This window comes from Vipera berus (assembly GCF_964194415.1).
Source record: "Vipera berus genome assembly, chromosome: 1".
Lineage (NCBI taxonomy): Eukaryota > Metazoa > Chordata > Lepidosauria > Squamata > Viperidae > Vipera > Vipera berus.
The window spans coordinates 26,750,584-26,822,017 of NC_138202.1; the positions used below are offsets into that span (position 1 = coordinate 26,750,584).

General features: G+C 38.6%; 1 protein-coding gene across 1 annotated transcript; it reads right to left on the minus strand.

The window, feature by feature from the left end:
• Nucleotides 1-4,319: 4,319 nt before the first annotated feature.
• On the minus strand, nt 4,320-53,561 carry PELI2 (pellino E3 ubiquitin protein ligase family member 2). The gene is made up of 6 exons (XM_081315293.1): nt 53,156-53,561; nt 35,795-35,924; nt 18,303-18,404; nt 13,329-13,526; nt 11,640-11,828; nt 4,320-10,076 (listed from the first exon to the last, which is right to left on the minus strand). The coding sequence occupies exons 1-6, from the start codon at nt 53,230-53,232 to the stop codon at nt 9,510-9,512; spliced, it is 1,263 nt and encodes a 420-aa protein (XP_081171419.1). The 5' UTR covers nt 53,233-53,561; the 3' UTR covers nt 4,320-9,509.
• Nucleotides 53,562-71,434: the final 17,873 nt, after the last annotated feature.

Sequence of the window (71,434 nt, forward strand, 5' to 3'; positions counted from 1 at the left end):
AACTTGGTATATAAGAAGAGTGTAGGCTAGAGCATGAATCATGAATGAAAGCAAGCAGCTATGTTCTCCTGAAATTAATAAAAAGAATATGTACAAAGAATATAAACAAAGGTGGAGCATTTAGTACACACATGGAAGTGAATTTTTTTTTAATTATGAATGACACAAGTGTGAATTGATATTAAGCAGGCTATTATAGGTGTATATAAAAATAGGCATTCAGAAGTTGGTGGTAGTTACATGTTTTGAACTGGTGAATAATGAAAAAAACATAATTATTATTTTAGGTGACAAAAGTAGGTGGGAACTGAAACAAGAGTATAGAAAAAGTGACTGAGCTACCCAAGATAAATGATAGAAGTAATTAAAGCATATGTAAGAATAATTAGAATCATCAGCGAACAGTTCAACAATAATTAACTGTGGATGGATGTATTTTTTATGCAGACAGTGCTGTATTGTTAGGCATGTTTCTGAATTATGTAATGTAAAGTGGACTATAGATCAGAATATTAATGTATCAAAGAGCTAAGTAACTTGAGGAAAATGGAATGAAAGATTGCAAGTTTTCCTTAAATGGAAAAAATAACAGTAAATAGATGAATTTGTATACCCAGACAATATGTTTACTAGGATGAGAAAAATCAAACATTTTAAGATGTGTCAATTTTGATAGATGTATAGAGGTAATAGCGTCTATTGTGAGGAATAAAAATCTTACCAAAAGAAGCAAAAATATCTCCATTTCCAGCCATTTTATGTAGAAGGGATGTATATATTACAAGAAATATTAAAGGTTAATACAGTGAGAATTTGTTATTTAAGAAGTGTCTGTGGTAAAAGATATAGGAACAAAAAAGAATAGCTAATGAATTGTTTAAATGAAATGAATAAAAAAGTGGCCTATGCAAAATAAATACTTTGAGGTTGTTTGACCATATAGAGAAAATTAGTAAAAACTAACAAATATACGAAGGGAGAGTGAATAGATCAAGAGAAATGGGAAGACTGAGAAAATGATGGTTGAACGTAATGAAATTCTTCAGAAAGAGCTGACAGGCAGGGAATAATGTATTAAGGATGGCTTGAATGGTGTAAAGGCATAGAGAGGAGCATAGTGATTACTCTTGGTGCAAACAACATTTATTTTCCTCTTTATTTCTTGCTTTAGGGAGGGAGTTATTATTCTTTATTATTTTTCTACATTTTGTGTAACATTACTTACCCCCAAAAGAATAGTATGATTAAATTTGGAGGGAGACTGAAGACAAAATGATATTTGTGAACAAAATGGCCCCCATGGAAACTGGACTCCTCAATTCTGTTCTGGGGATTTATTTGGCACAAGGCTTTTTCTTTCACTCACAACTGTAATTTTGTAAAATACCACAAAATCTGACTTCTCTTAAAACTCAAGTCTTAAATCACCTGGCTTGTATTCTTAAGAACAATCACATTAAATATTTTTTATGTCCTGAACATTATAATGAATTTTCACTTCAAGTATTTGAAAGTACATACAAAGTTATATGCAATAAACATTTTGAATGGCCTGTTTAATCTTATTATAGCAGTTGGAGAAAATTCTGAGGTGAAAAGGAGCAGTTATAGTAAGATGTAAAATTTTTCTGCTTTTTCTTAACATACATCTATTATTAACAGCCTTTATAGTAGATGTCACTGTTGTACTGTTTTTATCTTGAAATCTCACACATAAGAACTTCCACCATTAATGTATTCCTTTCCAGAATCCTTAATGACCATGGGTCCAATTTGCTCTAAAGGACTAGCACAGCTGCTAAGATTCAGATCTCCATTAAGCAAGTGTTATAATAACTGTTCTAATAAACAGCCTTAAAATGTAATGCTGACTTTAATTCACAAACCAAACAGTGGATTCCTATAGCAGCTTTGAAATATGAAGAATAAAAAAGGAGTCAAGAGATAATACTGGAATACTATTTTATTTCCTCCCCTCCTGTAAAATGGCTTGTACTTCCAAAACATACAATAGTTAAATTATGTTAATATTCATTCACACTGTTGTACAAAAGGCCAATTTCACAAATATAATTCAGAACATTAACAGCTGATAACTCTGAAGTCAATATTGCCATTTCCATCTTTCAAGTGGATTTGTCCAAAATAAGATGTCTAGGAATGGTTTTGATTAATGAGTTCCATCTATGCTCCTTACAATTTAGTCTTATTAGGCAATGTATTACCTAACATAGGAAATATATTACATTAATAAAAATAAGTTGGATAATTATTTAAATAACTTATTTTACCAAGACGAGTTTCTTGCATATTTGTTTTACCAAGCCTGATCAACAGCTAGACAAGTTTCAATATGCTGTTCCTATAAAGCTAAGACTCCCCTACATGTATTACTGAGAGGTGTTTTTTTTTAGTAAGATGCCAAATGAGTGTTTGTTCATTATTACTAATATTCCTCTCCCAACTTCTAAATTGACAATCTTGATTATATTTTAGGGCAGTAGTAGAAAATGTGGCTGAGCTACAACTTGTATTATCCCTCTCCACTATAGATGTGGACTGATTAAAGCATTATATGTTGTTGTTAGCTGTGAAGTCGTGTCCAATCCATCGCGACCCCATGGACAATGTTCCTCCAGGCCTTCCTGTCCTCTACCATCTTCTGGAGTCCCTTTAAGCTCACGCCTACTGCTTCAGTGACTCCATCCAGCCACCTCATTCTCTGTTGTCCCTTTCTTCTATTGCCCTCAATCTTTCCCAGCATTAGGCTCTTCAAAGCATTATATAGTAATAGATAATAGTGAGCTGATGATACCATTTAAGAGAGACCCAGATTCCTATCAAGATTCCAGGGAACACTGTTTTCATGGGACAGAATGCCCCAAAGCCTGGCTAGCACACAAACCAATCAATATAGACTGGTGGCTTTCAGTAGTTATTTCTAAGTGAAGACGGTTATCAGGAAACTTGTAATTAGATAAATTCAACATATTGAAATAAGGTATAAAAGGGCCTCCAAATCTAAAGTATCACTATACAGGTACCTAATATGTGTAACTGAAATTTTTGATTTTAATTTTATGGAATAAACCAACAATATACATTTTGCCTATTCCAAATCATTTAAAGATATAGGACTTAGAATCATTTAAGACTCTAAGGTTACTATAATGGTTGCCTGCATAGAATGAATTTTCTCTAGGCATGCGCAAACTGTTCCATGCATGGAACTGTGTTGGGTAGCCAGTATTCAAAGTAAACCATGCATGCTTGGTAATCTTTGGACTATACAGTATATAGAACAAAACAATGTGGTTCTACACAGTAGTTTGTGGAAGAGCAGGAGGGAGATTGGAGGCAGGCAGGCTGCTGGAGTATGACACCCAGAGCTATTAGAAGAGGGCCTTACCCTACTCATGTCATAACATCATTCCTGGATCTTTATGGGTTCCTTCTAGTGTTGTTTCATCCAAAATCCAGAACAATGAAAACTTTCAAACGACGTATTTTCTATTTCACACTTATCTGAGGTTTGATCTGATTTTGGTATCATTTGTTACTTGCCCATTTTCAGGTTCTTAAAACTATTTTTTAGTAAGTCACCATTTTGTAAGAATACAGGCCCAGATTCAATCCATTACACTCCTACTCAAAGTATTTTTAACACTGGGAGTTTGAAAAAGACATCCAGAAATGTCAAAACTACTGTAAATAAGACTGTGTATTTGAAATAAATATTACTGACTACTGATATTCACATGGAAGGGAACCAGTGAAAAATATTTTTTTCTTCTGAACAACTTCTTGGTAATTATCCCAGCTGCTGATGCAATCTTTCATCAGTCATATTTTCACTTTGAGTCCGGGCAGGAATTAATCCTCATCACTTACCAGACATAACCCAATTGTTATTAAAATAACATAATGCCAATAACAATACTTAAATCACATGTTCCACATGTCCTACTTATCAAGCACTGCCTCCTTTTATGTCCTCTAGTTCTTGTGTCATCTGTGCTTACTAGATGTACCCACTAAAACTATAAGATGCCCTCAGTGAAGTGAAGATTTTTTTTGTTTTTGTGTAAGACATCTCAGCAACCTAGGTTATTTTATTAAATAACAGCTTTCTAATTAATTAAAAATATCACCTTAAGAACAATTTAGGACTATTAAGATCTTTGTTAATGAAAGAAATTTACTATCCTATTTCAATGTTTCAGAGATATTTGATCATAGAATTAACCTATCATTTTTTAAAATAATTTTTGAAATGAATGCTAAGTTAATTTAATTTAATAATTTGATTTCTATACCGCCCTTCTCCCGAAGGACTCAGGGCGGTTAGATGGACAACTATCAATTTCTCCAATCAGATTCAGATCTGTAAAAGCACATGTACTGGAAGGAATCATCTGAATTTGCTTGAAGCAATCTCCATGGAACAGGCTGCCATCTTAAATCCATCACAGGGAACTAAATGGCTTAACATTCATAATCTCTTTATAGAAATTATTAACTGTTCCTGTGCCATTGCCTGGAAACTATAAGTTATAAGCATAAACAAGAAAATGGATGCACAACTCAAATATCTGAAGTCATTGAGACAGTAGTGAATTAGTGTAGTAAAAATGGATAATCACTTTGCTTTTAGTGCAAATCGCACAGGCAAATCCATCAGCTGACAATTATTGCTGTTATGGAACAATGAATCCTTTCAATGGCATAAAAAAAATCTGAGGTTTTGCAATTTCTAAACTGGCACTATTTAATGACCCATGGTCTGATAACTATATATGCATATAATAAAATGTTCTTATTTACTTAACAAAAGGGAGGACAAACAGATATCTTGACACACCTAGAAGCATCAGATTTAATAACTTGTTTTAGGATAAAAGTTCCAATTTATTTCAAAATATATAAATTTGTAAGTTTTAATTTAGAGAAAACACATTGGAAAGCTTCTTCACATAGATGAATTTAAGATATCTTAAGCAAATGTATTTCAAATGTATTTTTGTATTTGCAATTTGCTTGACAGGGATTCTTAAAAACCTCATAAAATTTCATAAAAATCTATCATACTTTTTCCTGAAATGCAAATTGCAGGGACAACTAAGACTTCAGAAAGTCTGCTGTTTATAAAGAACAAAGTACACCAGCAATGAAATAAACAATTATTGAGTTCTAAAGCAGAGAAGCTAACACAAAAACACAGAAATATTTCCTCACTGAATTAAGAGGAGAAATTATCCAGAGAGACTGACAAGATTCTCAGTTAATATTTTATATAGACATTAGTGGATCTCCCAACACAGGTTAGCGTGATTTGCATTGACTTTTGAATAAATATTTTTCAAGGTGTACTTGGCTATTGGAAGAAGCAGGGAAGAAAAAGTTTGCACATGCTTCAAGAATTTCAAATTCATTTTATAGGGCAATTTTTCTCAACCTGGCATTCTTCAGAAGTATCACAACTACAATTTCCAAAAATCTTTGTAACCTGAAGGACTGAGAATTCTAGGTTTAACCCCCCAACACACCTAAAAGCATCAGATTTAATAACTCATTTTAGGATTAAAAACTCCAATTTATTTCAAAATATATAAATTTGTAAGTTTTAATTTAGAGAAAACACATCTCAAGCAATTCCTGTATATACTTTGAATCTATGTGCAACTGAGTGGGGTGGGATGTTGACATCATGCAAGTATTAAAACAAAAGCATATCAACTTCCCCAAACATATTTTGAAACGAAGATCAGACTCCTTCTTAAAAAAGTACCAAAATATTTCTAAACTACTCCATGACCAAGGAATGAGTCAAAATCTCTCAATCTAACGTTAAGAAATTACAGAAAAAGGTTGTTGATAGCAAGCACCACTGCAAACATTCCAAAAGGTGCACAGAAAATTTTGAGGAGTTATATTGATTGAGTTTGCATGACACATGAAATTCTAAAGTACTTAACCACATTTTAGTTTGGTTTTGTGCAATTTAGTCTGTGTTACCACTTTCAGGTGAGCCCTATATACCCATAGAGTTAGGTGAAGCATGTCACACAAATATGTCTATTTAAGTAAAATATAGACTGAAAATGACTGATTGAAAGAGTACACTAACAAATTCATAGCTCTTTGGGGAAAAGTTCAACATGAAATGAGAGTCATTTAAAACAAGCAAAAAAGCCACTTAGTGGCTTGCTTTGCAATAGAGTTGGCTTGTTCTTACAAATGCACACAATTTTCAATGCTCCCTTTCACCACTTCAACCTGGAATCCAAAATAAATATTTTCTATCCTTCACTGGCAAGCCTGAGGCACTGAAGAACTATCATTGGATGGTTTAGATTGGAAAGAATGAAACAAGAATTACATTTCAGAGGAAGAACATGAACATGTAGATTACAGGCTTATTATAAGCAAAAAAAATATTTTCCTGTATGAAGAATGACAGAGTTGTATAATATATGAGCCAATAAACAAAATTTAAAATAAGACACAAAGAACACTTTGAAGTAAGTTTGTACAAGAGTTTTAAATTCTATTCAGACAACATTGACAAAGAGACTGCTTCAGAAATCTTAACTTGTAGAAAATATTATTGCTGACAGAATTCAGGAGAATATCCAAAATAATTTTAAAAATTCCAAAAACTTAAGAGGAAGAGACTGAGAATGCTCTTTTAATGAATTATACTGGCAAATTGTATAAGGAATTTTTCAGATAGCCAATAGAAGCCCTCTGAAACAGAAAGAGGAGCCAAATCAAATTCTGTAATGTATAGGGAAAAATGGGATTCAGAATTCCTTCCACGATGAGGAAATATGGGACTGTTTCCATACATGCTGCTCAGCTTACAAAAGGATTCAGAACTTCAGAATGAGTGGATTCATATGACCCATAAAAAGAAGAAAAAATTCTGGAGCAACTTTCATTGCTGGAACAATTAGTATAGTATAGGATTTCTATATAACCTTGTATGTGAAACGGTTAAACATGGCCACCATGTTTCTTTTTTCAGCTTTTAAAGTAACAAGGAGAATCATTTTTTTAAACTTTGATTTTATAGGATTTCACCAATTAACAGGAAGCCATTAAAAGGACTAAAAGTATCTATATTAAAAATAACAGCTAATCAAGATTTAAATTACATGTTTTATCATGAAATCAGAGCAAGGTGCTATCTCATTTAGAAGGCACTAAGACGAAATATTTTGAAAATAACTGGCTCTCCCAAACTATCACATGGGCTAGATAAGCTACAGAGTATGGTATTTGATGCAAAATACTGCAATAAGTAAAATCCTTTCAGACAAATGTTTCAAATTAAAAACAACTTTTTATACAGCAAAAGTGTATTAAACATCAGCAAATAAAAACAAACATGCCAATGGGGGTGGACATGTGAAGTATTTAAATGGATAACTTACTATAAAGTATTAAGTTTTAACTATAAACAAGCCAATTCAAGTGTATATGCATGTATGTTAATATATTAAAATCATGTAACTTATATATTTAAACAAAGGACATAGTAAACCAATAGACTGTTCTGCATTTTAACAGGTGATCCAAAATGCAAGATTTACTTCAAGATATGCAATTAATTTTGTTCTGATAAGGACTAATTTTTCATGGCAATATGAAAAATTGAATAAATTTGATAGCATGGGTATAAAACAAAAAACAAAAGAAAAATGTAATTTCTATCACAAAACAACAATAAAGTACATGTAAAATAATTCTCAAAATTAGCAGTAATTTGACCTATTTCCTATCCACCATTCCTCCCATGCTAAATCAAGAATTGCAAGTTACTTAAGATATGAATTGAACCTAAACATTTAAAAGGGCTTTTTTTTCAGATGCAATTTCTAAATTAAATTAATACTAGAAGAAAAGAAAAGAAAAATAGCAAATCAAAAATTAACAGGTCAACAGTATTATTAGAAAAGATTTGCACATTAAGGGAAAAATAAAAGAGGCAGGTGCTATAAAAGCACCTATTTTAAATTATTTCAAAAGGATTACCAAGAATTTAAACATGTGAATTATGCAGAATTTTCTGCAGTTGGTTAAGACTGAAGAGGGCGGCGTCAAACTGATGATAAGATCAAGGGACATGTGTTTGTTATGTTCTACAAAAAATAATGCAAAATGTCCCAGAAAGTGAAACTACTGAAAAACCAGATTAATAACAAGTTGCTACATTTTCATTTGCTCACAGGTCCCAGACATGCAAGGGCAAATTAATACAAGTAAAAGCCAAAAGGCAGAATTAGAAAGAGATAAAACTGTTAAGATAGTATAAATAGGTAGATATGCATGAAAATTACAAACGACACCAGATGCAGAACTGAAAAAGACTCGTCAGACGTTGTGACTTAGAACCACTGAGTTTAAATGAGATACATTTAGCATCACTACACTGGTGAGAGAACCACTTTGCTTCAGGCCACGGTGCTGCAAGAACACCCTAAAAGAATTAGACCTAAGCAGGACCAACCGAGCAAGGAAGAACATGCAGGAAAGATTATTATCGCATGGTAGAGCCAAAGATACTATGGAAAAAGAAAAACGGTTCATGTGCTATAATTGGCCTAATGCTAATCCTTACAGGACCATTCTATGCTGTGTTAATTTAGTAAAATACAGGGGCAGAATGATGGTACAGTCCCTGCTAGATAATACAAGTTTGCTCAGAAGAGGCATAAGCACAGAAAGAAATGCTCATTTGCATACACTGTCTTAAACTTAGATTGGATCAAATAACCTGTTCCTCAAACTTCCCCTATTAGTTTTACGAGCATTGTTTAACACAGGAACTTTTATATTAAGAAAAGAAAAATAACACAGGTGGTCACCCACAGCTAGAGATCCCCAACTTTCAAGTAACTATGTCTCTTGGACAGCTATATTAAACAACACTGCAGAATTTCATAATATTTTGTGCTATGTTGATAAGCCAACCTTTTATGTTCACTCTATGTTCAATGTATTAAGTGAATATTCACCTAGTTTTACTCAAACATTTGATGCATCCTCTTTGAGAATGAATTATTCAAGTTAACTATATTGCAAATTAAAAAGAGAGGACAAATTACATTCTGTATGCTTCTTTTAGATTGAAAAAATATGTGTTTTAAAGGCTTGTCATTCAAAATGTAGAAGAAAACATTTCTGTTAAAAAATCCAATATTAAAAAAATCATTAAGACACTGGTATTTTTCTTCTAATCTTAAAAATCTTACAAATATACTACAGCTTAACCAAGAAAAAATGTCATCATGAGCATGCTGCTGTTTAGCATGCAATGCCACTGATAACTGTTTGGTTCCAGATATCAAAATAACTTCAATTCCCCAGCTGCTAATCCCAAAGCCCTCATTAATAACAATCTTATTTTTAAAAAGGTAAAATCTAGAGTTAGTGGCAATTTTTTATCTTCACAGTAAATTGTTAACAAAGTGAGCTGTATAATGGTCATCTGTAAAATGGCATCATCAGTCAATTGGACCCTGAAAAATAAGTTTAATGCAGTTCTGGTCTCCAGTTAGCTGGGTAGCACAAAAAGGGCAGGCAGCATGGAATGCGTGAGTACCATGTGGCAATGGGATCTGAGACCAGTATTTGGCAGATTTTTCTGAGCATACATGCCCGCAAGGGGTGAAAGCATATGTTGGTGGACCAGCATCAACATAAAAGCCTGCTTCACACCCAAGCCAAAGAGGAACATAGGGACCAACAGTTCTGCACATAGGGCATTCACGCTCATTGGCTTCTGTATCACTGCGGTGTCCCCAGTTATGATAACCATGGACATGGCCACAGCTGAGGTAAGCCCACGGTTGTTTTTCTTCTACCACTTCTTTACGGTTAATGCTTGGAAAAGCCAGTGTATTCAGTCCCACAGGGCACTGGGGCCTTGCAGCATTGATTTCTTGTCGTAGAGCCTCAATGTGTTTTTGAGTTGGTGTGTGAAATAAGCCATCTGCTGTTCTCCACAAGAGAGAGGCCCCACATAGATCAATGAGAGAACCATCTTGTAGGATGTTGGTTTCATTTTCCACCTAAAACACCAGGCAGAAAAGAAGAATAATTTGCAATCAATTACTTTCGCAATGTTCCTCACAGTTCTGGAAACAATGAAAGTTTCATTTTCCCCTTAATTTTTTTTTATTATGATGACCCATCCAGCCTTTTCTTTTTTTTCCTGTGTAGAACACTGAGACAATGGCATCAGAATAATAAATACCTGAATAAGAGCTAGAGCAATGGACAATTATTATTATTATTTATTATTTTAGCAGTCTTTTCTAACTTCTGCATACTTAAGAGGTGTGAGTTCATCTACCAGAATTTCCTAGCCAACACAATTCCCAATATCCATATTCATCTGATTTATAAGCTGCCCCCATTACCCAAGTCTAATAATTAGTCACAAACATATCCAAATAATAAAACAAATAGAAAAATGCTTGCCTAAGGGCCTGTTGAAAGAGCCACATTCCAAGGCTTGCATAAACAACAACAGTGCTATGGCTGCGTGGACTTTGGAGGAGTGAATAGGTGATATTATCTCATATGGGGCAGATAGAGCTACAGGAAAGCACTGAGATCTGACAGCATTTGAATGATGGCACCTGAAGCATCCCACTAATTTTATAGGATGGGCAAACATAAATGGAAGAGGTGTTTCCATAGATCATCAGGCCTCAAGCCACAAAGAACTTTTTACACCCACTTCTTGTTTAGCAATTTCAGTTAGCAACCATTTGCAATATGATAGTAATCAGAATCATTTTCTAGCCAATGCAGCATTTACTATCAAATTTCATGCCCTGACAACACATAGAGAAATGAGTAGCTATACAACTTTATCTGACTGACATGTCAGCAATCAATGATCTTCACGGAGTTTCTCTCTCTCAGGTGTTCACCATTTCTTTAACTTGGTGTTGGAATGTAACTCCATCACTAAATGAGGATTGGGTGTAAACAATGACCAGCACTTTGAATTCCATCTACTTACTAATTACCAACCAATATAGCTAGTGGAGCAGAAGTGAACCTAGAATGTTTCAAAGTATACCCATATCCACTCACAACTCCACAATCAGGGCCAAATGTGGCTACCAATTAGTCTTCAAGGGCAGCCCACATACAACACACTGCAACAGCCCAACTTTGTGTAGTAGCTCCCAATTCAAGAAAGATTCTAAGTATATCTTTATGTATCTTTGTGAGCTACGATGATTTCCAGACTGTCTCTGGGTGCAACTCAAGGTGCTAGTTATCACCCACAAGACCCAAGGTAGTGTAATTTGCAGGATTCCTCGACTCTTATGGTCCCCATCCATTTCACCAGATCCAGCAGGTTAGGTATCCTCAAGGTCCCTTTTGTTAAGCTGGACTTCTTTCCCCACAAATTCCTGTGTGGCTTCTCATTCGGGAGGTAAAATGGTTCTGTTGTAAGATGGATTCATGTTTATTTATCTTTGCAGAGTTTTTATGTTGTCTTGTTCTTTAAGCTTCTTTTCAATAATATTTACTGTTTGTTTAACTAAGAACCACTTTAATGTTCTTTAATGGTTAGAAATAATTTTAAATCATGTTTTTCATCATTAACTTACTAGCTTGCCTCTTTGTTGAGCAGATCTTGTTTCCCGTAGAGTATACACATCACCGCAGACTGAAATTTCTCGCCAAACACCAGGTTTAGATTCTTCAGTGAACCCTCCTTTAGGATGCATGACTAGAACGCCATTAGTTGTTAATCCATCCATGTGCCCATCTGGATTCTTCCATTTTGCTGCTTTTTCCTAAACAAAATGCCACAGCAAAAAAAATTTAAAAAATATTCAGGCTTTCCACACTTGCATTACCAAGTGCCTAATACAGCCAAGTATTAGCAACCACATATCAGAGGATAAATAGAAGAACAAGAATACAGCTTGGAATCAAAAACAGATTATCAGTAACTTGGACTAAATGCTGTACAACTAAGTACTATTTTTGATAACAGGTTTTCTTTATCTATTTCAAATAGAAAATAAGTTTGCCTTAATTACGGCCCTTCCAATAGATCATATACAGCAGCTTTCTTTGGCTTTATCTGTAAAATACTTTAACATTTATTATGAGAGATGCAGAAATAAATAACAGTCAATAAATAATATGGAAGTGGAACTAATTATCTGGGATTAATAGGGAAAGGAAAAGGAGAAGATGAAGTCTATTTTGAGATATATAGCAATTAAAAAAGAAACCCAATAGTGTTTTCAGAGAAAGAATGGACAAATTCTGGCCAAACATTCAAAGCAAGCACTGTCTGTATTAGTCAAACTCAGTTCTCATTTCTTGCTTCATTTTTTTTACAAAAATAAAAATGCTTCTCCTTTGTACAACTATGATTGCTAAATGATCTTATTATATCGACTGCTTTCTTTGATTATTAACTCTACATAGAAACTAAACACATATAAGGTACTCTAAGTTGGCAGTGATGGGAGCAGCATATAAACATAGCAAAAAAAACAAAACACAGAGGAAGCAAACAAGCAGGCCAGCCAAGCCAGCAAACTATCTACTTCTATCTGAGGTTGTGGAGAATTGCTACTAGTTTAAAGTCCATAATATTGGATAAGACAATTAAGCATTCTAGAGCGCTCTGCATGGGTTGCGTTTAAAGACCACCCGGAAGGTTCAACTGATGCAAAATGCAGCGACCCTGGTGCTCATGGGTGCTTGCTATTGGACACACATTATACCTATTTTGGAAACCTGCAATGGATTCCTATCAGCTTCCAAGTGCAACTTAAATTACTGGTTTTAATCTATAAAGCTTTCTATGGCTTGGTGTTCTGTTATCTTCCTGTCCGCATCTCTCTGAAATTAGCACAACCGTTTTGATCATGCTGGGAGAAGCAATTGGTTGGTTCTCATTTTTGGTATTTCAAAGAGACTGAGGCCCAGTTGCAGTTTTTACCACCAGCTCAACTCTCTGGACGTGCTTTTAGGAAACTTCTTAAAACACAGTTTTTCTGGTGGTGTTTTGGGGGCTGATGCCAGATGCCTTTTGGAGGGTAGGTTCCTCTATTTCCACTGTTGGTTTTATTTTCATTTTTATTGCTGATAATGTGGTATATAAATACATATATAAAAGTATGACTATTCTCAGAACTCTTTATTCCTATTTTTATAAAATAGATTGATTTGCAAGAAACAGTCATCACTCTGAGAGAAGCTATTATATGAAGCAGCCTTTCATTATATGACACACAGGTCATGTCCTGACTTTTATGAAAATTTGATATACTCACCCCAAGAAATATGTTTTTGGAAGAGTCAAATCCTGCAGCAAAAATTCTGGCTGTGTACGGTGCATTCCGGTCACAGACAATACGGCATGCAAACCTGGAAATAGTACTTTGGGTGATCTGAGTTTCATCACTGTTTTGGCTGCCTGAAATTGTATCTGTTACAACAAAATCTATGGGGCTCTCTGTTGATCTGCCAACCTGAAAGAGTTAATAGTATATAAACAAGAAATCCCATAAGTGAAGTCCTGTGAACAAAACAAGCGAACAGTTTAACTGTTCTTCACAAGCCCTCCCCACTAGAAATGGGCATAGTTTAGGTCAGTGTTTCTCAACCTTGGCAACTTTAAGATATGTGGACTTCATCTCCCAGGATTCTCTATCCAGCATGGGGAATGCTGCTTCAGGATGCAGAACATCTTATAGTCCAAGGGTAGGCAACCTTGGCTCTTTTAAGACTCGTGGACTTCAATTCTCAGAATTCCTGAGCCAGCATGGCTGGCTCAGGAATTCTGGGAGTTGAAAGTCCACAAGTCTTAAAAGAGCCAAGGTTGCCTACCCCTGTTATAGTCAATCACAGTTTGAAGGATCTGAGGTAACAGAATTTTCTGCCTGAGGCTTGAAAATTACAGGTAGTCCTTCACTTACAACAATTCATCTAGTGACTGTTCAAAGTTACAATGGCACTGAAAAAGTGACATATGGCTGTTTTTCACACTTATAACCATTGCATGCCCACAGTCATGTGATCAAAATTCAGATGCTTGGCGACTGGCTCATATTTCTGACAACTGCAATGTCTTGGGGTCATGTGATCCCCTTTTGCAACCGTCTGACAAGCAAAGTCAATTGAGAAGCCGTATTCACTTAACAGCCATGTTACTAACTTAACAGCTGCAGTGATTCACTTAACAGCTGTATCAAGAAAGGTTGTAAAATGGGACAAAATTCACAACTGTTTCACTTTGCAACAGAAATTTTGAGCTCAATTGTGGTCGTAAGTCGAGGACTACCTGTATTACATTCAAGTTAACACTACACTAGATGTACTGTTACATGCACTCAGGAATTTCTTAATTTTCACAATAAATATCGCTTACCAGAAGATATCTCTACAGATAGTCCTCAACTTATGACCATTCATTTAATGCCAGTTTGAATTGATAATGGCCTTGGAAATTATGCAAAACTTTGCATGCAGACAGACACCAGTCACATGACCAGAGTCTGGGTGCTCGTCAACCTCTTTGCACTTATGACAAGTTGCCAAGCACCCCATAATTGTGTGATCATCATCTGCCATCTCTACTGGCTTCCCCAGAAAGTCAATGGGGAAGCTGCCTGGGAATGTTCAAGCTGCTGCCACTTGTTCAGAAGATTCCTTGTAGTCTCTGGAGGGTGGCTAAAAGAACTCCCTGTCAAAAGATTTCAGCTCCATGCCTGCTTGGATTTCAGCAGAGCGCTCTTTCAGTCAAACCCCCCCCCCCGATAGAAAGAACTCCCTGATGAAAAATTTGAGCTCTGCCCAGCTTGGGTATTGGCAGGCTCCAACATCCAAGCAGGCATAGAGCTCAAATTCTTCAAGCAGGGAGCTTTCTCAGCCAGCCCCCAAAAATGAGAGGCAGCCAAACTCCAGGCATGATTTTCAGCCCCTGAATGGAGAGGCAGCATGAAAAGGTAGGGAGTGCAGAGTGTCTCAGGAAGGTGAGAAGGTCTCTGGGAAGACCAGTGCAGGCCCCCATGTGAGGACCTCTCCACTCAGGGGCCAAAAATCATGCCTGGAATTTAGCAGGAAAGATTTTCTACTCCTGAGCAGAGAAGCACTCACGTGCAGCCTGCACCTTACAAGGTCTGCTCCAACCCTCTGAGGCACCCTGCATGCCTTTCCCAAGACTCCTGTCTGCTTAACAGTCTGAGATTGCTTAACAACAACCACTAGGAGAAAAACAACCACATGACATCTCTCTTAACCACTCAAGAGTTCCAACTGTGGTCAGAAGTTGAGGACCCTTGTATTGCCTATGTGCGATTGCTCAAAAATGTTTGCCCCATCATGTTTTATTTAAGAACATGCTATTATGGTATATTACAGTGGTGGCCAAAATTGTGGAAACCTTTTGGGAAAAGTGTATTTTTGCGGTTTGATGGCTAATAATACATTTGGGGGGGAGTAGTACCATAAAATTATATATCAATGGAAAGATAATTTAATCACGAATGTAATGCAACAAAGTTTGTTCAATTATCTGTATTCTATGAAAAGTTATAGCCAAATAACCAGAAAAAGGAAACACAACTTGCTTAGGTTGATATCAGGTAGCTTTCCTTCATCTGATTGTAGCCTATGAACATGAGTGTTTAGAGAGCCAATCAGGTGTCATCTTGTTTTGGCAATGAGCCAATCAGATCACAGTAGGATTCAGTTACTGATGTCATGTACTGAAGCTGAGAGGAGGACATTTGTCAGTGTGTTATGTGATCGCTATCAAGTTGGTTGGGGTTTTTTTTGTGTTCTTTCATTTAGTGAGCTTGTAAAACTTAATAACATTAAAGTAATGGTGCAAAGAGTTGACTGGTTGCCCAGAAAGCAATGTAAAATAGTATTATTAAGTGAACAAGGCTACAGTTATAAAGAAATTAGAAGAAAAATTGGTGGAAACTTAACCAAAGGTGGCATTTCTACTGTACAATTTTCCCAAAAGGTTTCCACAATTTTGGCCACTTACTGTAGATTTTGATATCCTGGACTTGAATCAATAAACTTGCTACAAAAGTATGAAATATCTAAAGCCCACATACACTTTCCAAAATATGTGCCTCAACTGTTTTTTAATGTAATGTTCATAGAATACTGCCACAGGTGCAATTATTATCTAGAAATTTTATGTTTGATTTTTTTTTCTTTAGTAGAGGACTCCAATCAACATATACAATGCTCCGTAGTCCCCCCGTCCCCCCCCAAACAACCATTCTGGAATACAATTTGGTCTGAGAAATTGCTTTATGAAGTATTACTATCTAGATCCATTTTTAAAAAATTCATATAGGCAATTCTCTGGGTAAAATAGCTTATTAGGTTACAGGAAAACATATTGTTTGCTAACAGGCAGGAAGGAGGGGACAATCCCCTCCTATCTGTAGCCAACATAGAAATTCAGGATATTTTTTAACGGCCTTCTGTCAAGCAAATTGGTGAAAAAGGGGAACAATCTGTCCCTCTCCATTAGCCTATTACATTTCCATGCTAATTATTGAGGAAGAGGCTTCCTGTCCTAGCATGGAAATAAAGTGCACTGGCAAAGAGGGGATTGGAGCAATCCAATCTGTTCATTTGCCTCAAAGCAATTCCTGGTTGTCCAGGCTACCAAAGAAGGCTTAAATTCCAGGCTGTATCAGATAGTTGCCATAGTGAATATATCTCGCTCAGGGCTGAGTTGCTGGGTTCTTGGCATTCTCTGTGCTTGCTTTTCTTCCTGCAGACATTTCATTACCAAGCTAGGTAACATTTTCAGTGCACAGGGAAGTGGAGATTACTGATTGTGTAGATGAGGTAGCTTGTCCTACCAGCCTTGATTGAGGCATTGCTTCTTCCTGGATTGCTTCTGAGTTAGATATTGTTTCTTCTTTGATTGTTCTTGTTTGCCTGGTGTGGTTCAGGTTTACATGGGTAAACTACTATCAACTACCTGAAACCTATAATTTCAGCAAGCATAATCACTCTCAGAAAGTCCAAGCTGGTTCAGCACTGCTTATCTTGTGGTATAAACAGTTACATTTTTTACATTCTAGAGTCAATGTATAGGAAGCATTTAATTGCTGAACAATAGTGAAGACACGGAGATATGACACGATTAATTCCTACATGAGAGACCTTCTCATATGAAACCACTCTCAGCTTTTCAAAAAACAAATAGAATATCAGTTTAACAAATATCACTACATGTTCTGGCTTGGAAAATCACTGAAGTAGGAAAAATCATCAAAGGAAAAATTGAATTAATCTACTTCCAAACAAATCTTGAAAATTAACTAAGGCCTTTCCAAATGGAGTGGGGAGTTGAGGCACTTCTGTGAATCTGTTATACTGAACATGATGTACATAGTACATGGACATACTTTCAAAATAATTTTGAGATCAAAACATAAACAATGCAGCTACCACTAGTTCTTACTGAGAGAACTTGCAAAAATGCCTGAATAAGATCCATCCAAGTTCAGGAATATTATTCTAAGGCACTACTCATGTGTCAACCAACTAATTTTCAAAAGCATGCTCCATTAAGTAAATAACAGGAAATCTATGTATTAATTGTTCATAAGATCTGCTATAAAAGGATGTTTTAAATATTCCACATGAAAAACTTTTCAGTGACAGAAAATACATGGAACTGCAGTTACATATCACTATCATGAAAATATTTTGTTGCATGCATTTAAGCTAGGAAACCACACAACTGACCACAGATTCCTAGTGTACATTCATGTAACTAGTAAGATAACTCTTTTGCAATCTATACATAAACTATACTTTTCTGTACAAAGCCATAAACTGGACAGAGAAGCAATTAACATTCTTCAGCAGTTGTAATACTTTTAATTATACAGATTATTTCATACCAACTTTGGAAAATCTGAGAACAATGCAATACTAGGATCAATGGCTATTAGCCTTAAAGGCAGTGTAACTGCCTCTAAAGGCCATCTACTAAGAGGCAAGTAGGCTTCCTCGTGTAGTTGATTGGCCCTATGAGAACTAATTGCTGGATTAGATGGGCCTGGGGTCAGATCCAGCAGGGTAGTATGTATGTTCTTAATATAAAAGACAGAGACAGGGCAGAGCGTAAAAGCTTGCTGAGAATTACTTTTCATATGACAAATTTCCAAACCCAAAGGACACATATGATACATTAAAATATCTAGGAAGTCTATTTTATGATACCACAAGCAACTACTTTTATGTAATGTTAGTACACTTACCTGAAACATATCAGTATCTTTATCATGTGTATATTCTACTACAACGGTCTGATTTCGTGACAAAGTGTAGGAGATACTGTGTTGGCCCTTACAACTGATAGCCTGTAGAATAAAACATTCTCTGCTTTATTTAAATAACATTTCTGCCAGAGAAAGAACAGTATAAACACACTTGTAAATGCACTTACAAACATGACTATATGCTTCAAATTGAGTTTTAATTTTCTGTACAGTACACCATATACTGCAATTATTAAGTTTAATCATAACAAATTAAATAAAAATATTTCTTGGGAAACCAAGAATAATCTCCATGTAAGATATAATCATTTATGAGTTTCTGAATGGGACAGGAGGTAGAAAATACTGAGATCTACACTTCATTTTTTTTTAAAAAAAGCATTATCTACTTCACAAACTCAGGAAAACAAAGTGCCTTCCTCTATTTCAGTTCTTCTGTTTTTTGTTTTGTATCTTTTACGTTGGAAATACTGCTTGATGAAAATTTTCTAGAGGAAATTGATATTTTTATATGAAAACCTATTTTACAGATGTATTCAACAATTTATTTCAGTTTTTAAACCCTAGTACTACAACACAGTATTTGCTGTCACAAGAAACATTATAGATCCATTTCTTCTTTTTACTCTGTGGCCAGCATGACTATACACCAAGGCGCATGGAACGCTATTACTGCCCACCAAAGTGGTACCTATTTATCTATTTGCATTAGTATGCTTTCAAACTGCTACATGGGCAGGAGCTGGGGCAAGTAGCAGGAGCTCACTCCATCACATGGTACTTTGGTCTTGAACCCAGGCTGATCCATCACACTCCCATGTTTAGGTATATTGATTACATGTATTATTATTTAAATACCACTTCTCAAATTAAACATTAATTTTACTGTGATTAACAATAATAAATCGGTGGATAGTATTTTTAAATGTTCCTATTTTGTTAAGACTCCATTTATTAGATATATCTTTTTGAATACCATATGTATACCTGTCCATACACACACACAGTCGTTTTGTTTCAGACAACAGAAATCTGGGAAGATTCAAACCACACAGAAAATGCATTCTGAGTAATTATGTCATGTTTTAATACCTCTATAACCTGTAAATTAAATTAAACCTTTTCATGGGTGAAATACCACAAAACTAATTCACAGTTTATAGTTAGAACATCTCTCATTCTTTATGAGTTGTAAATTAACAATAATAAGAGCTTTTTATCAGAAAGACTTTTAACACACAGGGTATTGCAAGGGGCATTAAAAAAATCAAGATGGCACCTTGAATCATGGGACAACTCTGCCCCATGTATCATAATTGCCATATGAACTTTTTGACATATACCCCCCCCAAAATCATCCAGCTCTATGGATGCCTCTATATACTACTAAATATCCATGCTACTAAAATTCTCATTATGGGCGAGATGGACAGCATATATGTTGAATAAATAAAAATAAAATGATCTTTAACTGAGTGAAACGGTGCCTCATAGAGCAACAATTTTTGAACCAAGGAAAGTCAAATGGGTTAACATACAGAATGTGACCAAAATCTGCTGCAGTCATGTGATCATTTTCAACTTTTCATGATAGTTTCCCAGCAGGTTTTGTAATCCCTCACTTCTTCCCCCACCCAGCAAGAAGTAAGGAAACAAGGGAACTCAGTGGAAAAGGTGACAAGGTCAGAAGTTGGTTCTGCTCCCGCTGCTTTTTTGCCTACCTATGACATTCATTTTCTGTTTAGATCAGGAAATATCGCTGAAATGATGAGCCAACGTGGGTTGTCTAGTATATTATACAACCAAAGTCCAAAGCTTACATTTAACTGGCATTCCAAACAGAATAACCTGTCAGAAAAAAACCTTGCCATAGGAGCAACTAAGAAATACAAACTAAGGAACAAATGTTTCCCATTATTCTAAGAGTGCAACTTCCAACTGACTGACAGTCATACTAGACTCTGTGCAGCATATCAAAGGCAACATTCCAAAAGTGGATGGAGCCAGTCCATGTTGGGTTTTATTATGTAACAAGAAACATTTTGAATTGTTTTTGTAGGGTTTTATTAATAATTTGTGTTTGGAACTCTGTATTTTGATATGGCCTATGGGCTAATCAATAAACTAAACTATAGAACTATGTAACAAGAAAGAAGATGTGTAAAAGATACTAATAAACTGCCTAGTCATATTTATCTATGTAGATTCTCAGTCATCCAGGTCATGGCCATCTCAAAGATGCTTTTTCAAAAGGCAACTGGACTATGTTTTTTCCCTTGAGGAAGAAAAAGAAATTTTGTTTCTCATCCAAGAAGCTTCATCAGTTCTGGCTGATGAAACGTCATCTTCTTCTTCAAGGGAAAAAAAATAGTCCAATTGCCTTTTTAAAAAGTATCTTTGAGACTGCCTAGTCATATAGGTAAACTATTTTAATTATTCTGTAAGTATTAAAACTTACCAAAGCTTCAAGTGTTTAAGATACAATTTCCACTAAAATAAAGAAAAAATGTCCCTTATGCTCCTCTTGCTCAGAATTCTATCCTTAAAACACAAATAAAAGAGGTGATTTCAATAGGTGAGCTAAATATGTTTATATAAATCAATTATAAAGCTGGATATATATCTGAAAGGGATGCGGTGGCTCAGTGGGTTAGGATGCTGAGCCTGTCGATCAGAAGGTCGGCAGTTTGGCGGGTCGAATCCCAAGTGCCGCGTAACGGAGTGAGCGCCTGTTACTCGTCCCAGCTTCTGCAAACCTAGCAGTTCGAAAGCACGTAAAAATGCAAGTAGAAAAATAGGGACCACTACGGTGAGAAGGTAACAGCGTTCCGTGCACCTTTGGCGTCCAGTCATGCCGGCCACATGACCATGGAGACGTCCTTGGACAAGTGCTGACTCTTCGGCTTTGAAACGGAGATGAACACCGGCCCCTAAAGTCAGAAACGACTAGCACGCATGTGCAGGGGAACCTTTACCTTTACCTATATATCTGAATGTTCACATACAGTTTTCTACATCTGCTAATTTCCTCATTTTAAATGGCATAATTATTTTTTATTTTAATTATTTCTTTTATATTGTGCTTTTATGTCCTGTAAGCCGCCTTGAGTCACCATGTGTGAATAGGCGGCAATATACATTTTCTACATAAATAAATAATCTCCTAAATATCTCTTAAATTCAGTCTACCACATGCTTAGCCACTGATAGGTAATGTTTAACAAATATTTGTTCTGTAGATATGCTTAAGAATCCAGGTACAACTGAAAAACATTCAGCCATTTCCAGTCAAATAATTAGAATTAAGGATATGTTTGAAAGGTTATTTGGAAATAGTTGATTACAGACGACAAGCTAACCCCAGCTTCATAGTTTGGCATTCTGAAATATCCTTTAGCAACCCTCTTTTTTAAGTTCTATTTTCTACTAGGCAAATTATACATATGTTCCTCCCACATAGATACAGGGTGTCCTTAGTTTGTAATTACAGAAAATTAATGTCCTGTGTTTTTAAAACAACTATTCATTTAGTACTACTTGTACTTAATCTTATTTCACTGAAACCATTTGTACAATTCAAAAAGCACATTCATAGGAATTTGGTGCCTTTATCAAGTTTCTTTCAACATTTCTTTCTAAACACAAAACATTAAAGGGCCTACGAGCCAGATAATTCATTATTCTTGATGATTAAATTACCATTCTTTAAAATGGAAGTTCAATAGCTATTAAGAAGAAAACAAAAAAGAATTATTCATAGCTTTATAAGGAGTTCCAGTTATCTTCTATAAATATATAGAAAGCTTTTAGTGTTCGAATAGTATCAAGACAGGTGCAGAAACCAGAACCTAACAAATAAGCAAAGCTAACAAACTTTTTTTTTGTTATTATATGAACCCTAGCCAATTCCTGCTAGCTTACCTACATCCCAAACTGAATATAGAAGATGCAAAAAGCCTTGCACCTCATATAAGTTAAGCATACAAGTTATGCCTCTATCCTACATTACTTGGCAAAGTATATTGCTGCTTGCCAACTCCTGCTCTGATCTCAGAATGGAGAAAGTATAAACATTGCATAGCTAGTAGGGATATTATCACCTCATTTACAGAAATAATATTATTTACTTTGTTTTCTATCTCTGTCTCTGCTTTTGATTATTTATCTCTATGTATCAATTGTAAAGAAGAGCCAGTATAGTGTTAAGGCATCAGGCTACAAACCAGGAGGCTGAATTACAGTCCTGTATTAGGTACATAGTGAGCTGAATGACCTTAGGCCAGTTACTTTCTCGCAGCCCTGAAAAGAAGGCAATGGTAAACCACTTCTGAAATCTTGCCAAGAAAATTGCAGGAACTAGTCCGGACAGTTCCCAGGAGTCAGGACAGACTGAAAGACACAAACATCCAAAAAACCCCACCACAATAAAGAAGTATTGCTGTATTTCCTAGCAATGCTTAATGCTTAGCAAAAGTTTAGGGTGCTAAAAAGATAGGAGTGTCACACCGCCTTTTTACCGAATTATGAAAATCACAATGGGAGATAATGCTACACACAGTATTAGAGAAAATACTACACTGATTTATGTTGGAGTTACATATTGGTCCCTAATTCTCACTACAGCAAGTATTGAAACTACAAGGCAACTTTAGGAAATACATTATTTTCCTTGTGGGATAATATATTATGCTTTAGACTTGTCTCATTCAATTATTATAAGAACTATTGAGATAATATTCCAAAAGTGTTATGTTAATACTCTGCATCATAAATAGCATTCTTTAAATTATAAGTTATTAAAATGCAAATATCTCCCTAAAAAAAGACAGCGAAAGGTTTATTTAAATTTACAAATGACCACTGAAAAAGAAAAACCACAAGTACAGTTTGGCAACTTGTTCTCTCCTTCGCTATGGTTTCTTTGTAACATCTGAATGGAGGAAAACAGCTAGGTGTAATTACAAAGCAATGCAGAGGACAATGAAACACAAACTAGAGTATACGTTATCTTAAAAAAAACAGCACCTGGTTTGATCTTACTGTCTAGAGATGTTTCAGACCAAATGGCAGCATAATAAATACTTTGCCGGTCTGCTGTCAACATTACAGGTGCTATAGTGGAATGGACTCCTGCAGCATCTAGAATAAGGAGCTTTCTAATTCTTTCTGTGGCTGATGTGAAGCCTTCCTTAGGCAACCTGTTATATAGAAATAAACACTTTGCCTTAAAGGAATGCATGTAAGCTACATAGTGAATGCCCAGGAAGTGCCTAGATGATTCTAAAGGTAATACTGGAGCAGGAAAAAAGGTGTACAAAATAAAATATTGATTGAAATGAACAAAACTGAAAATCTTTAGGAAGGCAAATATACTAACATACTTGTGCAAAATAGCATACAGTAAATAACATAAAGTTTGTGCAAAATAACGTACAGCATATCTACCGGTAATTAGAATGCTGCCTAACTTGCCTGAAGCACCAAGATATTGCCAAGAGAAAACAGACGTCCCTAGTGAAATATGGCACACTTCAGAAGTAGCTAAACACACAAAGGATCTATCCATTAAAACAGGGAAAAAAACAACTTATACATACTGGTAAATAAGACAGGCAGAATTCCTTGATACCTCATAAAACTGTTGTATTAGGAAGGGAATCAATTTATAAACAAAAACTGAAATCTTATGTGAAGTTGGCTATATTCTCATACTAATCAAAGTGACACCATGTATCCCAAATGCTGTTGAAGATTATGAATGCAGAGAAACAAATCTGTAAATAGTCATAAAAATGAAGTGACTGATATAGAGACTTTCCACTAGAAAAAAAAAGACTTTGCAGGGAGTCCAATATGTCCCCACGAAATAGAGTTTACATTAACAGCAAATGAGACATTTTGAGATCCAGAGCTGAGAAATGAATGAAGAATCAGTGTATTATACACACTGAAAAGCAGTTACTCTTATAAGGGTACAGAAGTAACCAAATTACGCAATACAGAAAAATCTGTCATTCTTGGATACACAGATAAACTACACTGACTTTTTTTCCCTGAACAATAAAATGATTGTTCTGTTCTCATCTGTTCCAGACAAATTTAAGACATGTTCTTACAGTTATAGATAGAACTGTATTCTCATAATTACAGGATCAGAACTTATAGGTCATATTATACTGCAGGACAAGAAAGGATGACAGCTAGACTAAAATATTATTGAAATTGATTTTATTAATGAAATAAGTTGATAGAATACAATAATTGGGGGGGGGGAAATGAAACACTGTCAGTGCAAATCAACCATACACCAATTTCCTATTATGGCAGTATAAAGAACACTTCATGGGCTTCTGGTTGCTTTTTTGTAAAAGTAAGGTAAAGGTAAAGGTTCCCCCGCACATGCATGCTAGTCGTTTCCGACTCTAGGGGCCGGTGCTCATCTCCGTTTCAAAGCCAAAGAGCCAGCTCTTGTCCGAGGACGTCTCCGTGGTCATGTGGCCGGCATGACTAGACGCCAAAGGCGCACGGAACGCTGTTACCTTCCCACCTTAGTGGTCCCTATTTTTCTACTTGCATTTTTACGTGCTTTCGAACTGCTAGGTTGGCAGAAGCTGGGACGAGTAACAGGCGCTCACTCTGTTACGCGGCACTCGGGATTCGTACACACGGTCAAAATTCATAAAGATCAGGACGTTACAAAATGAATAAATACTGCAAACAAACAATTCTACAAGCCCATCTGCCTTCAAATAAACAAGTTAAATCAAAAGAGAAAGGGAGTACAAATTGCAATTGGGGAGAACAACATTTCCAGGGAAAGCTACATACAAGCAAGAGTACATTCCAGAATTAATAAAATATAAAATGTATTTTCATATAGATTTATTACTCACAGAGTTAGCACCAATAGAAACACATTGTTTGGGATAATGAAAAAAGTTTCAGTAGCGCTGGTATTATCTATTTAGTAGATTACAGATTGGAAATTGGAAGCTTTTAAAAAATAAAGCAACAGTAATTGGTAAGAGTTAGCCTTTACCACCTCTATAAAACAGCAAAGCACTCTACTTAGGACTGTCTTTAAAGGAAACTTCTAGAGATTTCTACTGATAAACAACAACAGCACCAATAATAAATTACACACTATTATCATAGCACAGCACTAAATGAAAACTAAACAAAAACCACAATACAATAATTATACATTGATTCAATAAAATTAGCTTAGAACTCAGTAAAAAAAATATGTGTACTGTACACTAAAGCAACTAATACATTTAAAGCAATGGCCTGGAGTAAGGCAGAGTATGCATCCATCTAGAATTATTTAAAGTGGATTCTAATATGGAATTGTCAGATAAATCAAAGTAGGATAAAACAACTAAACCCTAAAATATCCCTACGATAATAATATGGCAGTACCTGGAGACACCAGAATAGAAGAGAAAGCACTGGGGAAAAATCACAAAATACTAAGATCTGCAGAGAGAAATAGAATGACTGTGGCAATAGCAAGCAAACATGTAGTAGTGATAGTGGTGCAACCTAAAACATCTGGAGCACCACTTGAACACGATTGCCACTGAAAAAATTACCAAGTTATTCTCCACAGGCTCACTCGGTATGAAGGTGTCAACTCAGCTGCCCAGCTAAAGGAAACAGGCATTTATATTGGGCAGTAGAAATATAGAAAGATGCTGAAGGCAAAGTTATCAGCTCATGCAGCACTATGCAGAAGAAGACAATGATAATGATAAACCACTTACCGTATGTATTTTTACCAATAAAACCACATGGATAGAAAATATAAACTGATTGATTATACAGTGCCAGATGATAGGCACCTTAGCTTGAATGGCACTCTACATGCTACTGGGGAAGAAGATTTGAGGATCTTTCAGTACTAATGATGTTTATAATGTGGCTAGATTAAAGACTTTGGAAGGTCTAGTTGGAGATGTTGCCATACAGGAAAAGAAAATCCAAAGCTGCAAAGATATAATTACAGTGGGAGCATGAAATATAAGCACCATGAACACAGGAAAGCCCAACACAGTTACATATGAAATGAAATGACTACAAATTGAATGTTCAGGCATCAGTGAGTTGAAAATGACTGGGATAGGATACTTTCAGCCAGAAGATCACATTATTATGGTTAGAAAGATATAGCAAGTACTGTACAATGAATAATATGGCTTAGTCTTTGTAATACAGGTAATCCTCAACTCAACCTCTGATCCTAATGGAACTTGTCCATTACAGTCACAAGCAATGACAGCTGTTAAGCCAGACAACCTTGCTTAACGACCCCCAGCCCCTGCTCTCCCTGATGCAGTTGTTAAATGAATGTGTGGGTTGTTAAGTGGAACATGGAGTGCCTCAGGTGTGGGAGGAGGCACTGGGAGGCATAGCATAGGCCTACTGCCTGACCCAAGCCTCCCCAACCCAAGCCATCTTGTGGTCCGCTTATTGCCCTTGGGGTCCACACAGCCCTTGGCTCTGCTTTGGCCACCCATGTCCCCACAGGCCTTCCCCCCAATTGGGTCCCTGCAAGATTTCTCCCCCACACCAGGTTCCTGTAGGGCTTGGGCCTTCTCCGCAGCTACCCCCCCGACTCCTGTCACCCATCACGCACTTACCCTTTGAAGATCTCCAGGGCTCTAGAGCTTACCTTGGCACTGTGCAGACCTTGTTAGGAAAACAGAACAAAGTGGTTTATCTCAGGACCACATGGCAGCCTCCTAGAAGTTTTGCCATTTTGCCGCGGCTACAAGAAATTGTGGGCATTCTAAAAATGGCGACTGCTTCCAGGAGGCAGCCAAATGGCCCAGGCATGTATGTCCAGAGTGATGGGTGATGGAGGGGTAGAAAGCAGGACCAAGGCGTGCAGCGACCAAGGAGGGCAGAGAGAGGCAGAGAAGGTGCTGCAGCATCCTCGTGATCAATTGTAAGGGCAAATGACTATGGGGGCACTGCAAAATGGGGTCATAATTAACTTTTGAAAGGTCTGTCAAACAGCTGCTAAATGACCAGATGTTAAATGAGGACTACCTATAAAGATATGAGTCTGCCAAAACAAAGACAGAAGAAGAAAGAAAACTGGATGTCAGAACAAACCTTGGAAACTGCCAAAAAAAGAAGAAGCCAGAATAAGAAAGAAAAAAATCTTAAGAAATGAACTTAACAAAGAGTTTCAGAGAGCTGTTAGAAAACACACAAAACAGTATTACATCTGCAAAGACACTGAAGATGGAAACAGACATGGGAAAACAAGGACCCTTTCAAAAGATTTCTGAATTCAGAAGGAGGTTCCAACCTGGAACTGATATGCTAAAGCATGCCAATGGACAGATAACTATTCAAGGGAGAGCAAAGGCCGATGGACAGAACCTATTGAAACACTGTAAAGTAGAGATGCCAACATCCAAGATATTTTAGAGGATATTCCCTGTTTACAAGAATCCCTAGTACTAGAAGATGAAGTTATATCAGCACTCCATTCATTGCCAACTCAGCTACAGCAACTGATGGAATACCCACTGAAATATAGCAAGCGGTAAGAAGAAGAATCAGTAAAGGTTCTAATCAAGCTATGCCAGCAAATCTGGAGAATGAGACAGTGGCCAACAAATCAGAAGAAGTCAATCTACAATACCAAAAAAGGAGAGCTAACAATGCGCAAACTGTTGTACTATGTCCTTAATTTCACATGCTAGCAAAATAATGCTTAAGATAATTCAACACAGATTAGACCGCTGCACGGGAAAAGAGATGCCAGATGTTCAAACTGGCTTTAGAAAAGGCTGAGGAATATGAGACATTATTGGAGATGAATGCTGGAATTGAGAAAGCTCAGAAAAATGGGAATCCCAGAACATATCATTTGTCATCATGAGAAACTTATATACAGGCCAGGAAGCCACAGTACAGACAGAACATATAAAAGGGATGGGGGATTGTTGAGTAAGGTGGTTCATGAACAGCCCTGCTAACTTCGGATCATAATGAGCAGGCTCCATTGTGGTTGTAACTTGAGAACTACTTGTACTCCAACTGTCAATGTCATTGAAAGACAGGCATTCTCTTTTCCACATAAACTTTATTGCATCTTCAATTTCTTTCCATACTAAAGCAAAATTGGTTGTTGGGAACAACTATTTTGTTATTTTAAAAGCAGAAATGCACAATGCCCTAAACTTACCACCACATAAAAAGAAGAAACCAATAGCAGCTTGCTCTTTCAATCCCAAACATTGTAGCCAGTGATTAATGAAATCTGTTTTGTATTTTATTGTCTAAATTTCTGTTCATTGCTGCAACTTCTTCCATTGTTCGCAGTCTGTTTCTGATGTTTGTATAAAAAACACAAGTTGTGATTTTATTACTAATGGTTAGAGATTATTTTTTCATCCTGATATGAGATGTTTCCTGCTGGTCTACTGTATTAAATCTGTGTTATTATCCCTCTGCTTTCATAGCCTATTAATACATCTGTCTTTTCCTGAGACTGAGCAAAGATTTAACTTGTTTATGGAGTTAGCAATAGCACTTAGGCTTATATACTACTCCATAGTTCTTTACAGCATTCTTTGAGTGGTTTCCAGAGTCAGCACATTGCCCCCAACAGTCTGAGTCCTCATTTTACCGACTCCGGAAGGATGGAAGGCTGAGTCAACCTTGAGCCCCGTCAGCAAATACAACATGAGCACCCCTACAGACCCTGAGTCACCTTTTCTCCCTTGAATATAAATCACTACCCAGCTCTATTATGTTGCATTTTGGCAATGTCTCCTGAAAAGTGTGGGTGTGCACGTGTCAGAGAAAGACAGACCTTAAAACAATTAGAATGATTGTTTTCTCAGCTCACATTAGAATTAGTTTTAGAATTAGAATTATAATTAGAATTAGTTTTCTCAGCTCACATTTAACTCCTAAGAGTACAAACATAATCAGTCATAAAAGGCTTTGACCTTCCGAAAGGGCCTGAAGACCTGGCTTTGCCAACTGGTCTGGGCCCAATTAGGATAGGATTCTGAAGGTGGTTAATGGATTAAGATAAATCCCACCCCCTTCCTGTGTGTATCTTGCTCCCTTCCCTCCCGTCTTCATCAATTTTAACTAATTGCTAGTGTTACTATTTATTATTTTAATGTTTTAAATGTTTTATCTTGTTGTTTTTAATTGATTGCAAGCTGCCTAGAGTCACCTCAAGGCGAACTGGATGGCATATAAGCTTAATGAATACATAAATGAAAAGATACAATGAAAAAGGAGGACTTGGGAAAAGCACATGATGTGTTGGGAGTGCTTTTTAGTCACTTGCCATAAATATGCATTTCTGGTTCCAGAATAATTACATATTCTGAAAAGCAGCATTATTCCACTGTCTGTCTTCCAACTTATAAAACAGGGAGTGATGCCTATTTATATCACACTAACATTCTGCAGGATTTAGCTGTCAGTTTACAGTCTCTTAGTGGCAACCAATTTAAATACTTATTTTAAGTAAAGTACCTCCATGTAGGAATAGTGGTACTCATGCTGGAAGAAGCTGCCTTTTAATTTTCAAAATAAAGAAGAGTCAGAAATTCAGAATGATACACATTTTGTCAATTTCAATTCCTACCGTCCCTTCTTCCCTGAAAGCAGCTTTACCCAATGTAGCCAATATCCACATACTGCATGTGGACTTTTAGAATATAATGGGCAGGTTGGGTAGAGGGCAGAGGCAGGAGAAAAAGCTACTGCCAAAGCAATGGTTAGTAAAGCCTGAGCTTAAGTCTAAGAAGACGTATGCACGAAGATAAAGAGAGGGAGGGGAAAGTGAAAGATTCTGTTACTGAAACTTTACAACAGAAGGAGCACTGATCTATATAATGTTGGTATCCTAGTCTGAACTAGTCTGAAGGGTTTTACAAAGTCACTAGGTATTTTGCATGTTCAAATCTAACTAATTAAAGGGCACCCTGGTTGAGGAAGGCTGCTTTTAAAATTACAAATTTGGAAAATAAATTGCTGTGACAATAATAATAGTCAGATTTTATTTTAAGCATAGTTTGTGGAAGAAACCAAAGTTGCAGACAAAGCAACTATAGCCTATTCCACATTTTTATCTCTTTTTTTTCTGAATACCTAGAAGAAATTAGTGAGGAGGTAAAGCACATAAAAATGAACTAGGATAGTGATTTCAAACATACTAAAATAAATCAAGATTTATAAGTCAGCAGTAAACCATGTTTACTAGCTATGGTTTACTGCCCTTTCATCACACATCCCATTCAGTCAAAAACACATTATAGTTTACCATTATGTGAAAATCAGAGCAATGAATTAACCAGTGGAAGAGCTTGCCTTCATCCAGGTCCTTCATCACTGGAGTTTTTAAAGAAAATACTGGACAGCCACCTGTATGAAGTGGTATAGGGCAGGGGTAGGCAACCTCGGCTCTTTTATGACTCATGGACTTCAACTCCCAGAATTCCTGAGTCAGCTATGCTGACTCAGGAATTCTGGGAGTTGAAGTCCATGAATCATAAAAGACCCGAGGTTGCCTACCCCTGGTATAGGGTCTCCTGCTTGAGCAGGGGATTGGATTAGAAGACCTCCAAGGTCCCTTCCAGCATTATTCTGATTCTGAATCTATGAGGCCTGTTTAAAATTTAAACATCTTGACATAAATACATTCTAGTTTTTAGAACTTCATTAAGTGACGCCCACCACCACCACTCGGCAAAAAAAAACAAAAACCTGAAGAAATTGAAATCGGATTTAAAAAAAATCAAACAAAAGAGTTTCCCGACCTGGTCCTACAAGTGATCAGAAAAATCAAGACGTGTAAGAGGACATACATGAAACCCACTAGAAACAGTTAATTATCTACTTGCCCAGGCACTTTTTCAAATATACAGACAAGCAAGCACAAAGGATGCTATTAGAGATCTTTGCATTAAGTGTCAGGAACACGAGCAGCCAGGAAAAGGCTGTAGTCAGGTACAACCAACTACAAGTAGTCCTCGACTTACAACTACAATTGCGCCCAAATTTTCTGTTAAGTAAGACAGTTGTTAAGGGAATCACTGCGGTTGTTAAATAAATAACAGTTGTTAAGGTGATCACATGACCATGGCAGACTGCAACTGTCATATGAACCAGCTGCCAAGCATCTAAATTTTGATCGTGTGACCATGGGGATCCTGAAACTGTCGTGTGAAAAACTGCCATAACTCTTTTTTTTCAGCAATGTTGTAACTATGAACAGTCACTAAATGAATTGTTGTAAGTTGAAGACTACTTGTACAGTGAAGTTGGTTATACCACATTAACTTGCATGGGATACTAAACATACCCCAAAACGATTGTATTCCATAAAACAAATCAATGGGAATTTACATTTACAGAATAACAATTCAATACTAAGAAACTATCTTTAAAATATGTTATGTATTTAAGATTAAGTGTTTATTCTAACACTGATTTTATTCAGAGAAGGGAACAGTGTTGTTCTACGTTTGGAAATCATGTTACTATACCGGCAGAACAAGCAAAAGTACATTTAGTTCTTTTGGTTTAGACTACAGCTCCTTAAGCAACCATGAAAGAAATATAAAAAATGATATTTGGTTTTGCTAAAGTTTTCAGAATTATTTATGTATTTCAATAAGAGCACTAGCTCACTCAGAAACCATACCTTACACAGTAATTTTAAAAACATAAAAACTTTTTCATATTTTTCCATTATATTTATTGAACTGTGATTAAAAAAACTGTGTCAGGTAACTGTTAAAGAAAAAAATAGATACAGAAAATACAAAAAAAGTACAACTACAATGTAAATAAATAAACTGATACTGCTTATGTACCAATTAATCATATATGTAAAGTATATCATATACTGGTTTGTTGTTGTTGACATAAATCATAAAATCCACCCAAATTTGATAACACTGTTGTCCTGCTTCCGATATCTCATTATTTAAACTTTATCTGTGTGTTTTTTTCTAATATGGCAATTGAAGAGACCTTGTTAATTCAAATCTCAAATGTTATGTCATCTGGAGGTTTCCAATGTTGTGCAATTATTGTTTTGACTGCTAAAATTAGACAGATATGTTTCATATTTTTAAGGCTTCATCCTGTAAATAAATGCAATAACCAATTTGGGATCATCAATTTTTTGTTCCGTGATGTTACTTATTTCCAAAACTTTTACACCAAAAGGATGTAGTTTTATCACATGACAACTACAAACACCCATGTGACCAAAACACTGGTCTAGAGCCGCCGCTTCTGATTGGCCCGGAGCAGAGAGGCGCGTCCACCTTGCAGACTTCTCCGTTCCATTCATGAAAAGTACGAGTGGCTAGAATGGAGCGTGTGGATTCCAAACATACAACTGAGCGTAAGCGCATGCACTGGGCAGCCAGGCCCCCTTTATTTTGCTTCTCGGGCGGAGGAAAAGGCATCAGAGGTGCTTTCACTAAGCTTGGCTCCTTCCGTGGCTTCGATTATGGTACCGCACACACGTGTCCTGCTTGGGCATGAACATCGCTGAACATATGTGAAATTTAATTCCTGAATAAAAACAACATCTTCCCTCTTTGGGACTTTCTCTGGGAAGAATCAGATTGCAAGGAGTTTTTCTTCACAGCTTGCACTTCCTTCTTCAGGAAATCCTTCGGCAAGCCAAGCCTGTAAGTAAGCGATTGTCGGCCCTCGAGGTTGCTCCCGGGGTGCCAGCTGGGCGGGAATCTTCGGGCCGAGTCCCGCGCCCTACCCCAGCCTGACCCGTTGCAGGCTGCGCCTACGTCTGCAGTCCCATGTGCTCTTTCCAGCTCCGGAGCTAGCATTTATCTCACCCAGAGCTCCCATGTTTCCCTTCCTCCATATATAAAGTCTACCAAGGATCCATGTCAACCAGGAGTCTCAGAAGACCCAAGTGCAGAAAAGGTAGTGAGATAGCTGGAGGGTTTTTTTGCCCAGCAGAGCTGGCGGGGAGAAAGAGGTCAGCAGGCCAAGCAGACACTGTAGGGGAATCTCTCAGAAGTGGCCCCGGAGATCTGCCACCCGCAGGACAGCTGAAAGGCAGGGGCCGTGAGGGGAATCTTCTGAGACCCCCAGTGACCCCCCCTGGGCTAGAAGAGACGGCGGCGGAGCAGGGCAAGGGGAGATCCGCTGGGCAGGGAAGAGGCGGGCCCGGGGCACCCCAAGACTGGCTGCCCCCACCCGCGCAGCAGGTAGACCTTTCCAGTCCTCCTGTCTCTTCCTCCGCTGCCACCAAATACAGTCCGAAGAAGCAAAGAGGTTTGTGGGCAGTCCCACAAACAGCTCATGGGCAGTCCCACAAACCAAAGAAGTTCAACCAATCAATTCAAATTTCACAAGTTTTTCTTATTGTGAGAAGTTTGAATTGATTGGTTGAACATTTTAGTCCCACTTTTTTTGGGGGGACTGCACATGGCGGGGGAGGACTGGGAGCCGCAGGAGACAGCTGAAAGAACCGCATGCGGCTCTGGAGCCAAGGGTTGCCGACCCGTGATCTAAGTGATGTTACCAGCGCTTCTATAACTAGACTGAATAATACAGGTGATAACAGATAACCTTGCTTTGTACTTTTTAAAATCACAATAGAATCTGAATCATAACTGTTAAATCTAATCCACACTTTAGTTGGTCCATTTGTATGTTCAATCATCTTACAACAGCCAGTCCCAAATCTGGATTTATTTAATATTTGTTTTAAAAATGCTATTTCCAGAGAATCAAAGCCTTTAAACTTTAAATATATCTAAAGAACAAATTGCTAGTGAAGATTAATTGGTTTTATTAATTTCTATAGTATTCAATAATTTTCTAATTGGATAGTTATATTTTAAATTGGGGAAAAAATTAATTAAATATAAATTTACATTCATATATAAAATATATGAATGATGTCACATAATCAGTGGTTAGCTAATTTAGTATATGGTTTATAATCCACATTGAGAAGTGAATTGGGTCTATAACATGACAATTTCTGTGAATTTGTATCCGTTTTAAAGATAAAAATAATCTTAGACTGTTTTCAAGACTGTGCAAAGGGGTCCTCTTGCTGCAAACTATTGTATAAAAATAAAAATTCAAATCTTAAGATCTTTTTAAATTCTCTATAATATTCCCCTGACTGTCCATCAGGGCCAGGAGGTTTTCCACTTTGAATAGAACTAAAGACTTCAGAGATTTCTGAAACAGAGAAAAGAGATTCCATAAATTATATAACTTCTGGAATTAATTCTGGGAATGTTATCTTTGCTTGGCAAAAATAATTTGAAGGAGATTTCGTCTGTCTGCAAATAATCTCTCTCCTTTTACTTTCCATCTGTTTGTATATACTAACTATTACAGTTCTGTTATGTATTTTGCTATATTGTTAACTTCTGAATAAAGTTTAGTTGATTTTTGCAATCATTTTTTTTAATTGTGCTCATCTGATGTACCCTTAATATTGTCTTCATAACATCTCGTCTCATTCTTATTAATGTTCCATTTATATTATTTTCTTGAAAAAAGTTTCTCAAAGTTTGAGTTAGTTGTTGCTTTGCTAGTGCATTGCATATCATTATATGATTAAAACATGAATTCTAAGTAAATGAATAATCTCTTTTAATTTGAGCACAATTATCACTGGAGTGTGATCTGAAAAAGTATGAAATTGAAAAGGTTTAGATCACGGGTATCAAACTCGACCACATCATGTGACATATTGTGATATATCACAATGTTTTTTGTCTTTGCAGAGCCAGGGTGGACATGGCCTGCATGTGACCCATCCGGCCCGTGGGCCGCCAGTTTGACACCCCTGGTTTAGATGTTCGTATACAGTATATCCTACAGTGGGATTCATGTCTACCTGAATAAAATGTATGCGCTTTTGTTGTAGGATTCATAATTGTCCATACATTTATGAATCCATGACTATGAATTAAATTTTGAAATGCATTCCAGTCTGAGACTTTAAAGTTTCAACATGGGTTTTGTTCTCATTTTGTAAAAAGTATTCCAGTTATTTTAAGACTCAAAATGCCCCAACCCCCTTCGAATGGTTATGGGTGTGTGTGGGTGGGTGGGGGGGTGTCTATACTTCTTTGAGTATGGACCACCTCTGGAAAATTGGAATAGGACTGTATATTTCCAGTAAAATTAAACAGCTAGTGTGAATTAGACACAGAATATCAGAGTTTAAAGAACATTCAAATTCAGAAATTGTAGATTTGAAACATTTTGTCAACATCTATTAGCCCAGATGAAAGAATTCTGAATGCAAACATCATTGTACTCAAAGACCCAATAAAGTATGCTCAATGAAAAAAAAACCTTCCAGCACAGAAAGGAATAACCACTGAACAATATATAGTCACCAACACATTCAGTCATTGCTGGTTTGCAAAACTTAGCATTAAGGCCCAAGCTCTGAGAAATAGTGACAATACCTTAGATGCTTGAGGTGTTGAAATCACATGAACAGTGCTAGGTTTGACGCCATTTGCTTTAGGTCTTTTATAAAGGGCAAATCTGCTTTTCCTACGACCCCGGTCACCATTAGGGAGGCAGCCATTGTACCTATGAAAAAGATATGTGTTTGTTATTTCCATTGGCTGAGCATGTAGTGAAAGAAAAATTTAAAGTGTTTGTAGACACATATACAAGGGCACAACTATCAGCTACCCCTGATAAAAGACCACCAAATTGTTCAACCAGTCAAATCTATAACACATTACCTGTTGGTTGGCCTGTAATATACACCTATGGCAATTATATGTTTGTGACAGATATGCAATGCCTGTGGTAAAGCAGCCTACAGATATTCTGAACTCAGCACTAAGAAATGCTTCCTTCTCAGTGATGATCAATAAAAGCTTATTATTACTGAAGACTTCAAATATGGATGTCTAGACACTAGGTTTTGGTGCCTTATGTTTTGCTTGATATTTGGAGATCTGGCTCAGGACTTATATTTAATTTGCATTCTGTATACTGAAAGATAATCCGGCTGGCATAGACTTGAAGGTCTACTAGGAGCAAAAGAGATTTGAATGCTTTATATATACCTGAGCCTTCATAAATAATTAAAATTAGGAGAGTAGACTATATTCTTCAACTGATTAGATTTTAGGGAAATCCTCTGAGAAATGGTACACTGCATATCCTTGCCAATACAAAAACAAACATGTGACTCTTTGAAATAGCCAACATAAAGCTCTACCAAGAAAATAATCCACAATGAAGTTCTATCATCTCTGTGTATGGTAACAAAGCATATGCCAGCATAACAGCCTCTAAAGTACAAAACAGTATCTCTTCTTTGTTTCTAGCATCTAATCCTTTGATAGGAATCTAAACAAGTCTCAAGTCAGGATATTTATCCTGATTTTAGAAGGCATAAACCAGAGTTACTGTATTAAGTTATCAAAGCAGAATGAATTTAAAATATTTTTTATTTAAATTGGATTTTCTAATTTAATTGGATTTTCTAATTTGTTACAAGTAGTCCTCACTTAGTGATAGTAATTGGGACTGGAATTTTCATTGCTAAGTGACGTAAAGCACAATGGCACATGACCGGGATCCTAGCAACAATAATTCCAGCACTTCCAGTTGCTGTTATTATAAAAATCATTGCAGGCATTAAGCAAGAACATCATATAATGACCATTTGTGACCTCATGCTGTCTTCCCCATTGGCTTTGCTTGTAGGAAGCTGACAAAGAACGTTGGTTATGAATGGTGATCAAGTGACTGTGGGATGCTGCAATATCACAACTGTGAGTCATGTGTCCACAGGAACATTGTGACCAACCTAAGTACAAAGACTCATAATAACAACCACTTATTCAGCATCAGCATCAGTTCAACGAAGCCCTGGATGAGTGGTCATTAAGTGAAGACCACCTGTAAAATATACAAAAATTATATAAGCTCAAAGAAATTAGCAGAGCTAGGAAGCACTAGGAAAGGGAGGAAAAATAAGGAACTCTTTAAACCAAATGCATCTTTCTCTGGAATCATTCTACAGCACCAAAGGTAAGTCACACAATCTATAAAGGTTTTTAAAAAAATTTGCTGAAGACACTGTGACTATTAATTGACTTAGTCAATTAATGAGTTAATGAGAATTCGTGGTGAGTTAATGACTGAATACTCATTGCAAATATAAATGCAATAAATAAATAAATCCAGCAAATACAGTACTTACATGTTGGTTAATAGGACCTAAACAAACCTTCATTCAACTCAAAAATCAAAGCTGGATCAGACTGTTAATCCTTACATAGAAGAAAATCTCAGGGCTACAGACTCCATCCTGAAAGAAAACAATAGCCAACTACTTCCATTGCTGCGATTCTTCAGAGGAGAGGGGGCTAAACTTACTGCTGAATAATACTGAATAAATTCTTGTTGGGTTCTTCTTGCTCTTTGAGCTTGGTTGTTTCCTTACAGACTAGGTAACTACTTCAGTATTAGCGAGTGTAAGGTTTGCTTATGGTGGAGATGTGGCTTCCTTCTTGTTGGCTCCCTGTTTAGGTATTGTTTCTTCCCAAGGACCCAGCAGTTTACTTCTGAGCTACATGTATTCTCTTCTACCAAATAAATTATTTCTCCATTTTGCATGACTTTTAATATTCAGTAATGGTTAGCAAAATTTCTCCAAATTACTGTTCCCTGAAGAGCAAAACCAACAGCAATTAAATCTATTGCAATGGAAGATGAAAAGATACCTGGGGAACCAACAGAAGTTAAAACAAAAATAAAAGCACAGGTAAAGCTCAAATTCAAACCTACCACAGGCAAGGTGGTAAAGTATTGGTGCTTATCTCTTATTAGAATAAGATGTAATGAATAATATGTGTGTGTGCTAAAATTCAAATCATTCTCTGGCTGGTGAGTTTGATGGAGAACCTCTGACAGTAATATTGGAGATCTGCCTTTCTCCATATTTAGAGAGACAGAGAGAGCTTAATTACTTCTTCACAAAGAAACAGCTTTGATCTTTTTTGCAGCACTGGACCTTTTCAAATAATAATGGTTTCACTATCCAAGACAGTTTGTCCTAACAGATTATAACCATTTATTCCAAGCGTATCTATTAATAGTTACGCTTAAAAGCCTACTATAATAACTGTTAACCTAGTTGTAGAATAAAATTCCAATATTCTATCTTGAAAGAAATTTTGTATGCACACTTAAACACACATCATGCCTCACCCATACAGGAAGAAACAGGACAGTAACAACTTGAGATAAGCAAACGACACTACTGCCTTATCTGAAAGTGAAGAAGACTATTCTGAGTCATTCTGAGAGTAAAATAGAAAGCAAAAAATCAAGATTAGTGTTAAATATTACAAAGGCAGTAGAAATTGACTTTTTAGGCAAAAAGTGGAAACAGTTGTTAATTCAATTTTCTTAGAATTAAGAATAGACAAAGGAGGTTAGTGTACTGAAGAAAGGACGGTAATATCAAAGTGAGGCAAGATCATGAAGAATAATGTAAGGATATTTTAATATCAGATTAAAGTACAGAGTAATGAAAAGAATGCTCTTTGCAGTATAGAGAAGGAATACAGATGTGTTAAAGTTTAGGGTGACTTTCTATGAGTTACTATCATGGACAATAAATTAGTTTGGCTATTCCTCAAGATGATAATCCACAGAACTTAGGTTATTTGGGGCATGTGAAATGAAGTGATAATAGATTAGGAGAAAAAACCCTATTATCCGTGGCAAAGATAAGGGAAACAGAAGGTAAAGGCAACCAAAAGCTGAAGGATAGGAAGATCATATTTTTCCACTTAAGCATCTCATCTAGGATGATCAAGTATATACAAATGAAAATTCTGCTATATACAGGGATAATAACTCTTATTAAAAGTGCTCAACATTTTTGATGGAATAAAAAGCAAGTGATTCAGAAGGGTAATTTTTTTATGCAGAGTCTTAACAAGTGACTCCATAAAACATTAAAATAATTAAAGCAGTCTTGCAAAAGGCTAACAGGGTCGGGATCATCCTGATATCTGAAGGGAGAATATATCAGAGGGCAAGAGCTACTACATACAGGACAGACAGCACTTCTCCTCCTGACTCCCACATTCCTTGGCTAACAGGATGACATGCGCAACCTGCCTAACCAAATTGGATGGGTAGAAATGATTGGGAAAAGATGGTTCCTAAGATAAGCCATCCCCAAACCGCGAAGGGCTTTAAAGAAACCAGTACCTTGAATTGCACTCAGAAACACACTGACAACCAATGCAGTTCGCAAAGCAATTGGTGTTACATATGTCAAATATCCGATACCCTTTACTACACCTGCACTCAACATTCTGCACCTGTTGAAGCTTGTGAATCCTCTTTCAAGGGCAGCCCCATGTAGACCGCACTGCAGTAATCTGTCTGTGTGTCTGTGAGCAAAGCCTCCCAATCCAGGAACATCCTAAGGTGTTCAAAACCCTCCTGGCCATTGCTCCCATCTGCCTCTTCTAGCAGGAGCTGTGAGTTCTCCAGATTACACATGGGGCCCATATGGGGCACGGCCACCCTATCCAGAACTAGTGGTGAAAAGAACCCATCAGTAGAAGCACCAAATACCCAAAACCACCCTGTCTTGCTTGGGTTGAGTCAAAGCCTCTGCACCTCATCCAGATCCTTACAACCTCCAGGCACTGAAACACGACATCCATGGCATCACTCACTTAGCAGCCTTAGCTTTAGTTTGGCTACATATTGCAAAATTAAGGCTAGAGATTTTAATCAAATTGTCTATCCTTTACTGAATCACAAAATTGCTCCATCTAAATCCAATTCTGGTACAGAATGGAAAATAGTGCAAATTTGAACATTAGCAATTAATTAAGTAGTTGCATAGTAACTGATACATTTTTAGGACAAAAATGTACCAGTTCCACATTTCCTGGTATTTTAGCTGAGCAGGTTAGTAGGAATCCAGCTATATCAGATCATGTCCATTGTAATTATCTATCCATTCAATAAAATCAGACAATGCCAGCATGCCCTAGGTCCTGTCTCTTATGAAAACCAGGAGATGTGTTTCCTCCATTGATGCACCTCCCTATGGAAGAGTATTACCCCTGAGATCCAGATGGCCTTGATCCTGCCTGCCTTTTATAAGGCTTTGAAGACCTGTTTGTTCTCTCAGGCACTCAGTTACTGTATGAGGATTTGTGCATCTGTCTGGTTTGATTATTTTGATTATTTTCTGTAAAACAGAAAAACTCTCATTCAAGTTAGTTATCCCTTTTTTGTTACAAGACATAAATTGATTTATTTAGGCCAGGGGTATCAAACTCAATTTCATTGAGGGCTGCATCAGCATTGCGGTTGCCCTCAGGGGGCCGGGTGGGTATGGCCAGGGTGGGCGTGGCCTACTGGGTGGGTGTGGCTAGAGTGCATATGGCCTACTGGGTGGGCATGGCCAGCTCTACATCGTTCGCATCAAGGGTGCCTATGGGGGCCTGGGCAGGAGTGGGACAGATCTGAGGGGCTCTGACAGAAGGAGGGTCTCTGGGCCAGGGCCAAGGCAGTGGAGGCCATTCCCTCACTGTTTCCAGGATGGCTTCACGGGCCACATGAAACCACTTCATGGGCCGCATCCGGCCCCCGGGGCCTTGTGTTTGACATGTCTGATTTAGGCCAATGCTATTAGGGATCTAGTAACATTGAAGTGAGGTTTATTTCAAGAAGCCTTGTAATAAGGTTTTTCCAACCTACTTCAGTGAGGTTTATGTAACTATGTGTCTGGAGGTTGGTAAAGATTTTGTTAAATATGCAAGATCTTGTCTGATTTCCTCATGTAAAAAATATTGAGTGACCCTAGTGGGCAGATGATAAATGACATTACCTTTGATTATTCATCTTATAATATCTGGTTTTAGAGAAAGTTAAACAACATCTGATAATAGATTACTAATGCTGGCATGAATTTCTATTATGGTAACCAAAGCTATTTCAATATCATATCTTGGTTGAAAGCCTGATAGATATCGCTCTAGAAAATCTGGATCAATCAGTTACAGCTGAAATTATATGGCCACAATATTCCCAGAAACTGAATTTCTAATACTAGCCATAATTGTATACAGTAGATCTCCCAGTCAAGATAGAAGGGGGAAATGACCCTAAGTTTGCATATTCCCTTTTCTCTAATCACTTTTGGAAATTGCTTGTTGACTGCTTTTCAGCTATAAGGAATCTTTGGATCAACAGGTTTTCCAACCCCAGACAAATTTCCTTCAGTTCTTAACAAAACAAGTGTTAACGATGGAATGGAATAAACAGGAAAATGGAATAAAATGGAATAAACAGGAAAATGGAAAAATAAACATAAAAATGGAATAAACAGGAAAATTAAACTTAGAAAGTTACTAATGAACTAAGGATTCAGATAAATTTGAAGTAAGATTGTGGAATTAATTAAAAAGAATCCTTCTCATGGGAAAATGTTTTTGTTTTGATTTTAAAAAACAGGGAAAAATTGGACACTAGAGGAAACTACAGAGATTTATTTTTATGTATTTTCCTTTCTAGCCTCAGGGCTTCAAAACATCTTTAAAATTCTTCAAGCCAAAAGTGTACAAGAACAATACTGCCATATTCTTCCTAGAGGCAAAAATATGCTTGTTCATTCTTAGATCTCTTCCAAAAATTTAAGTCACAGTTCAAAAGCATTAAACTACTAAACTAATATTAAGCATTTTCTTTTCACATTCATCTCCTGGTAAAAGTACATCAAGGTAGAATACTGTTCAAAGAAAGTAAAGCAAAATGAATAAAAGCAAGTTAGGGACTGTCCACACTTCCAAACAACATACAGTACAAAAATCTACCTAAGAATAAGTCCCAATGAATTCAGGGTTACTTTTCAAAACAACTGTGAATTGAACTACATCAATCTGAAATCATATCTAGAAAGATTCCTGTAAATTCACCTTTAAAAAATGGAAATAGTGTAGACTTCTGGGTTAGATGTCGTGGCATGACAGGCGCAGGAAAACGAGGCTCCATTTTCCATGCCCGATTTCACTCTGCTGGGCACTCTAAAAAGGGTCTAAAGTCACCACGGAGAGGCGACGGAGAAGGGGACCCTCATCAATCACAGAGGGGCAGCAGCCTTTCCGTTTGATGCAAGGAAGCCCTTCAAACCGGCAGAAGACAGACTGGCCAGCCAGAAGTCACCGACAACCCAAGATAAGCACTAACTAGCAACCTCTGAATGACATGGATGGAACTGGGTGACAACGACCCTCTCTTTATAATTTTAAAACCTCTTCCTGGAAAAAATAATTCCCAAAGCAAAGAATCCCCCAGATGATAGAGAGAAGGGGAATTTCCACCTCGTTCTCTCAGGAAAAAGAAGTGGCGAATAACTTTCTTTGAGGGGAAATTAGAGAAAATTACAAGATTAATTTGGATTTAATATAGAGACATAGCTTTGACAAATTTGGGGACTAAAAGTACGGTATTTTTAAGACTTTCTTTTTGAAGATATCTGAAAAGTTGGTGAAATAGGTTTGGACTTAAAAAGCTGGAAGATGGATGTTTTCAACATCTAGTGGTGAACCTTGGCATTACAATTTATTATGCTTAAAGAAAATTTGGCCCAAAGCCCGGACATAGATGAGGCTCTTTGTTATTCCTGGAAACTTTCACTTTTGCAGACTGCAGCTGGGAAAGGGGAAAAAAATCCTTGGGCTATTTTATCTGTATGAAGGATACAAGAAACTATTCTAAATTGGCTGGCCTGGATTACAAATATTGACTGACTTTTAGTTTTAGAATTATCAAGAAATATTAAGAAACAGTGGGAAAGTTGCTTCTGGACTATGGAAACATGGATAATCAACAAGAAAATGTAAATGGACTTCAGAAAGAAATTCTTTCCATGTTGAAATCAACTCAAGAGACAATTGTTTTAAATTATGAGGAGACTAAAAGTAATTTAAATAACATAAATGAGCAACTCTCCAACTTAAACTTAAAGCAAAAAACATTCAGAAAATGACCATAAAGAATGAACTAGCAACTCAGAAACCAGAAGAAAAAATAAAGGAAACTGACATAAAGATAGAGGATTCTTAAGAATAAACCAACAGACAAGCACAGATAAATAAAAATTTGGAAGACCCAGATATAACACCGGAAATGGGAAAGACATTTTATTTTTCAAGATGTCAGAACATATTTGAGGACAAGGAAGCAGAATTGATAGAATGGATGATAAGAGTTGTTAGGAGAAATGCTGAAAACTGGGGAACAAGAAACTAAAAGAGAAACTGAAGGATAAAGAAAATGGAGGCTGTTTAATAAATATAAATGGGTTAAGCATTTTTACAAAAACACTTTAATTAAATTGTCTTTTTTATTCCAAATAATATATACAGAAACAGAGGAAGAAATACTTGGGGACCTAAATGCACTGACTTGCAAAGTTATTTGGCAATGGAAAAAAGCTAGAGTAAGACTGAAGAAAACAGAGGTCCTGACTAATTAGATGAGGTATTATACCAGTGGTGGCGAACCTATGGCATGGGTGCCAGAGGTGGCACTCAGAGCCCTCTCTGTGGGCACCCACACCATGCCCCGGAGGTGGCAACTGTCCCTCTTCAACCAGCCGCCTGCTAATTTGCTGAGGTCCCATGTGGCTGAATGCATCCCGGCACGGCTGGTTTCCCTCCCTCCCATCCCGTCCCTCCTGGCCTCACATGCTCTCCTTTTCCCAGGCACGACCCACTGCATCACCTCCTCAGCTGTTGGCCAACCATCCATCTCGGAGGCAGCTTCTTTTAACTGCTGGCGCTGCAGAGCCCCAGAGTGCGCCTGTCAAGGGGCCGGCAGGCTGCGGCTACTGACGGACACCGTTGGCCCCCATGCGCTCGCTGGCCTCTGTGTGTAGGGGCCGATGGTGTCAGGCAGCAGCTGCCCCAGCCCTTGCCTTGCCCCATGGCAATAGCACCCCCCGCCCTGCCTCACCTCACCTGACAGGATGAGTCTCCTGCCTACTGTCCCACCTGCCAGAGACCTCCTGGAGCACCCCCAACCCTGCACACCCCCCACAGGTGTCCCTCCCCATGAGCAACACTGAGGTGACCACACCCACCCAATCCACACCCAACCCAGCGATAAATAAGTGGGGTTTGGGTTGCAGTTTGGGCACTCGGTTTCTAAAAGGTTTGCCACCACTGTATTATACCATCTAATGGATGTTTGAATATGATTAAAATAGACAATTGTTAGAAATAAAAGGACCATTATAAATTAGAAGGATGTGATTTGTAACTAGGATAATATATATATATATATATATATTATAAAATGGGAAATATGAAAATACTAAGAGGATTGTTAAAAGGGAAGTTTTTAGTTGCCCAAATGTAATTGTGAGAAAAATGATAACTGATAATGTTATTTTGAATATTGGGAAATTAAAATTGAAAAAAGAGGAAAAATAGGATACAGATTAAATAAGGGAATTCTTGAAATATGTTTTTGCTAGAGAAGATATTATAAACTGATATTATTGACACTATGTATAACATTAGAAACATTTGATGAAGATGTTTATATTTAATAGCATAGGTATTGGTAGCATTAAGAATTATACTTGCATAGTGTGGAAAAATGATTATTACTAGAAGAAGAGAGGACCAGGGAAATACTAGATGGTGTAGTATTGGATATTTTGAGTGAAAGTTAATATATACCACTGAATGATAAAAGAACCCAGACACAGAGTTGTTTATTAAGTACTTATGACTGTAAAACGTGAAATTAATAAAATATTTACCAAAAAAATGGAATTAGTATTAAACACTTCCTTTGTTCTACAGTGAAACAGACAGTGGAACTTAATAGAACTGATGACAATAAGAAAAAAAAATCATTATTTTCTAAAAATATACATTATATCTCTAGTCACAATGGCTGTCATCTGTCAAAATTTAGACAATATAGACAATTAGAAATGCAATTTTATAACCATCACCAATTTCATCCATGAACATTATTATGTATCGAGTCTTTTATATTTACTGCAATATAAAATATTTACCTCTGATCCTCAACTATTAGAAAAACAACAATCATTTAATGACTTTGAGTTACCCAAAGAAGAGGGAGTCAAGCTATTCTTCAAAGCACCTGAAAGCAGGACAAGAAGCAATGGATGGAAACTAGTCAAGGAGAGAAGCAACCTAGAACTAAGGAGAAACTTCCTGACAGTTAGAACAATTAACCAGTGGAACAACCTGCCTCCAGAGGTGGTGAATGCTCCAACACTGGAGGTTTTTAAGAAGAGACTGGACAGCCATTTGCCTGAAATGGTATAGGGTTTCCTGCCTGAGCAGGGGGTTGGACTAGATGACCTCCAAGGTCCCTTTCAACTTATTATTATTATTATTATTATTATTATTATTATTATTATTATTATTATTATTATTATTATTATTATTATTAAACTATAGAAAAAAGAAAGCTACCAAGACTGCCTTCCACCACTCCATCCATCCTAGACAAAAACTGCACCATGGAGAAAAGAGAGGTGACCTCTTTTCCAAAATGGCAAAAGTAAGGGGAAAAGTGCTCATTTTTTCATACAACCTTTCAAAGATAATTGCCTCATAAATGCCAATCAAAGATGTCAAGTGGAAATTTATAATTGTAGCACTGTAATAGTTAAAAAATAATGAGCCATAATGTTTATAACTGCTTTGCTGCAATTAAAAATTTAGATATAAGCAAAATGGATGATATTCTGAAATCAGAACTGCAGTGATAATTTCATAGTAAAGATACATCACAGACCTGCATTTTATTCTCTTTATAGGGATTATCTGCCTCAAAACTCTTAGGGTGTTTCTGGTGACACTGAGCAAACATTTATTTCTTATTACATTATCCAATACACTATGTTTATTTCTTTCACACTACAGATAGCCCACATTCTTATGTTTTATATTTCAGCAAGACAACAATCTAAATATATCTCCAAATCAACCATGATTATTTCAGAAAAGATAAGTGTTTTGGAACAGCCCTCAAAATCCCCACAATTGAATGCTACTTAAAATCTAGCAGAGAATATTTTTAACTTAGAAAAGTTGTGCAAGGAAGGGTGGGGGGAAAATTTCAAAAGCAAGAGTAGAAAATCTTGGCTGGCTACAGGAAATGTTTAGAAATGGTTATTTCTGTCACAGTAGAAACTATAAGGTACGATTTAAACCAGGGGTCTGCAAACTTGGCCTTTTTATGACTTATGGATTTCAACTCCCAGAATTCCTCAGCCAACGTGCCTGGCTGAGGAATGCTGGGAGTTGAAGTCCACAAGTCATAAAAGGGGCAAGTTTGAAGACCCCTGGTTTAAAAGAATGTCCAAATTTCTGCATCTGCCATATTGATGGTTTTATTATTTTCAATCTGAAATTGTACTTAAATAGTTTCACAACTCTTAACATTGAAGTTTTTCTGGAGTCTAGAAGGTACATTATAGTTCTTGTACTGTCAGTTTTGTATTATTTGTGGGTGTGTGGGGGTATTTATTTTTATCCAGATGTTATTGTTTTTATAAATAACACAAGGCAGCAAACATATCTAATACTCCTGACAGGAGCACCCTGATACAAATAAAACATGGTCATTTCCTATGTACTACAGAATGTAGAAAGCAAATTTTACAAATTTTAAACTCTCTTGGAGAACACTGACTTTACATCAAATGTTATACCAGAGGACAAAGTCCATATAAAGAATAAGCTTCTCAAGTACCTGTTTAATATACTGCATCTTCTGTGAAAAATCAATTATTTGAAGAGGGTAGAACATGGGTAATGGGTATTGAGTTGTTGAGCAGTCTGCAAAGTGTGCATTATCTAAATATTTAAATAGACCCACAGGATGAGAACAATTTCAGGGCAAAAGGCCATTGTCAGTACTTTAGCTTTTTTACACTGTACTAAATGGGAATATGGTCTATTTTAAATATTAATTTATACCAGAGATAAGCTATTGATTGCCATTTTATACAGTCCAGTAAATCATTTTTGCGTACAAGGATCAGTATTAAAATATGTAATATTTCATGTAAATTGTACAAAACACTATTATTCCATAAGCACACACACACACTCCAAAAATGCCAGTCATATGTGACTAGCACTTCATATGTTCTTCAGCATCAGCACATTCCTTCTCTAGGATGAAATTCATCTGATTCTAGACTTTACGGTCCAAGTAATTATTATTCTTTGACTGTGTTCCTACATTATCAAGTTTCAATGCTTTTCTTTTAACCTGTTCTTCACAGTTCCCTACAGAATACAGACCCAATACTAAACTAAAATAACAGTTATACAGTCATGACAATGTAGGTGATGTGACTGCCTGAACAGGGACAAGTTTTTTTCTGTCTCTTTACTGAAATTGTGACAAAGTTCATATATTCTAGTTCCAGTTGTTCAATTATTGCTTGCTAAAGTACTGGGTTGGGATAAAATGCTAAGTGAAAAACTACAATTTTTAACTATAATTTATAACTCATATCTAAGGTGCAAGCAATCATGAGCCAAAGCAGTTCAAATGAATGCCAGTTTAATGCAGGCTAACATTCTCTACCAGAATCTGAAATACTAACGGTCAAAGCAAAGAGTCAATGGAATTCAAGGTGGCTAGACTTAGATCTCTTGTGTGCACGGAAGGACTAGAGACTGGTGATGCACTTGACCCATTCCCTTGTTATCTCCTACATCATAATTTATAACTCACATATAAGCTTGATTCACAAAACACCACAAATCACCTCATGGTAAGATGAGCAGCAAATTTGATAAAAAAATTAAGCCAAAAGTAAACAAATCACATTTTATAAACCCAGAATGTTATCTTTAAATCATAGTATCATCTTATTATGACATAGTCAATCAACCATGTATTTTCAGTACTTACACATGTATAATCTAAAAGGTTTTAGAAAACCTTTCTAACCATGCAAATTGCAAACCACATAAATCCTTTCTAATCATACAAATCTTCCTTCTCAGATAATTCAACTTGTCTGTCCAAATGTACACATATGCATATTTTATTGCTATATCAACTATACAGTTTTAAAAATATACCAGGTAATAATCTTCAGACTAGAATAGGTGTATAATTTATCCTTACAAAAAATTATTGCTCAATAATTTTACTACTAAAATCCAACTAATACTTTACAAAATAAGCTAAGTAGCAGGCAAATCAGCAGAAAAAAAATAATGGTTTCAATAGGCACATACTTTCTAACAGTTGATTTTTCTTTAAGTTTACATTTGTACAGGCATCCTTGTTTTGACACAGATTAGGATAAAATGCTAAACATCTTATAAAACTGCATTATATGTCACTGTTTACAACTTTTCACAATTACTGACAACTGTTTACAACATACTTTCTTTGAAACAATTTTCTTGTGGGCTTAGTTTTTTTAAAAAAACATTAACCGAAGCAAAAGATTTTTTAAAACAGACAAAATTGTAAAGGCACAAAGAATTCATAACGTTTATTCACTAATACAAGACTTGCTGAAAAATGAATCTGCTTAATGTATCTAAATGAAAAATAAGACAAATCTAGGATTTTGGGAATAGCTCAAATAGCTTCAGCAGAAGGTTTTCTTCTTTTACAGTCTTTTTAATTCATTACTTACCGTAATTGTTCATATCTCATATCTGATAAGTATTTGAGATTAACATGATACATTACTATATTCTCTCCCAAAGTATGCAATATTCTTGTCTCTAATATCTTTATCACTGTGTATTTTCTTGTAATACTGGTATACGTCCCCAAATTTGGAATAGCTGGCAGTCTATCTTTAACACCTTTTACCACTTCTTGAAGTCTTCCCATCTAGCAAATCCTGCATTACTCAACATCCCCTCCCAGCTCGCTTTATGTCCCTTCTTTTTTTTTCTTCAAGCTGTGATATTGCTAGATCACTAGATACCAGGGTCAGTTTTAGGGTAGCAATATAGATGGTTTTTAATCACATAATCTGAAATATTATTTTTTCTGAAAAACTCTTTTGTTTCATGGCATATAATCACTTCCTTTTTCTCTGAGATTTTCTTTATTTAATTAATATCATCCAAATTGTGCAGGTGGTGCTTCCTCTGTGACAGTACAATTTACTTTGATTTAGGAAATGATTATTTGATTCAGTTTTATTTCTTTATTTAATCCATTTCCATTACAATCAATCTTTGACACTGAAGAGAAATTCATAAAAGAATTGATTGAATAAATCATTTTTCTGCCAATATTTTTTCATTGTCACAATATAAATAAAATAGTCACATCTTTAACACATAAACTATTCAACATTTCTAGCCATTTATGGATGTGATTATCTCATTATCTTATACCTAGATTTCTTCATTCTCAAAGGCAACAAATAGCAGAGGATTACACAATTACTTATTCTGTCCTTTTTAAAAAAAATGCTGAACAGATGTTCAAGCTGTTCTGTGATTATTTTCTACTAATGATCCAGCTCTGGAAAGAAGTAGCATTATGCTATTTATGGAATTACTGAGTGATTAAGCTTCTTGAAAAGGTGTCTTAGAAGAGACATAGATGTTTAGAGTAAAAACAACAAATAAAATCTACAGTTTCTCTGCTGATTTTGTTTTGGTCTCAATTCTCATTCTTGGTGCTCCATGCTTTAAATAGAATTTTAACTTTATTAAATGTGTCATACTGCAATCCAGAGAGTAAGAGTAAACCTATCTCTTGCTCAAACTGAAATACTCATGCATATTGAGTGCCTCATAATGACCCTTAATAATTAGCAAAAATAGTCATTTAGCATTAAAAATCTCAAGTGCTTCCACAAAGACATTGCAGGGTGGGGAAGGCAAGTGATATCTATACAAAACAAAAGATAAATTCAGTCCTACAAATTTGGTGGGGGAAGCTATTTGCCATTTCACAGTGCAATAAAAAAATTTCCACAAACCTAACAATACATACAATTGGTTGATAGGAGGGAGGGAGCGAAGGAAGGAGGAAGGCAGGCAGGCAGCGTTTCTACAAATAGTTTTTTTGTGGAAAAGGTTTGACACCTTTCAAATATTTGAAATCATGTTATATTTTCAGAATTTTCTGAAACCAACTGTAGGAGGTAGCATCACCAATGTTCCTGATCCCTAAAAAAGCTAAGTCAGCTTAAACCTGTTTAGGTCTTGGAGAAGAGACCATTGGAAAATTCAAGGTCTTTATAAGTTTAAAATCAATGGGTATTACAAAAAGGTGGCAATAGTAAACCACTTTCATGGTGTTGCCAAGAAAACTAAATGGATGTTTCTATATGGTCATCAGGAGTTGAATTCAACCAGATGGAGCCTTTATATTTACTTCACTTATATTCTCAGAAAAAAATATTTAAAATAATCAACTACTTTGGAATTAGAGTTTGAAAGTTTTCTTATACTGTTAAATAGTGTTATTAAAAACAACCCTATAAGGATCTGTTTAGAAAAAAGGCTAAGAGAAAGGTCTCTGCTTCTGGTGCTTGTTTCAAGTCCAATCCTTCTACACTGTTTATGAAATAAGCAAACAGCTACTAAAAAGCACTCAATAGTGTTCTTTCATAGTAAATCTTCTACAGTGAATTTCATTTCAAGGTTAGTTTTCATATTCTGTTTATTGGATCATGCAAATATTATGGACTTTTAATTAACATGTCTAAAGACAAAGTTTGCTATGACTGAATAAACAGATGTCTTATATTCAATTTTTATGGCACTCAGAGATAAACTCCACATTCAAACAATAAGGATGGAGCAGAACACCAAAATAGTGACACAGATTCTATACCCCTCACCCCCACTGCTGAAGTACATGTTTACTATTTCATATAACTGTTAAGATGGTAAAAGACAGGAAGGCCTGGAGGAACTGTTGTCCATGCGGTTACGATGGGTCAGACACAACTTCGCAACTAACAACAACAACAACTGCATTCTAACCACTCCGCCACCACGGCTCTTGTCAGATTAAGATAGCTCCAAACCAGATGGGTAATCTTAGTTTAGCTTCTCTTTGAATGCTAGGAAGTATCCAACTTAGAAACAATTCATTAAAAAAAATACTGCATATTGCTCTTTCCAACTGTGCACATTTCAGAAGGCCCGGTGTGTCTCTTTTGCCATCCAGAATGCTCCTATATAACGAATCCAAGAATTACATTGGCTATCCAACAAGCAGACCCAAAACTCCAAGGAGACAGTCTTAACTTTGGATCAGCTATTAGTCCCAACAAATACAGTATCCTGCAATACAGTACAAACCACATCTAATATCTACAGAAGGTAAGGCCCAAAATAACGAGGTTGACAAGAGCCAATCCCTGATCCCAAATTTTGGGATCCATAGCCAATTAGCAAGCTCCCAGCATTACAGTCCTGTATCATAATATTTCACCCCTTTTGAGATCTTTCATCTCAGGCAGAATAGGGGGGGGGGGAAAGATACGGGTGATAGAGAACAGGTCACAGGCAGGTGTAGGATCTGCTCAGTAGCAATGAAACAGGGTCTTTTCCCCTATAACTAGTGGATCAACATTATAATAATCTCTGTAAAGCATTCTGCATGGGACTACAAACATGCTAACACTTGTCTTGCCCCTCCTTCCTCACCCCTAGCTCCTTTCAATTTCTCTCTCTCTCTTGTACAAAGTTTCTTCTTTCCTCACCTGCACTCATTAATCCCCTACTTCTCCCACCCCTCTACCACGATTAATGCTGTACTCCAGCATTCCTTTCGCCCATGCAGGAGCTTTCTAACCAGGCAAGTTATGTTACTCCCCCCCCTACTTCCTCCTCCTCCCCGCTGACCTTCAAGACCCACCATTCCCAACAAGCGGATACATGCCTCCTAACCCGACCAACTTCTTCCCTCTTCCCCCCCCCCCACCCGTCAATACTTCCAAAACGTGGAGGGCGAGCGCCTTCCCCCCCCCCCGCAGTTACTCCCGGCATACTTTCCATCCAGCCCATAAATCCGCCCCTTCTCGCCTCAACGAACTTTTCGGGTTGGAGGGGGGGGAGGAGGAGACGCCACTAATTAAAATGTTCTCACCCATCCTTTCAGCGCTTTACGTCCAAGCACGCCCCGCTGCCCGGAGGCCCGGAGAAAGAGGGAGAGAGAGAGAGAGACGGAGGGAGAGAGCCGAGTCCCAGCCTCTTCCCGCTTCAAAGTGTTGTGTTTTTTTTTCCCCAGGCATACCGAGAGGGGATCATCTTGCCCCGCTTCTCCTCCGCTCGTCACCGGGAGGGCCGACCTTCCACGCACCTGGGCGCCCACTTTCCCCGGCTTTAGCCCTCCCGGCGACCTCAGCTGCCAGGCCCTCTTGCGCCCGCGGCCCTCCCTCCCTCAGGCTTTACACCCCCGCCCCGTCGCCCGCCGGCTCCCCAACCGTGCGGCCGGCGGCCTGGGGAACAGCCGCCCCACGCAACTCTCTGGCGGATCAGCTCCCACCCTCGCCTCCCTCTCGGCACCTCTCCACCGCTGCCCGCCCCGCAAGAGCGCCCGCTCCGGAGGCAGCGCCGGCAGAGCCCGCTCGTCCCAGCGCCGCTCGGGCTGCGGTGTGCCCACCGGAGGCAAGGGCTCTCCCGCTGCCCACTCGCGCTTCTCCCGTGACGCCGCTCCGCCGCCGGCTTCCCCTCAGCTTCAAAGCGGGGGGAGGGCGTCCCCGACACAGGGCAGCGCAGCGCCCCGGTCCCGCGCCTTGTCCGCCTTACCCCAGAACCACGAGCTCTCCATATTTGACGGGCTCCTTGTTGGGCGCGCAGTGCTCCTCCTGGCTAGGAGAAAACATGGGGCCACCGCCACGGTTGTCGTCGTCGTCCTCGCTATAATCCCATGCGGGGCAAAAATGGCATTCACCAAAAGGATAGCAATAATAATGGTCATCAAACAGGACGTTTGGCTGGAGACCTTTCCTTCATATTGGCGGAGCGAGCCAGCGGTCGGTCGGGCGAAATTACGGGTTGCCTTTGCTTGGCGCGCCCGCCGACGCGGACCCTTTGCTTCCCCTCACAGCGCTCAAGCCAAGAGCGACAGACACGACTGCCCGAGGGGGGGATGAGGAGAGACCAACAAGCGCCTACCCAGAAAGGAGGCGTGGAACGGCCCCTCCTCTCGGCTTTCTCCGGTCCTTCCACGCTCCCCTCGCCTTGCGTCAAAAACCGTGATGGTATCTTCCAGTCTGTTATGTAAACATAGAGTACGAAAAGGGAAAGGGGGAAGTTCTTAAAGGGCTGCTGCCCTGTAAAATCAATGTTTCCTTCATAAGAAAAGACAGGAGTTGTCTGGCGCCGTCTACCGGAGGCTTTGTTCCTCTCTCTGCAAAGGCCTGTCTACAATAATTGACTACTGTACTGTGTAAGGAGTTTTTTCTGCCTCGAATAGGTCGGGAGGAGATTACGGTACTTAGTATTTAGTGAATATGAGCTTAAGTTAGAAGTGGAGAAAGAAAGTAATATGTAAGTAATTTGGGGAACTCATTGCCACAAGGTATGGTTGTGACCATTGTTCTATCTAATATAAAGGAGAAGATACACATATAACTCTGGAATCTGAGTAGTAACCACGTTTCTCTAGCTGAAAGAAAGACAATTGTTTAATATCTTTGAGGTCAACAAATGTATAACAGCAAAATATTTTGTGGACTGTATACAACAGTAGCATGAAGTATTACTCAGATAAGTTTAGAAAGTGAAACAGTGAAGATAAAGAGAAATTAAATAGAGAAGGTAAAACAGTCATTTTTAGTGGTGGCTGTATATAAATTTATTTATTAGATTTTATCCCACCTTTATAAGTTACCCAAGCCAGCAAACATACCAAATGCTCTTTCGTCTTCCTATTTTCCCCCACAACAACAACCCTGTGAGGTGGCTGACCGCAAGTCAACCATTCACTTTTCATACTAAGGCAGAATTAGAACTCACAATCTCCTGATTTCTAGGCTAGCACCTTAATCAGTACACTAAATTGGGTGTGATTGGGTATTGTTGGATATAATACCAAGAAACATTCATTGATGCAAATACTGTGGATTATGGCTCAAAAAAACCCATGTTTCTCTGTTTAAGCCAATAAGAGAGAGAGAGAATCCATTCATTGTACCTTCACTATTTCATCTTGACATCTGTCTTTGAAGTTCAAAAACGCCCACATTAAAGTAAATGACAATCCAGAGAACTTTGTCCATTGTTTTTTAATCTTGACATTTTTTTGTGTCAGATATGTGGCCATTCAGTACTGCAGTGAAGTATTCCATATTACTGTCACTATGGAGATAAAATTAATGCAAAAATTTCATACATGGAATGACATTTATAATTACCAATGAATCTAAGATTTAGTGTGTATTAGACTCGTAACTTTCTGTAAATAATTAGAATGTCTGGAATAGTGATCGTATAAAGTAGTGTTTCTCAAATGTGACAACCTTTCTCAACCTTGGCATGGCGGCTGAGAAATTTTGGGAGTTGAAGTCCACATACATTTTCAAAGTGCCAAGGTTGAGAAACTTTGCTATACAGTGTTAGTTCTTGAGGAAGCACAGAAGGAAAGGGATCTGGTTTTCAGGCCATAAGTAGAGCTTTGCTGGACTATTCAGTTGGCATCCATGGAGAACGAGGCATCCTAAGTCAGATCTTTACCAATATTTGCACATAAAATACACATGCAGCACTTACACAGTGTGCACCTGCCTTTCACAGTCCTTCAAAAGCAATTTCACCCTGAGGTCTGCTTCATTGCTGTCAACTATAAAAAATGAGAATGCCTTCAGCCAATTCTTCCAGCAATCCAACAGCAGAGCCAGAAGAATATCATTCAGTCCATAGCCACCCCACATCTTTCATTTGCATTTTCTTTATCTTAAGTTTATTTGTCTCTAGCTCTCAGATTTCTTATTCTTTGTCTGTGCTCTGCATAATGTAGCTTAACCATGTGGAAATGATGTGATGGGCATGTATGCGTGTATGTATTTGTATCCACAGAACTACACTGTTCTTTCTTTTGCAGGGTGAGCAACTTGTTGGCTGACAAAATACATGCAATTCCCACCCATTCTCCTACACCTACTTTTTCACAATTCATTGTGATCTCTGTGTTAAATTTCAACAACAAATTGATAAGGCATGGAGATGCAATTTCCTATCATTTTTCTGTAGAAAACTCCTGAAAACCAACGTAAATTCTAGTTTAAACAATCCTTTCCCTGCAAAAACAAGCAACAAGTAAACTAAAACAACTCTAAAAATCTCAACACCACCTAAAATGGGGCCATCTCCCTCATAAGGCAACCAGAGCAGCCACATACAGCATCTTTTTTCTGCAGGGTCTTCATGTTGTTACCTTCATCACCGCCCCCCCCCAGTCTATGACTGAAACAGGCTTAAATCACCATATTAGTGACAGAGGATTATTTTCCTTCTTATTCCATCACAGTCTAAGGGTAACTTCAATGTGTATAGCATTAGTTAGGCTTCATCACCTTGGAGGCAAAAGCAGCAGTCAGTTGAAAAGAGAAGCTCAGGTAGTGTAAGTGATCAAAAAAGGGAATAGCAGTTTTCAAGTTAGGAGGTTTTCTGCTGACTCAAACAAGAAAGGAGAGCACTTTGGCTCACTAATGGGGGAAGACCAGGGCTTTTTTTCTCATAGAACGCTCAGAACGGAGTTCCGGCACCTTTTTTGGATGGAACCTTGTAGGTTAGGCAAGGCTGGTTGTATGACATGTGTGAGTTCTTTTTCTTTTACAAAAAAAGCACTGGGGAAGACCCTTTGTGGATGTCACTGCATCCCCTCTTCAAAGTGCTACTTCCAGACACCCAAAAGTTGTCCTTACCTGTTCTATGTCGTCCAAAATCTACAGCCTAACTTTGGGGACAAGGTCACTTCATGTGACACACAAGAAGTATTTGCCACCTGAGTCAGTTGTTTCAGTTGGTTTAATGGTAGGTCTACTTTTAGCCTAATCAAAATTCCCGTCATCTAACCAATATTTATTTATTTATTTATTTATTTATTTATTTATTTATTTATTTATTTATTTATTTTATTACATTTATATACCGCCCTTTCCCGAAGGACTCAGGGCGGTTTACAGGGTGATTAAAAAACCAAAATACAAAAGTTAAAAACAAATTTTAAAAGAAATTATATGTGTCCCTGCCTAAATAAAACCCCAGTTAAAATAAGATTAATCCTCAGCCTGGGCCAGAGAGCTCGAAGAGCCAGGTCTTCAGGCCCCGGCGGAATGAACGGAGGTCGGGGGCAGTCCTCAGCTCCACTGGCAGCTGGTTCCAAAGGGCAGGCGCCCCCACTGAGAAGGCCCTATCCCTGGGTGTTACCCGCCGGCAATCTCTTACCGGTGGCACCCTGAGAAGACCCTCCCTGTGGGAGCGCACTGGACGAAGGGAACCTGATGCCGGCAGCAGGTGTTCCCTCAGATATCCCGGACCCAAGCCATTTAGGGCTTTATAGGTCATCACCAGCACCTTGAATCTCACCCGGAGGGCAACCGGAAGCCAATGCAGCTCGCGGAGTAGAGGTGTTACATGGGAGTATCGGGAAACCCCCATCACAACTCGCGCGGCCGCATTCTGCACCAGCTGAAGCCTCCAAGTGGTCTTCAAGGGTAGCCCCATGTAGAGAGCGTTGCAGTAGTCTAAACGGGAGGTCACGAGCGCATGAGTGACTGTGCATAGGGCATCTCGGTCCAGATAGGGTCGCAACTGGCGCACCAGGCGAACCTGGGCAAAAGCCCCCCTGGTCACGGCTCCTATATGGTCTTCAAAATTGAGTTGTGAATCCAGGAGGACGCCCAAGTTGCGAGCCCTATCAACGGGGGGTAACACCTCACCCCCCATCGTTAGAGATGGAATAGTCTGGTTGACCCGAGATGCCGATATGCACAGCCACTCAGTCTTGGCGGGATTGAGACGAAGCCTGTTTCTCCCCATCCAGACCTGGACCGCCTCCAGGCACCGGGACATCACGGTGAGGGCATCGCTGGGTTGGTTCGGGGTGGAAAGAAAAAGTTGGGTATCATCAGCGTACTGATGATACCCCACCCCGAAACCACGAATGATCTCACCCAGCGGCTTCATATAGATGTTGAACAGGAGGAGCGAGAGACCCGACCCCTGAGGGACTCCACAAATGAGAGGCCTCGGGGCGGATCTCTGCCCTCCCGTCAACACCGACTGCGAACGGCCCAGGAGATAGGAGGAGAACCACCGTAAAACGGTGCCTCCCACTCCCAACCCCCTGAGACGCCGCAGTAGGATACCATGGTCGATGGTATCAAAAGCCACTGAGAGATCTAATAGGACCAGGACAGAGGAACAACCCCTGTCCCGAGCCCACCAGAGATCATTCACCAGCGCGACCAATGCCGTCTCCGTGCTGTATCCGGGCCTGAAACCCGATTGGTACGGGTCCAGATAATCAGTTTCCTCCAGGAACAGAGGAAGCTGATGCGCCACCACACTCTCAACAACCTTCGCCAAAAAGCGAAGGTTGGAGACTGGACGATAGTTATTTAAAACAGCCGGGTCCAGGGCAGGCTTCTTGAGGAGGGGTCTCACTACCGCCTCCTAAGCCTGGCAGATATAGGATTGAAATGGATCCTCTCCTGGCACCCATCTTCTCTTGATATCAGTCTGTAAGGTTTCTTTTAAAGATATAGCAGTATCTGGGAAAAGAAACCTACAGTTGGCAGATCATATGGTTTTCAAAGCCGATGCCCATTTAAATTCACCCCAGCTTGTCTGGGGATCACTCTGTTGAACATGCAGCTAAAAGTAAAATACATCTCTGGATTGTAATTTATCAGCAATTGGAAATGACATTATGAAGTCTCACCCACCTATTCAATTTCGTCTTCTGAGACTAAAATAAATTGTCTTAACTGCTAGCTTCTTTATTCAGGGAGGTTTTTTTTAAAAAGAACACTCTATTTTTATTAACACTCTAAAAATGTTTTAAATCCATGTTTCCACTTTGGAGTCATTTATATGCTGTTTAATCTTTTTATTTTAGCTTTTTTTTCCTCTTTAAGGATTTGTCTGTGTAAATGGCCATTTTCTCTTTAAAAGGAACACTTTCTCTTCATCTTTCCATTTTGCACACTACTGGATAAAAGGAATCAATTAACATCTAGCTGGAACATGTTTAAGTACCTATCTTTAGACTATTTTATTTTGTTTTTCAGAAGTGATTAAGATAAGAAAGTTTTGTCTTTGTCTTGCACTATTTAATTCTTAAAAACCTGAAGTGCTGAATATATTTGAACACTGGCTACTTAATGTTCAAATTGGCATGTAAAATCCATAACCTCCCTCTGTGCCATTATTTAGGATCCAGTGTTTATAATTCAGTGGTGCACAGTCATCTCTGTTGCTTGTCAGATTTAGCTCTCCCTGTTCATAGGTCTGGGATAACTTTTTCCCCAACCCCACCTCTTCATACAATTCCATTTATTAACAATGTGCTTCTTCCTCTACTTTTTTTCCACTCTCTGCTTCTTCTCCTCTTATCTTCTCTTCAGATTTCCAGTTTATTTCCCAGTGACTTATTTTCATTGAACCCACTGAAATCACTTCCTCCTTCTTGCTTTGCTTGCTTTCAGGTTAAATACCTTCATATCTAGGCATTGTGTTATAGCAGCCCTGCCCTCACATTCTGCAGAAATTGATCTTAGATTTTAGATAATTAAAAGGTTCCTGAGTTTTTGTGCCAGGCACAGTAGCACTACTAGGCATTACTTGAAAAAAAAACACAGGTATATCTATTATCTAAAACGGGTCCCCAACCCCCAGTCCGTGGACTAGCACCAGTCCGTGGCATGCCAGAAACAGGTCCGCACAAACAAGCAAAGCCCCATCTGAGGGATGCAGGTCGTACATGAAACCACGCACTCTCCAGTCCACAGAAAAACTCCCTCCACGGAACCAGTCCCTGTGCTCTAAAGGTTGGAGACCTCTAATCTAAAACAGTGGTACTGCATGTAAATCACGAGTACCAGCTTATTTCTGAGATTCCCGAATGCAGGAATTGGGAATTCTAGTTTAATGAAGAGAAGGACGAGGGGGGACATGATATCAGTGTTCCAATATCTTAGGGACTGCCACAAAGAAGAGGGGGCCAAGCTATTCTCCAAAGCCCCTGAAGGCAGGACAAGAAGCAATGGATGGAAACTAATCAAGGAGAAGCAACCTAGAAATTTCCTGACTGTGAGAACAATTAATCAGTGGAACGACTTGCCTCCAGAAGTTGTGAGTGCTCCAACACTGGAGGCTTTTAAGAAGAGATTGGGCAGCCATTTGTCTGAAATGGTACAGGGTGTCCTGCTTAAGCAGGAAGTTGGACAAGAAGACCTCCAAGGTCCCTTCCAATCTGATATTTTGTTAAGCTTTACTCATGCTCTAACAATGCCACAGAGTACACGTTTAACATGGAACATGGAACCATACCATTGAGATGAGAGCTGGGTAGACCTTCATTATCTAAAATCTACCAGTTCATTTTCAGCACAGCAGTCTAAAACTTGCTTATTCTGAACTAACCCTATGCATGCTTACAAAGAAATAAGATAAATTATGGGGGCAGTTGGAAGATGAATAGACATGTGCTGTTAAACATGTGATTGATTTTGCTCCCATTCACGAAAAATATGAAGGCTATATTTCACCAACAGTCCACTTGGGACTATTTTGGCCAATGAACTCAGAGGACTGGGATCACTGGCAAGTGTAGATTTAGGGGCTGCCACAAAGAAGATGGAGTCAAGCTGTTCTCCAAAGCACCTGAAGGCAGGACAAGAAGCAACTGATGGAAACTAACCAAAGAGAGAAGCAACCTAGAACTAAGGAGAAATTTCCTGACAGTTAGAACAATTAACCAGTAGAACAACCTGCCTCCAGAAGCGGTGAATGCTCCAACACTGGAAGTTTTTAAGAAGAGACTGGACAGCCATTTGTCCAAAATGGTATAGGGTTTCCTGCCTGAGCAGGGGGTTGGACTAGATGACCTCCAAGGTACCTTCCAACTTTTATTATTATTATTATTATTATTATTATTATTATTATTATTATTATTATTATTGTTGTTGTTGTTGTTGTTGTTGTTGTTGTTGTTGTTGTTATCTTTTATTCATTAAACATGAACCTCAATCAACTGAACATTCAAATTGACTGATGCTGATGGTTGACACGGGTTGCTGCCAGCATCCTAAGTATCAACCAGGTACCTCCTTAAAATGTAAGATGTTTCGAGTAGCGCAGTTTTTTGTAGCATTGCTGGAGTTATTGCAGGAAGCTGCAGTTTCTTGATGTATTTTGCAAAGTTTTTGGACATAGTTCCCAATACCTCGATGACAATGGGTATCACTGTTGTTGGTGGTGTTGTTGTTGTTGTTGTTGTTATAAAATAACCCTTAATTCTACTCACAGTTCATGTTAAAATAACTGTTTTATGGACACCTTCTCCAGTCTGATGCTTTCCAAATGTGTAGATTTTCTGGTCCCCAAATTTGCCCTAGTAAGACGTTGGTCAAGGCTGCTTGGGAAGAGCAGTTACTGAGGAAGTTCTGCATTGCAGACATTGTGTCAGGCTCCGAAAATCAAGAAAGATATGTAGTGATTCTTCCAAGCACATTTATTTATTATTCTACACCTACAGACAGAATCTTGCCAAACTAAAGCAGACTACTTCCTATAAGAAGCATATACTCTGGGAACTGTGCGGGAGGAGCTGTCTTCACTTTCTTTCTCTCACATAAAGTATCTGAATTAATTTATCTCTTAGTCTTCTGGAATTTATTTATTTCTTTATTACATTTATTTGCTGCCCTATTCATTTCAAAGTGACTCTGGGCAGCTTACAGCATTAAATACAACCCCTCCCTCCTGGGAATCCAGGTCAATATATTCTATCTTACATTGTAGGAGAAGAGCAGGATTAGTCTATGCTAGGGGTAGGCTCTTTTATGACTCGTGGACTGTGTCAGCTGACTCAGGAATTCTGGGAGTTGAAGTCCACAAGTCATAAAAGAGCCGAGGTTGCCTACCCCTGGTCTAGGCTAACAACAAATCAGAAGTCTGGTAGCACCTTTCTGTTATTCATCACTGTTATTAAAAGGCAAAAATCATTTGTTAGTTAGAAAAAATACTTCTGATGAATTGGGAAGCTGTTGTCCAATGCTTTGCAGTAGTGTTCTGCTGACTTCTATTCCCTTGTCTCCCAGGCAGGGATGACAAACGTTCTTTCTACTAAGGGTTACAGTCCCTCAGAGGCAGTTTACTAAAGTGTACACAGGGAATTGAAGAATCAAGCAGTAACAAGAAGGTAAAGCATTCCTTCTCTCTTGAGAATAAAAATCCTGCGGTTCTAGGGCCAGTGAATTTCTGGGGCCAGTCCTACTCAACCGCATGACACCTCAGTTGTCTGAAGTTCTGCAGCCTTGCCTTAGACAGAAGCAAACATCTCAGCCTCTACTTATTATTCCATTAATGTTTGTAGAACAGATTGTGGTGGGGAGATAAGCTGACTAAAATTGGTAGGAGTATAACTTTTAGAATTGTTGTCCAGCTTTTCTCCAATATTTTAGCCTCTCTCTCCGTTCTCATTCTCCCTTACCAATATTCATGACTTTTAGCGTTGTCGTCCTTTTTTTTCTTTTTCATAAACTTTTACTTTATTCTTTACATGCTTTTAAAATAAAAGTATGAAGAAAATTATTTGTGGGTTCCAAAGATACCAGAGAAAAGACTGTAATTCACCAACAGCACTTTCCTAACACATCAGGGAGCAGGTTTCAGATTCTTCCAGACCAGTCAAAATTATTAATCTATTTGAGTTAAGGGAAGTAGCCCTGACTGAAACAATATCTGGCCATTAATTTCTTTGGCACAGGCATTCCGCTGCTCTTTTCAGCGATAAGGAGGAAACGGAGAAAAGCAGCTAATCTTTAAACATACAAACTTTTCCTATCTTCTTCCAAGGAGAAGGATGAGATTTTATTAAAACCAAGAGCTGAATTATTACATGGTTATCTTTTTTATTAGGATGAGGCTGCATCTAAGAAAGCTGTGCCATAACTCATTGTCAGAGTAAACACACACTTAAAACAAGCAAGGAATAAAAAATAAACAGACAGCTAAGCGTCACTCATATATCTTCCTCCTGCTTCTCACATTTGACCAAAAATGCAGTTATTTAAAAATTTGCATTTCTCTTCTTTCCAAATTAAAATAGTTATTTTTCATTCATGTCTCAATAAATTGTTGTTGTTGTTAGTTGCGAAGTCATGTGCGACCCATCGCGACTCCATGGACAACATTCCTCCAGGCCTCCCTGTCCTCTACCATCTTCTGGAGTCCATTTAGGCTAACGCCTACTGCTTCAGTGACTCCATCCAGCCACCTCATTCTCTGTCGTCCCTTTCTTCTCTTGCCCTCAACCTTTCTCAGCATTAGGCTCTTCTCCGCTGAGTCCTTCCTTCTCATTAGGTGGCCAAAGTATTTGAGTTTCAACTTCAGGATCTGGCCTTCTAAAGAGCAGTCAGGGTTGATTTCCTCTAGGACTGACTGGTTTGATCGTCTTGCAGTCCAAGGGAGTCGCAGGAGACTTCTCTAGCACCATAGTTCAAAGGCCTCAATTCTTTGGCACTCAGCCTTTCTTATGGTCCAACTTTCACTGCCATACATTGCAACTGGGAAGACCATAGCCTTGACTGTACGCACTGGCAGGGTGATGTCTCTGCTTTTTTAGTGTGCTGTCTAGATATTGCCATGGCTTTCCTCCCCAGGAGCAAGCGTCTTTTAATTTCTTGGCTGCAGTCCCCATCTGTGGTCATCTTGGAGCCCAGGAAAATAAAATCTGTCACTACCTCCATTTCTTCCCCATCTATTTGCCAGGAACTGAGAGGGCCAGATGCCATGATCTTGGTTTTCTTAATGTTAAGTTTCAACCCAAGTTTTGCACTCTCCTTCTTCACCTGCAACAAGAGGCTCTTTAGTTCCTCTTCACTTTCTGCCATTAGAGTGGTATCATCTGCATATCTTAGGTTGTTGATATTTCTCCTGGCAATCTTAATTCCAACTTTTGATTCATCTAGCCCTGCCTTTTTCATGATGTGCTCTGCATATACGTTTAACAGGAAGGGCGACAGTATACAGCCTTGCTGGACTCTTTTCCCAATTTTAAACTAATCAGTGGTTTCATGTCCAGTTCTCACTGTTGCTTCTTGACCTGCATATAGATTTCTCAAGAGACAAATAAAATGGTCTGGTACTCCCATCTCTTTAAGAACTTGCCACACTTTGTTGTGATCCACACAATCAAAGGCTTTAGCATAGTCAATGAAGCAGAAGTAGATGTTTTTCTGGAACTCCCTAGCTTTCTCCATGATCCAGCGTATGTTGGCAATTTGATCTCTAGTTCCTCTGCCTTTTCGAAATCCTGCCTGTACTTCTGGTAGTTCTCGATCCACATACTGCTGGAGTCTAGCTTGTAGGATTTTAAGCATAACTTTACTAGCATGTGAAATGAGTGCAATGGTGCGATAGTTTGAACATTCTTTGGCACTGCCCTTTGGAATTGGAATGTAAACTGATCTTTTCCAATCCTGTGGCCACTGTTGAATTTTCCAAATTTGCTGGTAAATTGAGTGTAGCACTTTTACTGCATCGTCTTTTAAGATTTTGAACAGCTCAGCTGGAATACTGTCACCTCCACTAGCTTTGTTGTTGCTCAGCTTTTCTAAGGCCCACTTCACTGCACATTCTAGAATGTCTGGCTCGAGGTCAGTGACCACCTCATTGTGGTTATCAGGGACATTAAGCTCGTTCTTGTATAGCTATTCTGTGTAATTTTTCCACCTCTTCTTAATCTCCTCCGCCTCTGTTAGGTCCCTGCCATTTTGGTCCTTTATCATGCCCATTTTTGCATGAAACGTTCCCTTCATCTCTCCAATTTTCTTGAAGAGATCTCTAGTCCTCCCTATTCTATTGTTTTCTTCTATTTCTTTGCACTGTTCATTTAAGAAGGCATTTTTATCTCTTCTAGCTATTCTCTGGAATTCTGCATTCAGTTGGGTGTATCTTTCTTTTTCTCCTTTCTTTTTCTCTTTTCCTTTCGCTTCCCTCCTTCCCTCCTTTCCTCAGCTATTTGCAAAGCTTCCTCAGACAGCCATTTTGCTTTCTTGCATTTCTTTTTCTTTGGGATGGTTTTAGTTGCTACCTCTTGTACAATGTTGCGAACCTCCGTCCATAGTTCTTCAGGCACTCTGTCTATCATATTTAATCCTTAAATCTATTTGTCACCTCTACTGTATATTTGTCAGGGATATGATTTAGTTCATACCTAAGTGGCCTAATGCTTTTCCCTACTTTCTTCAGTTTAAGCTTAAATTTTGCAACAAGAAGCTCATGGTCTGAGCCACAGTCAGCTCCTGGTCTTGTTTTTACTGACTGTATAGAGCTTCTCCATCTCTGGCTGCAGAGCACATAGTCAATCTGATTTCTTTGTTGACCGTCTGGTGATGTCCATGTGTAGAGCCATCTCTTGGGTTGTTGGAAAAGAGTGTTTGCTATAACCATCGTATTCTCTTGACAACATTCTATCAGCCTGTCCCCTTCTTCATTTTGTACTCCAAGGCCAAACTTGCCTGTTATTCTAGTTATCTTTTGGCTTCCTACTTTAGCATTCCAATCCCCCATGATAATAAGGACATCATTTTTTGGTGTTAGTTCTATAAGGTGCTCTAGGGCTTCATAGAACCGGTCAATTTCATCCTTTTCAGCACCGGTGGTTGGGGCATAGACTTGGACTACTGTGATATTTAATGGTTTGCCTTGGATTTGAACTGAGATCATTCTGTCATTTTGAGGATTGTATCCCAGTATTGCTTTTCCTACTCTTTTATTGACTATGAAGGCTACTCTATTTCTTCTGAGGGATTCTTGCCTGCAGTAGTATACCTGATGGTCATCTGAATTAAATTCACCCATTCCTGTCCATTTCAGTTTGCTGATTCCTAAGGTGTTGATGCTCAGTCTTGTCATCTCTTGTTTGACTATGTCCAGCTTTCCTTGATTCATGGATCTTACATTCCAGGTTCCTATGGAGAAAAAATCTTTACAGCATTGGACTTTCCTTTCACCACCAGACATATCCACAGCTGAGCGTCCTTTCGGCTTTGGCCCAGTCGTTTCATTGTTTCTGGCGCTACTAGTACTAGCCCTCTGCTCTTCCCCAGTAGCATATTGGACGCCTTCCGACCTGAGGGGCTCATCTTCCAGCATCATATCTTTTTGCCTTTTGGTACTGTCCATGGGGTTTTCATGGCAAAGATACTGGAGTGGGTTGCCATTTCCTTCTCCAGTGGATCACGTTTTGTCAGAACTCTCTGCTATGACCTGTCCATCTTGGTTGGCCCTGCATGGCATAGCTCATAGCTTCATTGAATTACGCAAGCCCCTTCGCCACGACAAGGCAGTAATCCATGAAGGGGCTCAATAAATATTATCAGATAAATCCAAAACTAACTGGCTAGAATCTTGCTTTAGCGTTTATTGCTTAAGAACATAATAGTTAAAAGCAAACAGGTAGATCGTTGAGGACTGACTACAAAAAGAATTGGAATCCAGCCAGGAGTATCCACAGGAAGGTCTATGCTCACCAGGTGTATCAGTTGCACCCTTTCCAGATCAGGGAGCCCTAGGTGGTATACTACCAGGATAACAGTTGGGAGCAATTTACACATGCCAGTAGCTGGGTTTGTACACTATTCCAGAAAAAACTAAGCAAATTATCTAAGCTTTCTCTAACCCACTCTTTTCCACATTTGTTGGACAGTCCTGGGAAGCTGACATTTCCTGGTTGGGTATTCTGGAATTTGCAGTCCCAGCTGCACTATATAATGATTAATGTATACAAATGGATTGTAGAGAACCATGTAGTATACACACAAAATATAATTCTGTACATTACAATTGGAGAGACTGATTTTGAGCTACTAGAAGTGCTGCTTATATGGAATAATCTATTTCTTCTGGTATATTCCTATCCAAGGAAAATAAATGTTCTCTTTAACTCATTTGACCTTTTTTACATTGAAATAGGGTGAAGAATGGTCTTCTTTTCCATCTGTATGTGCAAGATATAATAGGATAGCCACTGAAGCTTATGAGGATAAAGAGGATCAGAATTATTGCAAAGAGATCTCATACGTATTCCGTTTTGGAGTTTCAAATATTCAGGCTGTTTCACAGACCACAAAGAATGCAAAAAAAGTAATTGTGCTGGAGAAAAACTGACTTATTTTAAAAAAGACATTTGAAGGCTTTTAGACATATTCTTCTGATTAGTTCCAGGATTCATCTTGGAAATGTTGGAGATAGAAATTTTCTTTCTATATATCAGCACTTCTTAGAGTAAGAATCTACTCAGATAAAGATAAGACAACCTTTATTGTCAATTTTTTTACTAAGAGCACACTGGGCCGCATTAAAAATGAAATTCTGTGGCAAAACCTAGCACCTACTTAGCTGTAGCCTATTCCAAAGAAACTCCAAGAATATGTGTTCTGCGAGTGTGTGCTTCAGAAGATTAGCAATTTTTGCAGACAAGGAGCAGAGAGAATGATAGATAAAGGGACACAGAGTAAATTATTGATATGGTGTCTATATCGAATTATCACTTTGAGTCAGTAGATCAAGATTTGGACTTCAAATAGAGAGAGAACGCATTCAATGCCAGATAAATTTACCACTTCTCCATTGTTTTGATAGAAACAGAATGTCCAGAATGGCCTTGTCTATGGAAATGAAGTTGGCAAAAAAGTGACATAAAATTATAACCGCTTGTGGTTGTGTAACTTGTGCCTAACAAAGTAAATACTTATTCTTTAAAAAATATAGAACAAGGCCATGCATCCTGGATTTTACTAATCAGCATCTGGGTACTTCCTGGGCTTCAAAGCAGAGATGCAGAATCTGGGTACAAGTGCAGGATTCATCCCCAAGGTTACTATCAGATTATAATTTTGAATAGTAGAAGAGGAAGATCCTTAAATATCCAGGAAATAATCAAAGAACCAGAATCAAATTTATTTTTGTTTATGAACAAGTAAACTTCAGACTGACAGTTAAGTTTTCACAGGATCAATAAAATTTGTGTGATTAATAAAAAGGAAATGTACTGTATTAAGTGTTGTGTACTGGGTTTGTTGCGCAGGAATGAAGATGAGGCGAGTGAGTTCAGCAAAGATCATGGTTTATTGCTTGCAGGATCTGAACTAGAGAAATGGGCTGCAGATGCAGCAATTTATATCCTGGCCCCTAGGCGGCAGCCAATAGGTTTGAAGCAACCTATTGCCGCCCTAGGGGCAACCAGTAGCAGTGCTGGAGACGGGTTGTCTGAGGCGCTGGGAGCCGTTAGCTAGCTCCCTGCTCAAACAGCCTTCCAGCTGTTACCACATGGTGTTACAAAACAAGCCCAATACATTACACCCCTCCCCCCTTAGAATGAACAACATTATAGTAACAACAGAAAATAATTACAGCGATGCAATTTACAAAGACTTGACACTGGTGTGAATAGGTTCCACTTAGCAGCACAATTAACTACTTAACAACATTATAGCTCTATTGTTTAATACATTCTGGCAGGTCAGCAGTTAACACAAGGTACAAACAATGTTACAGATTTATTATTTCAGCACATAGTCTTGCAGATAAGCAGGCGGTTTTTGTGCCCTTATGGAACACCTGGGGGACCCAGGCACTTCCTGGCCTACCAGCTTGCCCGCCGGGCTGGGTAGGCCAGTGTCTCTTAGTTCAATTGGTTCAGGATGGTTGGGTGCTCTCTGGCTGGCCTTTCCAGGTTGGCCCACCCCAGAGTCAGTTTGTTCAGCAGAGTTAGCACAGCGGCTGTAAAAGTCTGGTTGGCTTTCTCCATCAGGGGACCCATGTTGCACTTCTGGACTCCCCTCCTCTACAGCCAACTCCTCATTGCTTTAGCTCTGTGAGCCTTCAGAGTCAATGTATGGGCTGGCTTGGCTGCCGGTTTGTGGGCTCGGGTAAGGACTTATGATGAAGTCCTCGCTTTGTGGCCGTTCTTGAAAACGCTTCATGAGTTGATCAATGTGGCGCCGGACAACTTGCCCGCCCTCCAGCCCCACTTCGTACGAGAGGGGGCCTGATGTTTTAGTAATTTTTCCAGGCACCCACGAATTCCCATGCCCATAGTTCCTGGCCCACACCCCATCGCCCACTTGCAGCCCCCTTGGGGGATTTGGGCACAAAGCTTCTGCTGCCACCCTATCTGGATGTAAACTGTCCAGTTTAGTGATCAGTCGCCTCCCCCAGTGCAGCTCTGCTGGGCTTTTCCCTGTAGCCGTGCAGGGCATGGAATGCTGGCAAAGTAAAAAATCTGCCAATCTGTGATGCCAGTCCCCAATCACTATATGCTTCAGTGACTCTTTTGTGGTCCAGACCATCCATTCGGCTTGACCATTAGAAGAAGGGTGAAACGGGGCTGATGTTGTGTGCCTGATGAGGTTTGCTCTCAAGAATGCCTGAAATTCTGCAGCTGTAAATTGGGCTCCATTGTCGGATACTACGATGTCTGGCAGCCCATGTATGGCAAAGAGTTTCCTAAGCACCTGGATGGTCCTAGCAGTAGTCATGTTTGAGACTGGTATTACTTCAAGCCATTTAGAGTGGCTGTCGACCACTATAAGGAAGAGCTGACCCTGGAAGGGCCCAGAGAAATCTATGTGAATTCTAGACCAGGGAGTGTTAGTCTCCTCCCACCTGTGAACTGGAGCGTGCGGCATTTCAGGCCTTGATTGTTGGCATGTGTAGCATCCATGCACCTGGGCCTTGATGGCCTTGTCTAACCCTGGCCACCATAAGTAGCTTCTAGCTAGAGCTTTCATACGGACAATACCTGGATGGCCTTCATGCAGTGATTGCAAAACCCTGTCTCTTAGTGATGTGGGAACTATGACTCTGTTCCCCCATAGGATACAACCCTTGTGAGCTGATAGCTTGTGTCTTCTAGTAAAATAACTCTGAAATTCAGGGCCCGGGCTTTTATCCAACCACCCTGTGTGCACCCAAGAAAGCACTCTACTGTGTTTTATCAGCTGCTGTTTCTGCAGCTATGTCCCCAGCATGTAGGGGAAACTCTGGCAAGTCCTGAATGGACAATACACGGGCCTCTGGGGCCGGATCTGGTTCGATTTGTGGCAGTGGAAGCCTGTTTAGGCCATCTGCATGACCCATTTCTTTGCCGGGTTTGTGAATCAGCTTAAACGTGTAAGCTGATAAAAAAATAGACCATCTGAGCATTCTAGGGGACAAAATCTGGGGTGTCTGTTTGTCTGTGGTGAATAACCCCAACAGCAGTTTGTGGTCTGTGAAGACCGTGAAGTCCCTGCCGTATAAGTAGTCATGAATTTTTTAACTCCAGCTACAATGGTCAATGCCTCTTTGTCAATTTGAACGTAATTACGCTCAGCAGAGGACAGTGTCCTCGAGTAAAATGCAATGGGAACTTGGGTCCCATCTTTTTCTAAGTGGCTCAAAACTCCACCCACCCCATATGGGGATGCATCACATGCTAAGCAAACTGGTTTAGACTCCTTGAAATGAGTGATACTGGAATTGACCGATAGGAGTGACTTCAGGTCCTGAAAACTTTTTTTGTGGATGCTGGTCCACTTCCAAGAAGCTTTTTTATCTAAGAGCCTATGAAGTGGCTCTGCCACTGCGGCCTTATTAGGCAGGAACACGTGGTAGAAGTTGAGGAGGCCCAAGAATGCTTGCAGCTCTCCTTTGTTTTTAGGGCTTGGTGCCATTTGAAAGGCCTTCAATTTGGACTCAGCTAGGTGGATGCCATCAGCATTGATGCGAAATCCCAGAAATTTGGTTGAGGGAACCCCAATACTGCACTTGCTCTTCTTTAGTTTGAGGCCTGTTTCATGCAGCCTTTGCAGGACAGCTCTGAGCCTCCTTGCTAACACCTCTGTGGATTCTCCGGCAATGAGCATGTCATCAAAATAAGGGCAAACCCCCAGGATGCCCTTTAGTGTGCACTCCATGATTCCCTGAAAAATGCCCGGGGCTACACTGACCCCAAATTGCAGGCACTTAACCTTGAATGCCCCCGTGGGTCACAATTGTTTGTGCTGCGGCCGTGGCCTCATCAACAGGTAATTGCTGATAGGCCTGCGCCAAATCTAACTTCGCAAAAGTGGTGCCACCCTGCCTTGTTAATTGTGCATTTATAGTCCACACAGATTCTGACTTCCCCATTGGACTTAAAGGGTGTTACAATGGGGGTTTCCCACTCTCCACCATCTACTGGTTGCAAAACGCCCTGTTTAACAAGCTTGTCTAGTTCAGTATATATTTTGTGCTTGAGGGCAAAGGGGACCCTGCAAGGCTTGATCCTGACAGGAGCTACATTGGGTCAAGTTTGAATGCTATAGGCGGGCCTTCGTGAGTTCCTAGGGCTTCATCAAAAATGTCTGCAAATTCCTCACAAACTGTCGCTAGACTCGCGACTTGTGTCCGGTTGACTCCAGTTACTTGGATGCCTAGTGCATCAAACCAATCGAGCCCAATTAGGCTCATTCTCTGGCCCCCTACTACGACAACATCCAGGTGCCCTGAAAACCCCTTAAATTTAACAGCCAATGTGGCTTCACACTTGACGGCTACCTTTGCGTTTTGAAAATCTGTTAACAGTATGTCAGAGGGCCTCAGCTTGGCCCATCTCCTGCTGTGACTGCACACGAAATTAAATGTGTCAAGAGAAATGATAGAAATGGCAGAGCCTGTGTCCAGCTCCATCTTACAGGGGATCCCTTGCAGCTCCACCTGAAGTCTATATTTGGATTTAAGGGGGCATCGGGCCCCAGTGTGGAAGACACTTCTGCGGCTTGAGCAAAACCCCATGCTGAACGGCCCCGGGGTCCCTGTACCTCTCCT

Bases quoted from the DNA above. Each gene is read 5' to 3' on its own strand.
- PELI2 (XM_081315293.1), bottom strand. From the start codon at position 53,232: ATGTTTTCTCCTAGCCAGGAGGAGCACTGCGCGCCCAACAAGGAGCCC. The intron at 35,925-53,155 runs GTAAGGCGGACA...TCTTTTTCATAG, and splicing joins GGAGAGCTCGTGGTTCTGGG to GTACAATGGCTGCCTCCCTA. The intron at 10,077-11,639 runs GTAAGTTAATGA...CTGGTGTTTTAG, and splicing joins CTCAACAAAGAGGCAAGCTA to GTGGAAAATGAAACCAACAT.